General features: G+C 47.6%; 1 protein-coding gene and 1 non-coding gene across 5 annotated transcripts; one reads left to right on the forward strand and one right to left on the reverse strand.

Moving 5' to 3' along the window:
• Positions 1 to 8210: 8210 nt before the first annotated feature.
• Positions 8211 to 43625, reverse strand: SLC2A5 (solute carrier family 2 member 5). 4 transcript variants are annotated; one of them, XM_030913329.1, is made up of 13 exons: positions 43417 to 43625; positions 41007 to 41097; positions 28965 to 29063; positions 28264 to 28424; positions 18431 to 18555; positions 13106 to 13258; positions 11287 to 11412; positions 11023 to 11210; positions 10788 to 10898; positions 10067 to 10168; positions 9669 to 9744; positions 9138 to 9265; positions 8211 to 9033 (listed from the first exon to the last, which is right to left on the reverse strand). In XM_030913329.1, exons 2-13 carry the CDS (start codon positions 41037 to 41039, stop codon positions 8830 to 8832), a joined length of 1506 nt encoding a protein of 501 aa, XP_030769189.1. In that variant the 5' UTR covers positions 41040 to 41097; positions 43417 to 43625; the 3' UTR covers positions 8211 to 8829. The 4 variants fall into 4 exon arrangements, with proteins under 4 accessions (XP_030769189.1, XP_010362490.1, XP_030769190.1 ...); XM_010364188.2 differs by lacking the exon at positions 43417 to 43625 and adding an exon at positions 41201 to 41354; XM_030913330.1 differs by lacking the exon at positions 43417 to 43625 and having other exon boundaries at positions 28264 to 28386; positions 41007 to 41293.
• Positions 43626 to 54797: 11172 nt separating this feature from the next.
• LOC115892564 lies at positions 54798 to 54982 on the forward strand. Its single transcript, XR_004052433.1, has one exon.
• The last annotated feature ends 16023 nt before the right edge of the window (positions 54983 to 71005 follow it).

Here is a 71005-nt window from a genome sequence, read left to right on the forward strand (position 1 = left end):
AGTGTTTGCTGTTTCCTTCTGTGTGTTCCTAGGTTCTTCATATATGCCTCCTCTTGTGCATTTGGACTAATTGTCCATTTGGGGGAAAGAACAAATTAGACACTTTCAGAGAAATGTAGCTAGTATTTCGAATTATACTTAATAGTGTTAAATAAGTCAATAAAATATTGGACAAAGGTGCTCATTTCAGAATCATCTCTACTAGCATTATTTAAAAAAAAAGTAGAGAATGACCGAATAAATAAGAGTAGCTAACTGATTGGAATGCCAGACTTCTGTTTCAAAGGATAATTATGAAATGTAAGAACATGGAAACATTAACATGTTTTTTAATTAACATGACCTTTAAGAGAAGTGATCAAAGCAGAATACACATAGTATACCTGGGGAAGGCCAGGGTGTGGTGACTCATGCCTGTAATCCCAGCACATTGAGAGGCTGAGTTGGGTGGATTGCTTGAGCTCAGGAGCTCAAGACCAGCCAGGGCAACATGGTGAAACCTCATCTCTACCAAAAATACAAAAATCAGCTGGGCATGGTGGCATACTCCTGTGGTCCCAGCTACTTGGGAGGCTGAGGTAGGAGGATCACTGGAGCACAGGAGGTTGAGGCTACAGTAAGCCATGATCTCACCACTGTACTCCAGCCTGGGTGACAGAGCAAGAACCTGTTTCAAAAAAAAAAAAAAAGGGGGGGATACCTGGGGAAAAATGTGTTTGCTCATGGATGGTAACAGGTGGGGTACATGACAAGACTGAGAGAATGAGAGGTCTTTATTTATCTTTAATATAATATCTTTAATATAATATCTTTAATATTCTCTCTCTCTCTCTCTCTCTTTTTTTTTTTTTTTGAGACAAAGTCTCTAAGTGCTGGTGTTAGAGGTGAGACCCACTGTGCCTGGTCTGTTGTAGGTATTCTCTAAAGGGAGAGGCATTTTCTCCACTCTGCTCCTCCCTCCCTTCTGAGTCCTCACCAGCAGGGTCATTAACATTCATATTTTTACTAATAGCCTGTTCAAGGTAATGTAAGCTTTTTATAGCATGCTTCTAAAAATTCTCCCAGCCTCTTCTCATTGTGCAATGCTAAAGCCATTTACATACTTTTAAGTATTTAGGTGTTAACAGCAGCACTCCACTTCCCAATACCAAGATCTCTATATTAGTTTTCTATGGCTGCTATAACAAATTGCCAAAAAATGTAGTGGTTCAAAACAACACAAATTTATTATCTTAGGGGTCTGTGTATCATAAATCTGACATGGGTCTCACTGGGCTAAAATAAAGGAATCTGCCATGTTATGACACAGCAGAAAGGTCCTCACCAGATGCAACTCCTCAATCTTGGACTTCCCAGCCTCCAGAATCATGAGCCAAATACACTTCTGTTGCTTGTAAATTCCCTAGTATGTGGTATTCTGTTATAGCAACACAAAATGAACTAAGACATCTGGCAAGAGCAGGGACCCCAGCCAAATTTTCCAGATGGCTCTGGTGACCCACTTTGAGTTCAAGGGTGCAAAAAGGGAAAAGGCATGGTGTTTATCTTCCTGGTTACACTGTAAATTCCTGAAGACAGAAGATGCCATATATGTATCACTTGCATGTCCCAGTGCTGTGCAGAATGTAGGATGACAAGAGCAGCCCCTCAAAAAGCACTGTTAGGGTCGGGTGTGGTGGCTCATGCAGGTAATCCTAACACTTTGGGAGTCTGAGACTGGTGGATCACTTAAGTTCAGGAGCGCAAGACCAGCCTGTGCAACATGACAAAACCCTGCCTCTACAAAAAATACAAAAATTAGCTGGGTATGGTGGCACATGTCTGTAGTCCCAACTACTAGGCAAGCTGAAGTGGGAGGATTGCTAGAAACTGGGTGCCGTGGAGGTTGCAGTGAGCTGAGATGGTGCCATTGCACTCTAGCCTGGGTGACAGAGTGAGACCCTGTCTAAAAAAAAAAATGGAAACACATAAGAAAGGGGGAAAAAAGCACCCAATTCACTGCAGAGTAGTAGGAGGGGAAAAGGAAAGGTTCAGATGAGAGTGTCAGGATCCCAGCTACCTGCTTTCTCATTCTTCCTGCAGGAACTAAAAAACAGCCCTCGAGAAAGCAATTGAAGGGGACAAGACTCAGTCTAATTAACATTGGAACTTCAGTTCTCCTTTCTGGAGCCCTTCTGTAATGGAAATGGCTAGTGTACCACGCACTGAATGAACCCCTACTCTGTGCCAGTCACTATTCCAGGCACGGTGGACACAGTGGTGAGCAAACAGGTCTGAACCCTCTTCAGCTGAACTCTCTTCACCTCCATCTCTCATCTCCCAAGTGTCCTGACCTTGATCCCATCCTAGGGACTTAGCATTGTTATCTGATCTTTGAAGTGTCGATTTTCTGGCTAGAAACCTCTGTGGCCAGTGGTGCCTTTGCCTGAGTTCTTATCCTGCATCCAGGAAGAAGGAGGTGTGCAGACAAGTGGAGGGTGAACAAGATGAAGAAGAGCTTTATTGAGTGTTAGAACAGCTCAGAGGAGACCCACAGTGGGTAGCTCCTCTCTGTAGGCAGATTGTCCCATCAAGTGTTCAGCTCTCAGTAGAGAGGAGGCCCTGGAGGGGGTAGCTCCTCTCTGCAGCTGGTCATCCTGTCGTCTCTCCATCCTCTGCCCTGTTCTGGCTGAGCCCAGGGCTTTTATGGACCTCAGAGGGTAGGAAGTACATGCTGATTGGTCCATGGGGGGCCATAGATGGGCCCAGAAAAGGCATCACAAGTCCCCAGTCCAGTCCACAGGACTGGCAGCCCAGCCCCCAGCCTTTAGGCCCTCCCTGGCCTGAAGGTGGGGTCTTACGGGGACCTATCCACTTCCACTCAGGAACCTATCTGCCTCCCACAGCCTTCTGTGGTGCCCATGTTGCTTGCAGTAAGGGGCACCTGTAGGCCAGCACTGAGCCCCCCTCAGCCCCCCTTAAGCTTCCCCTCTTACACTCATCAGTGCCCAAATTCCAGAGGGGGCCAAGGCAGCAGGGGGTTGGCATGTTGGCACTTCCCAGGTTGTGTACACACCCAGCTGAGCTGTGACAGTGCCCAGGCTCAGCCCCAACCCCTCTCCGAGATTGGAGTGGGTGCCAGGAGTGGAGAGAAGCCAGGCAGTGGGAGCAGACACCTCCGAACCTCTGGGGACAGAGGGGAGGGGTGGGAAGGCCTTGCTGGGCCCCTGGAGGTGCAGAATGCAGAGACACCCAGGGCCTGCAACTGGCAGGGGGCCAGGTGGCGGCTGCAGCTGCTCCTGGGGAGCTCCCACCCCTGTGAACTCAGAAGGGGCGAGGCTTCTACTTGTGCCTAGCTCCTGCTGGCTCTGGAGCATACAGTCCTGGCAGTGCCTCCGAGATCAAAGCGGGCGCTGACAGCAGGGAGAAGCCAGGCAGCAGACGCAGGAACTTCCAAGCCTGTGAGGGCGGGGGGTCTTTCTGGGTCCCCAAGAGTGTGGGGATGCCTGAGTCTGTAGCCACGGTTTGGGCGGCTGCAGCGCTTTGGGAGGTGGGGTCAGGGGTGCCTCTTGCCTGCTCCATGGAGCAGAAGGTTAGGGTCTACAGCTGTAGTTTGGGTGGCTGCAGCAGCACCCGGGGAGCTCCTGCTTGCTCCATGGAATGTGCAGCCTGGGCTGCACCTCCCTGCTGCCGCTGGTGTGATGGCAGCAACAGGCCGTCTGGAGTGGCTGCTGCCATCACAATCCCCTGACATTGTCTCATTCTCCCAAAGCGTCATTTCTCAGCTTTCACTGATCTTTGCAGGCAGCTTGGCCCCCAGTGGTCTCCAAACTTTTAAAATCATGCCTCCCCATCAGTAAGAAAATGTTGCCTACAAACCTCCAATGTATGTCTACTTATTTATTTTTATTTATTTATTTTTTTTTTTGAGACAAAGTCTCGCTCTGTCGCCCAGGCTGGAGTGCAGCGGCGCCATCTCAGCTCACTGCAAGCTCCACCTCCTGGGTTCACGCCATTCTCCTGCCTCAGCCACCCTAGTAGCTGGGACTACAGGCGCCCGCCACCACGCCCGGCTAACAGGGCTTTGCCTTGTTAGCCAGGATGGTCTCAATCTCCTGACCTCCTGATCCACCTGTCTCGGCCTCCCAAAGTGCTGGGATTACAAGCGTGAGCCACCGAGCCCAGCCTATGTCTACTTCTTTTTTATGTTATATATGTGTATGTGTTCTGTGAGTGACATAACACCCACTCAAGCAGGAATAGCAAAGGGAAGAAGGGAGAGTGAACAATAACTAGAGCTCCCATTCTTTCTTTTCTGCCTCAGTTGCAGTCTTCACCCTAGCAGTCTACCTTCTGCCCCCACACTACCCCTGCCAGCACTCCCTGAGGTCACTGAGTCATTGAATCCAAGGAGGACTCTTTTTCTGGTCTCAGCAAATGGCAGAGCTGGGCAGCTCAGTCCTCTCTGCTGGCTTTCCTGTGCCCCTTGTTGGATGGTGCTCCATCTCCCACCTTAAAAAGCAGTTATTTATTTATTTATTAGAGACAAGGTCTTGCTCTGTTGCCCAGGCTGAAGTACACTGGTATGACCATGACTTCTAGGCACAAGCGATCCTCCTGCCTCAGACACCCGTGTTGCTGGGACTACAGGTATGCACCACCACATCCAGTTAATTATTTTTATTTTTACTTTTTGTGGAGATGGTGGGGGGCAAGAGTGTCTCACTATGTTGCCCAGGCTGGTCTCCAACTCGTGGCCTCAAGCAATCCTCCCACCTCAACCTCCTTAAGTACCGAGATTTGGGCATAAGCCAGCACACCCAGCCCACCTCCCACCTTTCATCCTCTCGGTTGGCGAACCTGGGCCAATCTTATACAAACATGAGGCTTTAACCTATTCTCAGATCTTTTGTAAGGATCTGATTTCCTTGCTGTCTCCTGGGCTCCTTCAGACTCTTTTCCAGAGCGGCCGGAATGATTTCTTAAATTGCAAATCAGATCAGGATACTCTCTGGCTCAAGTGAGACAGTGGCCTCCCAACACATTCAGAATAGAATCTCTGATGCTCCTGGGGGCCTACTGAGTGTCTGCACAGTGCCCCCTTCCTCCTCCCCAACCCCCTTTCTGCCCCAGCATCACTTGCTTCCCGTCATTCCCTGAACCATGGCCAACCCTCTCTCACGAGACGTTTGCATCTGCTGCCCCCCAGCCAGCCCCACTCCTCTTTCTGTTCAGCTGCTCCTCCACCTGTCACCCCTTGGGCTAATCTACTTTTCTTCACTGCACCTCTCACTCAGGACCCTGGTCCCAGAGCCTGGAGCTGTGCCTGGCACACAGTAGGTGCTAACAGATATATGGTTTCCCCAAACCCTGCTCCCCTGAGCTCCAGAGCCACATGCCACCTTCCTTCTAGATATCTTCTGTGTGTCCCATGATCTCCTCCATCTCAACATGTCGAAAAAGTATATACGACCTTCTCCTAAAACCTGCCACCCAGCTCTTCCAGCCATTCCCCATTGGCCCATATTAGAAACCTGGCAGGGACGCCCGACTGCTCACTGCTGAGGGCTGAGAGGACCCCAAATCCTACTGACTCTCTGAATGCTCCCTCACATTCGGCCCTGACTACTGCTGGCTTTGCTGGGCCCTCATTATTTACCAGCTGGTCTCCCTATCTGAGCCCCACCCCTTCACATTAATGCCAGGTGCCCCTGGAAGTTCGGTCATCATGTAACCCCAGGTTGTCTCGACAATGAAGTTCAACTTGGCTCCTGGGACCCACAGGATCCACTATAGCTGCTCCCACCCTGCACCCCTTGCCACCTCTCTGGCTTCACTTTCAGACCAAATAACTTGTAGCATCCCTCAACGCCTCCACACCTCTCTGTGCTGTCTGCTGCCTGGAATGCCCATCCCTCACCTTCCTATCATATCTTCTCCAACTGGAGAAATCGTACTTGTCTTTCCAAATTCCTCACCTCCCTTCCATATCCCCACATCTCTCCTCCTGCTGTATTTTACTAACCCATGTGTAGATGCTTATCTATAAATATTTGTATATGTAGCCTGAATCTATATTAAAGTGCATGTGAGTTCATACCAAGGTCTCCAAGTCTATTTGGAGTAGAGAATGATCTACTACCACATGGATCATTTGTGCTCTCTCCCTGCTTATCTGTAACCTCCCACTGCAACTGTGAAATGGCCCCACCATCTGCCATCCATTTACTGGATTGCTCAATCCTAGTATACATGCATAGTGGTCTCTCACTATATCTTATTTGTGAGTTTATTTGTCCTCAAGATTAATGCTTATTCCCAAGCACTTAAAAGTACCTAAGAAAACTAAATACATGCCACTGATCCAAACACCATAGACATATAAGGTCATTTAATTCTCACAATGGACATGTGGGACATTTATTATTAGTGCCATTTAACAGAAGAGAAAACTGAGATACAGAAAAGATAAGTAACTTTCCCAAGTTGCACAATTAATGTGGCAGAACCAAGGTTTGAACCCAGGGAGCAGACATCCAGAACCATGAACTTCATAGCCTCCCCTGTGTTAGAGGTGCTGCAGTTTCTTGACTTCTGATATTCTAACCTGGCCTCTCCTCAGCTCTGAGAGCCTTCATCTTTGATTGTTTCTGTGCCCCTTCCAGCCTGCAGATCCTTGCCGCAGAAGGCCAAGGATGGTTCAACCACAGTGTTCTATTTACTTCCTCTGGGCCTGCTTGTGAGTGGTTTAGCTTGTTGCTGGTGGAATCTCCATTCCATACCCACAAAAGGTGCTCCCAAGTCCCACTGATGTCTCTCCTGGCCACCACCCTGTGCCACCCAACTACAGGGAGAAGACATCACTTCTTGCCACAGGCCATTCAGCACTTTCCTTTCAAGGTTTTATCCATATTTTTGTGCATACACACACTCACACTCACACCCTTTATTCATATCTCTAAGAAAAGCCTCCAGCTCTCTATATTTTGGGGGGGAGACCTGTGTTAGTCCATTTTCATGCTGCTGATAAAGATATATCAGAGACTGGGTAAATTGTAAAGAAGAAGAGATTTAATGGACTCACCATTCCACATGGCTGGGGAGGCCTCACATGCCAGAAAGCAAAAGGCACGTCTTAGATGGTGGCAGGCAAGAGAGAATGAGAACCAAGCAAAAGGTGTTTCCCTTTATAGAACCATCAGATCTCATGAAGCTGATTCACTACCATGAGAACAGTATGGGGGAAACTGCCCCCATGATTCAATTATCTCCCACAGGGTCCCTCCCAGAACACATGGGAATTATGGGAGCTACAGTTCAAGATGATATTTGGGTGGGGACACAGCCAAACCATATCAAGACCCCGCTCCTTCTCCCTTCCTCCCCCACCACAGTCTCAAGATTTTAAGACTCTTCAAGATTTCACTACATACCTGAGGACATTTGGAAGCTTCCTCAATCTTACATTTATTTATTTATTTGAGACAAGTTCTCATTCTGTCATGCGGGCTGGAGTGCAGTGATGTGATCATGACTCAGGGCAGCCTTGACCTCCCAGGCTCAAGTGATCCTCCATTTCAGCCTCCCAAATAGCTGGGACCACAAAGGCGTGTCACCATGCCCAGTTAACTAAAAAAAAATTTTGAGATGGGATCTCACTGTGTTGCCCAGGCTGGAGTATAGGGTGCAATTTCAGCTCACTGCAACCTCTACCTCCCAGGCTTAAGCAATCCTCCCACCTCAGCTTCCAGAGGCCTTCTTCTAGATGCTGGGGATTCAGGCATAAACAAAATCAACCAAGCTACTGACCTCAAGGAACTGACACTCGTGGAGTCAAACTGCCTGAAGTGGCTGGGCGTGGTGGCTCACGTCTGTAATCCCAGCACTTTGGGAGGCTGAGGTGGGTGGATCATGATGTCAGGAGATAGAGACCATCCTGGCCAACATGGTGAAATCCAGTCTCTACTAAAAATACAAAAAATTAGCCAGGCGTAGTGGCAGGCGCCTGTAGTCCCAGCTACTCAGAAGGCTGAGGCAGGAGAATGGTGTGAACCCAGGAGGTGGAGCTTGCAGTGAGCCAAGATCGCACCACTGCACTCCAGCCTGGGTGACAGAGCGAGACTCTGTCTCAAAAAAAAAAAAAAAAAAGCAAAAACAAAAACAAAAAACCTGCCTGAAGGAGCAGGGAACTTCCTCCTGCCTTCCACTTGCTCACAGAACAACTGCACATCTTGTTGAAAAGTGATCAGATTCATTTTATTGACTACACAGAAGCAATTCCATTTTCCACTAACAATATAATTTAGGATGAAGAATTTTGACTCAGTGTCTCCACAGGAACCTCTTCCTCAGCTTTCCGGATGTCATTGTTTCTGACATTACACCTTCCTAGACAGGTATTTCTGGAAAAGGATCTGGTAAGAGGATGAATTTGGCTCTAAACAATGCCCATGGCCCCGGAAGACCTGTCGGGGCCACCAAGTTAGTTTCTCTGGCAAAATTTGATTCCTTCCATCTCACCACTATAGTAACTGCTTTTGTTATGTTACCAGGAGCCACATAAAGGCTGACCCAGCAAGGTGGAGCCATGCTACCAGGACCCACACAAAGGTTGACACAGCAAAGTGGAGAACCAGCTGTTTGCTTGACTCGGGGCTGGTGACAGGCCAACCTGGAGAGAGACAGCCCAGCTTTGCACAGTTCCCACTGGGGTGGGAGGCTGGAGATGAGGACGGTATTCCACATCAGTGTCATTTTATTTCTGGATATTCACAGACAGCTAGAAGTCAGAAAAATAAGCCAAAGGGGGAAGCCCCTGGCAGACCCGCTCCACTGGCTTCCTCTCCGGAGTCACTGTTCCGAAGTGACAGGTGGAAGTTCTTTCAGTTCCTCCTTTTCCGGGTGCACTTCAGACACCTTATTCATCTTGGTGAAAATCTGGTTGATCTCTATGAACGTCTTGGCCTTGGTCTCAGGGACAATCAAGAAGATGTAGATGGTGGTGAGGAGGCAGATCACAGCAAAGACAATGAAGCTGTACGGGCCAAGGCCCTCCTGCAGGAAGAGGGGCAGGTGACATGTGTGGGACGCGGTTTGCCCACAGGCTCGCACTTTATTGCATGGGGATCTGCTGAGCGTGGGCCCCGGGCCCCATTCACCTGAATGAATGGGAAGATCAAGCCCACGGCGAAGTTGGAGAGCCAGTGCACGGTGCCCCCAACCATGAAGGCGGATGGCCGAGAGGACTGCAGGAAGATCTCAGTGATGAGCAGCGCGGGTATGGGACCTGTAGGGGAAGGAGAGCAGCCTCCCTGAAGGCAGAGTGGGCCCGAGTATCCCAGGCCTGGCCATGCAGGCCCATCACGTAGCTGGCCCCGGGGCGGCAGCATCTCTAGGACTCTTGGCCATGTGGGGCAGCACGTAGGCAAATGGCAGTGTACACGGACAGCAGGCCAGCAACCACCCGTGAGGCCCACTCTGCTATCTGCACAGTCTGTGTGTTCCTACCCACACCACCAGTTTACCATTTCTCTTTCATTATGTGCCACCCACCCCCTTGCAGTGGACAGGGGAAGAGATGCCATTTCCGGGCTGCATTGGCCAGACCTGGTGTCACTAAGGAGCTCCAGTCAGGAGCTTCTGGGACTGGAGGGGGTTGTGACACCCTGAGGCCAGCTTTGGGTACGTACTGGGCCCAAGGGCGTGTCCTATGACGTAGGAGATAACACAGACGATGCTGATGTATGGCATCCATGACACCGTGTCCTGTGGAGAGAAAGCAGTTTGTTCACCTGGAGCAAACAAGCTAGGATGGGAACCCAGGGTGCGGCCAACCTGCCCTGGTGGGTGGAGGATGGCACCTGGCTCCTCCCCCAGCAGTGCCACCTCAATGAGCCACTGGGAAATCAGCTGAACGTGGGCTATGAGCTGGCAGGACACATGGTCCCCAGATGTCTGGCCGGTTGTATTTGCTAAAACAGCTCATTGTGACCCCTTTTCCTTTTAAGGCAGGTGGAGGCGCAGGGTGGGAGGGGCACTGGTCTTCCTGGTGCAACTCTGGGCTCCTGGGACCCTGGCCCGTCCTCACCTGCAGTGCCAGAGCCGCAGTGAGCACGCAGCAGGCTGTGAGGCAGATGGAGAAGCCCAGTAGCAGCAGCAGCCTCCGACCCAGGAGCTCCACCACAAACACCTACAGGAGGGTGGCAGGGCTTGGGGGGAGGCCCAGCTTCACTCCCGCCAGCCCCCTCCAATGGGGCAGCTATGAGGAGAGCTGGGCCGACCAGGTGCCCACCCCTGTGCTCGCACACTCACATTCACATGTGCAAGACATGCCCTTGGGCGGCCAGCGGGAAGTCGGCTGTGGCTGTAATGCGGGACCCTAGCTGCCCAACCTTGAGACTCAGCTCTAGGACCTCCTAATCCCACAACCCTGAGCCTCAGGATTCCTGCCCTCTGGAGGCCAGATGTCTGCATGCAAGGGAGACGCTGCCCCCACGCAGCCTGCTCCCATCCCCAGGTGGCCGAGCCTCACTCCGGGTACCCCGGGCTCGGAGCCACCTAGCAGTGGGCGCTGCCCGGTCCAGGCGCCCCCACATCCCTGTCAAGTTGTGGCCCTGGGCCCGGTACGGCTCGGCAGCCCCAAGTGTGAGGGGCCGGTGCGGGGCCACCTCCCACGCGGAGCTTCTGTAGTAGGGGCTGGGCCTCCACGTTTTGGGGCCACCGGCTGCCTTCTTGGCGGCACCGAGGCTGGGGCGTGGGGGCCCCAGGAGCCTTGGGTGAAGGCTGCAGGCTACTCCCAGGACACTCACGGCGCAGATGGTCATGACCACGTTCACGGCCCCGGTGCCGGCCGTCACGTACTGCACGTGGTCCTCCTGCACGCCGGCGCTCAGGTAGATCTGGTCCGCGTAGTAGTAGATCTGCAAGGCAAGCGCGGGGCTGGGCGGCTGCCCGGAGGAGGCGGCCTCGGCGCGGGGACCCACGCCCGGTGCCCCAGGACCTGCGCCTCGCGCCCCCCAAGTCCTCCCGCAGCCCGGCCCATACAGCGTTGACGCCCGACAGCTGCTGGCCGGCCATGAGGACGATGATGGACAGCAGCTGCCAGCGCAGCGAGCGCATCCGGAACAGCTTCAGCACCGAGATGAAGCCCGCGGCCTTCTCTGCCTCATCCTCCTGCCGGATCTCCGCCACCTCCCAGTCCACGGAGTCCCAGCCGCGCAGCGTCTGTAGGGCTGGGGAGAGGCGGCATCGTCGAACTAGGGCTGGGGGGCACAGCCTGGAGGCCGCCCCCGTCCGAGCCCTCGTTACCTTTCTTGGCGGCCGCTTCGTCTTTCTTCTGAATCAGCAGGTACCTGGGGCTCTCGGGGAAGAAGGGCAGCAGAAGGAGCTGCAACGCCGCGGGGACCCCGGTCAGCCCCAGCAGGATTGGCCAGCCTGGGAGGAAGGCAGCGAGCTGGCACCAGCGGCCTCCCCACCACCCCGAAGGTGCCCTCTGCAGAGCCGGCCCCAGCGCCGTCATCCTGAGTGGGGCGCAGCCTCCAGGAGGGCACAGCCTTCCCAGCCCTAAGAACAGCAATTCCCGACGGTGGACACTGGGGAAACACCTGCGGCAGGGCTCTCAGCAGGGACGCACCCCTGAGCGCATCAGATGGACCACACCGACGAGGCCGGCAATACCAAGTGCTAGCGAGAACGTCCCCGTGTCCTTCAGACGACAGTCTCGCAGGGGCTGGAGGAGCTGGGCACACCTGGCCTGACCCAGCGGCCTGCTCCCAGCTCTATGTCCAGGGAAGCCAGGCCACCAGGATGCCTGAACTGGAATTGGTCAAGGCAGCTTTGATTATAGAAAGGACACTGGAAACAGTGGGAATGTCCTTAACACATGGGCTGGCCGCACTCAGGAGTGGAATTTGGTACTGCAGTGAAGGCCCAGCGAGTCTCCGCGTGGACGCATCTCACAGACCATGTGTTGAGGGTTGTAAGGGCCACACACTGTGAGGCCCTTACAGAAATTTCGGAAATGGTAATATTAACCCTGCCACTGCCAAAGGCGAAACTAGAGGCAAAGCAAAACAACGAAGCCCAGAGCTTCACAAATGCCTAGAGGGCCGTGTGTGGTTCTGAGTCCGGCTCTGGAGCTCCCTGAGACAGGAACCCGGCTTATTCACTTCTGGTCCCAGCTCCTGATGAGAATGTGGCACCTTGGCATAAGTGTCCCCAACACATGCAGGAGTGAAGGAGAGGCCGGAGCATGTGGTACTTAAACAGGGACCTAGGTCTGTGCCGCTGGGTCTGCATCCTCATGAGACCTTGGACCAGTTTTCCAATCCCTCTGTGCCTGTGATGCACCTGTACAGTGGCTATGATACTGGTACAAGCTTCATAGGGCTGTTCTGAGGAATACATGAGTTACTAAAAGAGACTTGGCACTTGGCCCATGAGAAGCACTTTCTATAGAGAGTGTCTAAGCAGCACAGAGCTTGATGATCCACTTGACTGACTTGCAGGCAGTGTGTGGAACCCTGGCAGGAACTGGCTTATGTTTTGACTGATGGGATGACTGATGATAGTTTAAAGGGAAAGTCATGCAAAAACAACCCTGGTTACAGGTGTCTGTGCACCTGCCACAGGCCAGGCCCCAGGCTGTCTTGGGGAGGGTGGAGATAGGGTCTGGGATGTCCTCACCACCTCCCCCATGGGGCCAGGCCACCCTGACTCCTGCTACTTCTCTTTCTGGTCTGCAAAATGGGATAATCACCAAGCCTTAGGCAGCAGCGTTGCTGGGAGGGTCCTATGAACTGATGCTGGGCCCGCCCCAGGCACACTGGTGGCTGTCCTTGCTATGCCACGGGCCTCCATATGGACAGCCGCTGAGCTGGCAGAGAAGTCAATCACTCCAAGCCACCTCATCCATCTCCTAAGAGGGACTAGATAGTAAACACTGGCCAGTCCATCATCGCCCCTTTGTCCAGGGCCTGGACAGCATGGGCCCCCCAAGGACATCCAGCCTGTTAGAAGAGACCAGTCTGCAGAAAGTCCTGTCCTGTGGTGGTAGCTTTGGAACACAAGGAGGGGGCCAAGGGTGGTGGTGAAGGGGTGGGGGTGTCCCGAGATGTCCTGAACTCACCATCTGCGTTTGCAAGGAGATTCCGAAGACCAAAGATCTGGGCCACAAGGATGCCAACAGTGATGAAGAGCTGGGGCACCACCCCGAGAGCCCCCCGCAGGTTTTTAGGGGCCAGCTCCCCTAAGTACATAGGGACCACATTGGAAGATAAACCTGGGAAGAGGTGAAATAGAAACACCATCAGGAAAAGTTAGTCTGGCAGGGACAAGCTGTCTTCAAGTATATTATTCTTAGCAATAACATTATTTGGGAACTCTCTCAAAACTGCAAAGGAGAAAGCAAACACCTCTTTTAATTCTCAGCCCTCTGTACTTTAAGGAAAGAGAAACAGATCAAAGGAGCTATGCACAGGGGCCCTTGCTTTGGCCCGTATCATCTGGGGACACTGGCCAACTGGATTTATGGCCTTCCCTGCTCCCTGGCCTGAGTCTAGACCAGCTCACGTTTCTGCTTTTTGAGGAGGATCTGTTTAGTAAAAGGCAAGGCAGCTGGGTGTGATGGCTCATGCCTGTAATTTCAGCACTTGGGGAGGCTAACTGGGGAGGATAGATTACTTGGGGCCAGGAGTTTGAGACCAGCCTGGGCAGCACAGTAGAACCCTGTTTCCACTAAAAATATATATATATATGTGTGTGTGCGCGTAATATATATATAGCCTGTGTGTATTTACATACGGCATGTGTGTGTATGTGCGTATGGCCTCTGTGTGTGTGTATAGATATACATATATATGTGGCCTGTGTGTGTGTATGGCCTGTGTGTGTGTGTTTATAGATATGGCCTGGTGTGTATGTGTGTGTGTATATGGCCTCTGTGTGTGTGTGTGTGTGTGTGTATATATATATATATATAGCCTGGGTGTGTGTGTGTGTATGTGTGTATGGCCAAGGACTCCTGGCCCCGAGCTTTACCTAATAGGAACAGTAAATAAACCAATGCAGAGATACTTTCATACACCTTTAAGAACAAGTTATATGTCTTACTAAGCATTAAAAATGTCAATAACTATTATAGAATATCTGCATTTCTGGGATTTCTGTAATGCCTGGACTACTTCCGAATCCCCAGTATTTAAACTTATAAATTTTCCCATCATACTGGAATCTGATGGAGGGAAAACTTACTCTATTTTATAGAATGAGGTGTTGCCTGATGTTAATTTAAAAACATAGGCAGAATTTAATTTTACAGCTTCCAAAGTATTTTCACATATATTGTCCTATTTAATTATCCTGAAAGCACATCCAGAGGCTGGGGATGGAGCGGAAGTTTCACTAGTCCAAGTATCAGGTACCAAATCCTGAGTCAAACAGAGGCTCAGGGACGTGGGTCTCTGAAGGGAGACTCTCAGGAACAGAGTTTGGAGTGAGCAGAGGTTGGAGCTGCTGTTGATGGCAGGGTATTTGATAGCACTGAGATAGGAGGGTACCTGAGGCCATGTTTTCCTGCTTGGCAATTCTACCCACAGACGTCTCTGCTTAGTATTTCAAAAGAGACATTACAGTTCATTACTACCGATTCTTCCTCATTTTCAGAGCAAAGAGGGGCAGTTGTTAAAGCAGCTCTTAGCATGTCTAGGTGGGAAGAGGGAGCAACACCTCAAAGGCCCAAGTCAAAGGGCTGTAGAGGAAGGGAAGGCCTCCTGGGAGCTGAAGTGGGAGGCTGTGTCCTCACCACTTAACAAGAGCCACTTAGCGGCAAGAGCATCTTGGTGAAGGACATAAATAAAGGGTGAAACCTCAGGAGGTTTGTGAAGAGATGGGGTTACCTCTATGTTGGTGGAAAGCAATCTCTATTTTTGTCTTTAAAATGACTCCACTAGGACCTCCCAGCCAGCCAGTTCTGATAGTAGAGTCAGAGCAAAGTGGCTTTTTTTTTTTTTTTTTTTTTTGAGAAGGAGCTTCGTTCTTGTCTGTAGTCCTAGCTACTCAGGAGGCTGAGGCACAAGAATTGCTTGAACTTAGCAGGTGGAGCTTGCAGTGAGCCGAGATCGCGCCACTGCACTCTCCAGCCTGGGCAATTAAGCAAGAGTCCATCTCAAACAAACAAACAAACAAACAAAAAGTTTAAATTCCTCTGAGCCAATGAATACCTTCAGTCTTCCTGCCAAGAAGTTAATTAATAACAAATCAGTGAGCTGTGAGCATGTTCCAGTCAAAGTCATACTCATCTTGGCACCCCCCTTGTCAACGTAGTTGTTACTTCATTTTAGAGTGAGCGATGTGGTTCTTGTTCATATGAGTGGTTTTATTTTTGTGTTGGTTTGTTTGTTTTGTTCTTGAGACAGAGTCTTACTCTGTCACCCAGGCTAGAGTACAGTGGCACGATCTCAGCTCACTGCAACCTCCCCATCCTGGGTTCAAGCTATTCTCGTGCCTCAGCCTCTGTAGTAGCAGGAATTACAGACCTACTCCACCATGCCCTGCTAATTTTTGTATTTTTAGTAGAGACCAAGTTTCACCATGTTGGCCAGGCTGGTCTCACACTCCTGACCTCAAGTGACCCACCTGCCTCAGCCTCCTGAAGTGCTGGTATTACAGGCATGAGCCACTGCACCTGGCCCTATGGGTGGTTTTAAAACGAGTGTCTAAGCAGCACATAGCTTGATGATCCACTTTGCTGACTTGCGGGAGGTATGTGAACAACTGATGAGAAATGGATTATGCACCCAATGGCCACTGTTCTAAAACTGTGATCTGAGGACCCGGGGATCCCAAGACCTTTTAAGAGTATCTGTGAGATCAAAATTATTTTCAAATAATTCTGAGATGATATTTGCTCTTCATTCTCTTTCTCTCATGAGCATATGGGAGTTTTCCAGAGACTTCCTGCCAGGCCACATCACAACTAACCTGACCCACAGTATGTCTGAGAATTCAGCTGTCTTCTATTAAAGCAGACATTAAAGAGATTTGCAAAAATGTCAAACAAGGCCACTCTTCATGTAATAGGCTTATTTTAAGAAAATGAATTAATATGTTTCTCGGTTGCCATTTCTAATAGAGTAAACATTGATCAATGTGACCCACATGAGCAAAAGCTCTTTGGAGCCCTCAATAATTTTAAGCGTGCAAAGGGGTCTGAGACCAAAAACTTGGATAACTACTGACTTCTGAGTAAAGTCTGGGATTTTTCACTGATTTGTCATCTATTGGAGCCTAATATTTCTCTGCTGGAAACAATTCTGTATTGTTAATGGTCAATAGAAAAGTGATGGGACCTGCTCACTGCTGGCAACTTTTAGGAATCATCTATTTTTCAAAATGTTGAGCCCACTGCAGAAAAACCCCACAGGTCAGGGCAAGATGGCAGAGACCAGTTGGGCATGGTGGCTCACGCCTGTCATCCCAGCACTTTGGGAGGCCAAGATGAGTGGATCACCTGAGGACAGGAGTTTGATACCAACTTGGCCAACATAGTGAAACCCCATCTCTACCAAAAATACAAAAATTAGCTGGGTGTGGTGGCAGGCGCCTGTAATCCCAGCTACTCGGGAGGCTGAGGTAGGAGAATCGCTTGAACTCGAAAGGCGGAGGTTGCAGTGAGCCGAGATCACACCACTGCACTCCAGCCTGGGCGACAAGAGGGAAACTCCATCTCAAAAAAAAAAAAAAAAAAAAAAAGATGGCAGAGACCCAGCCAGGTGCTCTCAGGGAAAGCCGAGCACTAAGGGAAGTTTGCCGTGGGGCTCACCATCCTCCCTTTGGCATGACTTAGTCTCTGTTTGGGAAATGTCTTCTCATCTTTTTTCCATGTCTCTGTTACTGCCAATTAATCCCAGCTGAGGGGTTTGTGGACAGCCAGCCAAATTATCCATTTGTCTCTATCCCTGCATTTGGAAGGAACAAATGAGAGTTCCTTGGCAATGTCGGGACAGTGACTGGAGGGAGGCAGTGAGGCACCTAGGAGGGGCTCCCTCAAGGGACCCACCCTCCACCTGTAGGACCCTGAGAGTTTCCACCCTAGATGCCTCTCCCCGCCTGACTCTGAGAAATACTGCCTACTAACAATGCCAACTCAGGGAACGCCACTGGCATGGCTGTACCCTCATCTCTCTTCAGTGTGAAGCAGTTATGGGAGAGTTTTCTAAAATCACCACTGTGTAGCCTGGCAGCCTAGGCTTGAAAGCAACAGAGTGGGATTAGGAAAAACCACCTCCCAGGTTGTTAGACGAGAGGACTCAGCGAGTCAGCACCCGCTCAGCAGGTAAGCATTTCAGGAAGAGAACTCAGGATGCCCTTGGCAAACTTTAAATTGCCTTATAAAACTTAAAATGTGGCATTGTTAGCACCTTTCTGGTAGTGGAATTCATACATTAGATTGCTTCTCAAGCTTTTTTGGCTCTCACCCACAGTAAAAAATATAGAAATACATTTTCCACTGCAACCTGGTTCTCATATGTGTGTGTGTGTGTGTGTATCCGAAACAGAAGTGGGCAATACTTATCTTTACTACACATAACACAGTCTCTTCCATTTCATTTATTGGTTTATATATATATTTATTTATCTTTGAGACAGGAGATATGGTTTGGCTCTGTGTCCTCACCCAAATCTCATCTCGAATTGTAATCCCCATGTGTCAAGGGAAGGACCTGATGGGAGGTGATTGGATCATGAGGGCAAGTTCTCCCATGTTGTTCTTGTGATACTGAGTTCTCACAAGATCGGATGGTTTTATAAGGCAGTTTCCCTTCTCTCCCTCTCTCTCTCAGCTGCTGTCATGTAAGACAGGTCTGCTTCCCCTTCCATCATGATTGTAAGTTTTCTGAGGCCTCCCCAGCCATGGGGAACTGTAAGTCAATTCGACTTCTTTTCTTCATAAATTACCCAGTCTTGGGGAGTATTCTTTACAGCAGTGTGAAAACAGACTAACACACAGGGTCTCACTGTGTTGCCCAGGCTGGTCTCAAGTGATCCTTCCGCCTTGGCTTCCAGAGTAGCTGGATTGCAGGTGTGAGCCATTGCATCCATCTATTCTATTTTTAAAAAGAAAATACTGCTTACTAAACAGGTATCACCACCCACTAACTGGTCGTGACCTGCAGTTTAGAAAATATTGAGATAAAGGATTGGATTGGAAGGACCCTTCCCAGGTTAAGATTCTGCATTTCAGTCTTTCAAAGATGTTTCTTTGTAGGAAACATCACAGTAAAGCTCTGCACCTGAGAACCAGGTAGGGCTCAAGCATCTATTTCACAGTAGAGGCATAGGAACAGCTTTCTATACATTTCAGAGATCACAGATTGGTTCTAGTCCCTGGGAACCTGTTGTCCTCCTCCTTGATGACCCTCACAGAATGGCAATATAGCATAGTATTGTTTACCTGCACATATTCCCACCAAAAGTCTGGAAATAATGATAAGCTCAAATGACTTGGCGACTTTGCTGCATCCCATTAAGATCGCAGGCACGATAGAAAATATGTTGTTGAACAGCAAGGCCCCTTTTCTGCAGAGGACAAAATATCAGTTAGTTTGGCTTAAGTATTCACTCATTCATTCAGGAATGTTTCTGGAGTGTCTCCTCTGCATAGGCTCCAGCAGTTATGGCAGTGGCTTTACTGCTGTGCGTTTAGCTCTCTGGGACCTGAGACTGATACAGGTCAAGTGCATGGCCTGGTGTGGGAATACTCTCTGTGTGGGGAGCAAATGGAAATGACCATGGTCCAGAGGGCATCAGTGGTGAAAATGGAGGGAAAGGGCTCTGTATTAAGATATAGTAAAAGGTTTTTGAAATCATTAGCTAATTTATAATTTTGGTGTAATCTTGAAAGCCAACCCCAAAATTGTCCTGGGTAAGGACATTAGAGGAAAAGAAGAGTATAGGTCCATCTCACTTAGGTCAACATAGATGCCACAATCCTAAATGAAATCTTAGTAGATTAAATTCAACAGCATATACAAAAACATTTCAATGTATTTCACCATAGTAAAGATTATATTGGGGCCAGGCACAGTGGCTCATGCCTGTAATCCCAGCACTTTGGGAGGCCGAGGTGGGCAGATCACTTGAGGTCAAGAATTCGAGATCAGCCTGGCCAACATGGTAAAACCCCATCTTTACTAAAAATACAAAAACTAGCTGGGCGTGGTGGCAGGTGCCTGTAATCCCAGCTACTCAGGAGGCTGAGGCACAAGAATTGCTTGAACCCAGGAAGTGGAGGTTGCAGTGAGCTGAGATCGTGCCACTGCACTCCAGCCTGGGTGACAGAGCGAGACTCCATCTCAAAAAATAAATAAATGAATAAATAAATAAACACTATATTGGGAGAAAACATTGGATTATCTCAATAGAAGCAGCAAAAGAAGTCAATAAAATTTAACACCATTATGATTTTTAAATTTTTATTTGTTTATTTAAAAGTTGGCCTAAGTTTCTTTCTTCCTTTCTTTTTTTTTGAGACAGAGTCTTGCTCTGTCACCCAGGTTGGAGTGCAGTGATCACAGCTCACTGTAACCTCGGTCTGCCATGTCTAAGTGATTCTTGTGCCTCAGCTTTCCAAGTAGCTAGGATTACCGGCACGTGCCCCCACACCCAGCTAAGTGTTTGTATTTGTAATAGAGATGGAGTTTCCCCATGTTGGCCAGGCTGGTCTCGAACTCCTGGCCTCAAATGATCTGCCTGCCTCAGTCTCCCAAAGTGCTGAGATTATAGGCATGAGCCACTGCACCCAGCCATTTTTTTTTAAACCAGCCTTAACAAACTATACATGGAGGAACTTCTTTAAGCTGATAAAATAAATCTACCTTAAACCTATATCAAACACCACACTTAATGAAACTTGGAAAGCATTCCCATTTAAGTCAGGAACAAGCCTACCCTGGAGATCCTGACAGAAGCAAAGCAAACTTCTCTGGAGGGGCCTCTCACAATGGAGCCCTCATGATGAGGACCCTCATGATGGACGAAGCTGTGAGCGAGTGGTGCTCCAGCATTCCTAAACACTGAGAAACTTGCCACATGTGAGAGCCGCTTATACTAACACCACACCTTTAGACAACAGAATCAGACTGTGACTATAAAATGTTTAAAATGATTAGTGTCATAAAATAAGGAATCCAAATGGTACTATATTGGAGAACCAACATTACCTGACTTCAAGGCTTACCATAAAGCTACAGTAATTAAGACAGTGTGGTGCTAGTAAATGAATAGGCAAATAGGCCGGGCGTGGTGGCTCCCGCCTGAAATCCCAGCACTTTGAGAGGCCAAGGCGGGCGGGATCACATGAAGTCAGGAGCTCAAGGCCAGCCTGGTCAGCATGGTGAAACCTCGTCGTCTCTACTAGAGCCGCATGCCTCTAATTCCACCTACTCGGGAGGTCGAGACATGAGAATCGCTTGAACCTGGGAGGCGGAGGTTGCAGTGAGCCGAAATGGCACCACTACACTCCAGCCTGGGTGACACAGCGAGACTCTGTCTAAAGAAAAAGAAAAAAAAAAAAGAATAGACAAATAGATCAATGGAACGGAACAGAGAGTCCAGAAATAGACCCACGTTAAGTCTAGTCAACTGATACTTGACAAAGGAGAAAAGGGAACACAATGGAGAAAAGACAGTCTTTAAAAAAAAAATGGTGCTGGGCTGGGTGCACTGCTCATGCCCGTAATCTCAGCACTTTTGGACACTGAGGTAGGAGGATTACTTGTGTACAGGAGTTCCAGACCAGCCTGGGCAACATAGTGAGACGCCATCTCTAGAAAAAATAATAAATTGGCCAGGCACAGTGGCTCACGCCTGTAATCCTAGGACTTTGGGAGGCCAAGGTGGGTGGATCACCTGAGGCCAGGAGTTCGAGACCAGCCTGGCCAACACAATGAAACCCCGCCTCTACTAAAAATACAAAAAAAATTAGTCGGGTATAGTGGCACACACCTCTAATTCCAGTTACTCAGAAGACTGAGGCTAGAGAATTGCTTGAACACAGGAGGCAGAGTTTGCAGTGAGCTGAGATTATGCCACTTGCACTCCAGCCTGGGTGACACAGCAAGATTCTGTTTCAAAAAAAAAAAAGAAAAGAAAAGAAAAGAAAAGAAAAGAAAAAAATCAAAAATTAGCTGGGCACTACTGGTGGTGCGCTCCTGTAGTCCCAGCTACTGGAGAGGCTGAGGTGGGAGTACTGCTTGAGCTAGGAAGTTTGATGCTGCAGCAAGCTGTGATTGTGTCACTGCACTCAGCCTGAGTGACAGAGTGACACCCTGTCTCAAAAAACAAAAAACAAAAAAAAAAAAAAAGAAAAGAAAATGGTGCTGGAACAACTGGACATCTATATGCAAGAAAATGAATCTAGATATGAACCTTAGAATTTTCCTAAATTTTAATTCACAGTGGTCACAGACCTAAATATAAAACGGAAAGCTATAAAACTCCTGGAAGATAGCACAGGAAAAAAAATCTAGACAGTCTTGGGTTTGGCGATGACTTTTCAGATATAACACCAAAGGCACAATCCATGAAAGAAAGAATTGATCCTTGAAATGAAAGACAGAAAGTTAGAAAATATAAAATCTTTAGCCAATAAAGACAAAAGGGGAAGTTGGGTAATAGTCTTAATACCTGACAAAATATAATTTGAGATAAAAATATCGTAAAACACAGAGGTGATATATGCATTATAAAGAGGTAAAAGAAATAACAGCAAAGAAGATGTAACTGTCATAAACAGAGACGATTCCAACACCGCCTCAAAATACATACAGCATCAACTGGACTGATTAAATGCCAGGGAGGAATAGGTAAACCAACCATTTTAGTCTGAAGTTGCTAATGCGATCCTTTCAAAATAGTAGGTCAATTCACAAAGAACAAGCTAAAGATAGGAACCAGTGGCATATTAAGGAGGGAGGTGGACATTTTAAGGTAGTACACCCCTCCTGAGCAATTGTCTGTAATTTTATAACAATAAAAAATCACAATAAAGTTTTATTGCAAAAAGAAAGAAAAAGAGAAGAAGGAAGAAGGGAAAAAAGAAAGGAAAGAAAGGAAGGAGGGAAAGAAGGAAGGAAGGAATGAAGGGAAAGGAAAGAAAAAGAAAGAAAGAGGAAGGAAGGGAGGGAGGGAAGGAAGGAGGGAGGGAAAGGAAGGAAGGAAAGAAAAAGATAAGCTGGTCTTCATTAAGATTAAAACTTTCTGCTCTGTGAAAAACACTGTGCAGAGGAGGAAAAGACAAGCCACAGACTAGGAGAAAATATTTGCAAAAGACATACCTGAAAAGCACTGTTCTCCAAAATACACAAAGAACTCCTAAAACTCAAAAAGAAAACAAACAACCCAATTTAAAAATGGGCCAAAGATCGTAACAGACACCTCACTAAGATACGCAGATGAGAAGTAAGCATATGAAAAGGTGCACCACCTGATGTATTATCAGGGAAATGCAAATTAAACAATAAGGTTCCACCTGTCAGAAGAGCAAAAACCCAGAACTCTGACAACACCAAATGCTGGAGCAACAGGAACCCTCATTTGTTGCTGGTGGGAATGCAAAATGATATATCTACTTTAAAAGACAGTTTGGCAGTTTCCTATAAGACTAAACATATGCTTATCTGTACTCCTATGATCCAGCAATCACATACTCCTTGGTATTTACCCAAAGGAGTTGAAAACGTATATCTACACAGAAACTTACATGTGCATGGATGTTTACGGCTGCTTTATTCACAAATGCCAAGAGTTGGAAGCAACCAAGATGTCTTCTGGTAGTGAACAGATAAAGTGTGCTACAACCAGACAATGAAATATTCAAGCCATGAAAAGACATGAAGAAGCCTTAATTAAGTACATATTAGTAAAAGAGGCCAATCTGGGCCAGGCATGGTGCCTCACGCCTGTAATCCCAGCACCTTGGGAGGCCGAGGTGGGTGGATCACGAGGTCAAGAGATCGAGACCATCCTGGTCAACATGGTGAAACCCCATCTCTACTAAAAATGCAAAAATTAGCTGGATGTGGTGGCATGCACCTGTACTCCCAGCCTCAGGAGGCTGAGGCAAGAGAATTGCTTGAACATGGGAGGCAGAGGTTGCAGTGAGCTGAGATCGTGCCACTGCACTCCAGCCTAGCGACAGAGTGAGGCTTCATCTCAAAAAAAAAAAAAAAAAAAAAAAAGGCCAATCTGAAAAGCCTATCAGAGTGCAAGAAGGAGAGAGGAAGGAAGGAAGGAAGGAAGGAAGGAAGGAAGGAAGGAAGGAAGGAAGGAAGGAAGGAAGGAAGGAGAGAGAGAGAGAGAGAGAGAGAAAGAAAGGAAAGAAAGAAAGAAAGAAAGAAAGAAAGAAAGAAAGAAAGAAAGAAAGAAAGAAGGAAGGAAGGAAGGAAGGAAGGAAGGAAGGAAGGAAGGAAGGAAGGAAGGAAGGAAGGAAGGAAGGAAGGAAGGAAGGAAGGAAGGAAAGAAAGAAAGAAAGAAAGAAAGAAAGAAAGAAAGAAAGAAGGAAGGGGGGAGGGAGGGAGGGAAGGAAGGAAGGAGAAGAGAAGAGAAAAGAAAGAAAGAAAATCCTACATACTATGTGATTCCAACTATATGGCATTCTGGGAAAGGCAAACTATGGAGATAGTAAAAGCATCAGTGGTTGCCAGGAGTTAGAGAGGAGGGAAGGATGACTAGGCAGAGCATAGAGGAGTCTTAGGGCAGTGAAACTACTCTATATGATACTATAATGGTGGACACAAGTCATTACCCATCCGTCAGAGCCCATAGAATGCACAACATCAATAGTGAACCCTAATGCACACTATGAACCTCGGGCGATGATATATGTCAATGCAGGTTTCGTCATTTATAACAAACACCCCGCTCTGGTGAGAGATGTTGATAAAGGGGGAGACTATGCATGTATTGGAGGAGAGGGTATGTGGGAAGTCTCTGTAGCCTCTTCTCAATTCTGTGAGCCTAAAACTGCTCTTTAAAGATAAAGTCTACTTTTAATGGCAGGATATGGTGGCTCATGCCAGTAATCTCAGCACTTTCAGAGGCCAAGGTGGGAGGATGGCTTGAGGCCAGGAGTTCAAGACCAGACTGAGCAACATAGCAAGACCCCATCCTTGTAGTCTCAGCTACTAGAGAGGAGGATCACTTGAGCACAGCAGGTGGAGTCTGCAGTGAGCCATAATCGCGCCACTGCACTCCAGCCTGGGCGACAGAGTAAGACCCTATTTCTATATATATATATTTTGAGATAGGGTCTTACTCTGTCTATATTTTATATATATTTATATATTAAAATATATATTAAAAAATACGTATGTATTTTTTTTTTTAGGCAGGGCGCAATGGCTTATGCTTATAATCCCAGCACTTTGGGAGGCCAAGGCAGGCAGATCACTTGAGGTCAGGAGTTCAAGACCAGCCTGGCCAACATGGTGAAACCTCATCTCTACTAAAAATACAAAAATTGGCTGGACATGGTGGCGGGTGCCTGTAATCCCAGCTATTTGGGAGGCTGAAGCAGAAGAATCACCTGAACCCAGGAGGCAGAGGTTGCAGTGAGCCAAGATAGCACCATTGTACTCCAGCCTGGGTGACAGAGCGAGACTCTGTGTCAAAAAAATAAATAAATAAAAAATAAAATAAAATAAAATAAAAAATAGTACTATGGGAAAGAACAAAAAACTATAAAACAAAGTTATGTAAAACAATGACGAAAATAGATTTTAAAAACAAATAAACAGAACTTATTGAAATGAAAAATATAATCATTAAAATTAAAAACGTAGCAGGTTTATTATATCTGAAGAGAAAATTAGTGAATGGGAAGGTAGACCTGCAGAAATTACCTAGAAAGCACCCGAGAGAGATAAGAAGATGGGAAATATGAGAGATTCAAAGACACAGAGGAACTTCATGGAGTTCTAGAAGCAAAGCATATAGAAAATCGGGGAGGGGCAATATTTGACTGAAAAATTCTCAGAACTGATGACAAAGACATGAAACTTCAGACAAGGAACCACAGTGACTCCCAGGATAAAGAAAACTAAATCCTTGGTCCTTTATGATGAAACTTTATTGAAGGACATGTAAAAAGACCTGAAGATGATGGAAAGCTCTAGTTTGCTTGTGAGTGGGAAAGGTCAACATTGTAGAGATGTCAGTTTTCCTCAAGTTAATTTATAAATTCAGAGCAATGCCAATCAGAATCTTTCTTCAGGGATTTTGAGAAGCTGACTTAAAATTTTAAATGGAAGAGTAAAGGAACATGAATAACTAAGATAAATTTGAGAGCAACTGACTTTCCACTTGGAAAAATAAAATAAAATTAGTTCTTTCTCATCACTCAATATATACAAAATAAAACACCAGATGTATCTGGAAAAACAAAATTGTGAAATAAATTTTAAAAATATAGAAGAGGCTAGGCGTAGTGGTTCATGCCTATAATCCCAGAACTTTGGGAGGCCAAGGTGGGGGGATTGCTTGAGCCCAGAAGTTTGAGACCAGCCAGAGCAACATAGTGAGACCCTGTCTCTACAAAAACCAAAAAATGAGCTGAGCATCATGGCACACTCTGTAGTTCCACCTATTTAGGAGGCTGAGGCAGAAGGATCCCTTGAGCCCAGGAGTTCAAGGCTGTAGTGAGTTGTGATCATGCCACTGCACTCCCACCCGGGTGACAGAGTGAGATCCTGTCTCACATACATATATTTATAGTTTTTGCTTTGTAAGTGTCCCCAGTTAAGAAGCAAAATCTATAAATTTGACCACTTGAAGACTTCAAAATTTTGCATTAAAAAGGAACTATATGTATGATTAAAAAAATAAAGCAACAGATTGAGAAGATATTTTCCCTAAATAACAGAAGTACAGTGTAGACATTACTTGCTCATGCTCAGAAGTGAAATGTCCTGGGTTGGAGTCCTGGCCACCTCCCAGCTGTGTGATCTTGGGTAAGTTACAGTGTCTCTCTGTGCACCATTTCCCCATCTTTAAAGTGGAGTGGGGATTAGCCAGGTGCAGTGGCTCACGCCTGTAATCTCAGCACTTTGGGAGGCCGAGGCAGGCGGATCATGAGGTCAGGAGTTTGAGACCAGCCTGGCCAACATGGTGAAACTCCGTCTCCAATAAAGATACAAAAAATTAGCTTCGTGTGGTGGCGTGCACCTGTAATCCCAGCTACTCGGGAGGCTGAGGCAGGAGAATCCCTTGAACCTGGGAGGTGGAGGGTGCAACGTGCTGAGATCACGCCATTACACTCCAGCCCGGGTGACGGGGCGAGACTCCGTCTCAAAAATAAATAAAAATAAAGTGAGGATTGTAATAGTACTTCTAAACCCAGTCAGGATAGTGCCTGGCACATAGGAACTCATTAATAAAAGTTAGTTGCTACTGTTATTTAAATAACACCGGCCACATGTGGTGGTTCACCCCTGTAATCCCAGCACTTTGGGAAGCAGAGGTGGGTGGATCACTTGAGGCCAGGAATTTGAGACCAGCCTGGCCAATACGGTGAAACCCTGTTTCTACTAAAAATACAAAAATTAGCTGCGTGTGGTGGTGGTCACCTGTAATCCCAGCTACTTGGGAGGCTGAGGCAGGAGAATGGCTTGAACCCAGGAGGTGGAGGTTGCAGTGAGCCAAGATCGCACCACTGCACTCCAGCCTGGGCATCAGAGCAAGACTCTACCTCAAAAAATAAAGAAATAAATAACACTCACAAATACTTAAGAAAACGGCAAATAGCCAAATAGTGTTTATCAGACTCCTAACTAGACAGCTCAATTAGCAACCTTCAGCACCGTCTGTGGACCAAACAGCGTGCTCTTCACTCAAGAAGTGTCCCGCAGGTCTGATTCTGAGTGGAGGGATGTTCTGCTCCATGAAAGTCCACAGGGAAAATTGTGGGTTCAACACTAACCTCTCAAGAGGATGTTAGATCCCAAAGCTGCAGCAGTGTTGTTTGTTTGTTTGTTTGTTTGTTTTTTGAGACGGAGTTTCGCTCTTGTTGCCCAGGCTGGAGTGCAATGATGCGATCTTGGCTCACTGCAACCTCCGCCTCCTGGGTTCAAGCGATTCTCCTGCCTCAGCCTCCCGAGTAGCTGGGAATACAGGCGCCCACCACCATGCCCGGCTAATTTTTGTATTTTTAGTAGAGACGGGGTTTCACCATGCTGGCCAGGCTGGTCTCCAACTCCTGACCTCAGGTGATCCACCCACCTCGGCCTCCCAAAGTGCTGGGATTACAGGCGTGAGCCACCGCACCCGGCCGTGTGTTTTTATTCTCAGATTCTTTTCTTGAAACACTGGAGGAGGAGTCAGAGTCTGGGTTACTCTGGGCTCAATAGATCTGTGACCTCGCTCAGCCCCATGTCTCCTCATCCCTGGAGGGGTTGGACGAGGGGACCTCTAAAATTCTGTTTCTAACTAGGTCTTCCATAACATCCACGGAATTTACATGGGGGAGGGTGATATCTTAAGGACACTTTTTTGGAATAAAATATGGCATTTCTAATGTTTCTAGAAATAGGGACAAAGATACAGCCCTGACCCCTTTGTTCAGGAGGCTGGTGTCACAAGAGAGATGCCCTAGACAACACTGTGGGGACAAAAGGGCAGTATGAGCCGAAGCAAGTCCTGGGTCTCCACAAGCACACACGGCTCCTTCCGGGTCTGCCTGAGAACCTGTAGATCCCCGGCCACCCCTGCTTCTAATCCCTGAGACCCTGCCTAGGTCCCCAAACACTGTCAATATCTGGTCTTCTTTTCTGACCCCATTAGAAAATAAAAATGACCAGCCAGGCGCAGTGACTCTCGCCTGTAATCCCAGCACTCTGGGGGGCTGAGGCGGATGGATCACCTGAGGTCAGGAGTTTGAGACCAGCTTGACCAACATGGTGAAACTCTATCTCTACTAAAAATACATTAGCCGGGTGTGGTGGTATACACTTGTGATCCCAGGATCAGGAGGCTGTGGTAGGAGAATTGCTTGAACCCGGGAGGCAGAGGTTGTGGTGAGCCAAGATGGTGCCATTGCATTCCAGCCTGGCTGACAGAGCAAGACTCCATCTCAAAAATTAAAAAAAAAAAAAAGAAAAAAGAAAAAGAAACAAAAATGACCACAGTGGTCATTATCCTAGTCTCATGATAAGGATTTCAGTTTTACGCCTATGTTTTAGCTCTGATGGGGGTCTATGAGTTTCAGGGAATTAAAAAGTCACCTTCCCTTACCTGCCAAATTTATTCACCAAGGGGCCGACCAGGAGGGATCCGATAAACCCTCCGAAGGGAAACATGGACACGGTTACAGACCACAGCAACGTCAAGGGGAAGTCTTCCATGAATTCACCGGTCCTACCGTAGTAAGTCTCATTGTAAAATTGTTGCATGAGCTAGGAGACAAAGCAAAACAGAACACCAACATAATTTGCTCCGGTTTTGCAGGAAGAACACCAGCTGTTAGGACACCCATTGAAATAACCTGGGCACACAGAGACCAGCCTTATCAACTGGGGGGTGATGGGAGGCAGGACAGAGCTTCATGAGCAGCAAGCAGGGTGGGCACCCACGGGGAGGACTGGGAAACCTCTGAGCAGCAAACCACCCTTGGTATTTCTCAGCCAGAAAGAGATGACTCCAATTTTCCAATCAGTTGGGAGACCCCTGCCCCCTCTGGATTCCCTCTAAACCACAAGGCCACAGAAGATCTGAGCCCTGTCCTGGAGCCCAGCCCACTGTGTGTCCATCCAGACCTGGACCATCCCAAGAGCCATGAGCCTGCGAATTCCCTCGGGTCTGTGCTGTCTGGAGGGTGTTTCCCTCTCCCTTTGCTTGAGGACCCGCTGTGTGAACAGCCCCACGCTGGCCAGTCCCACCCAGGCAATGGACTGCTTCAAACGCCCTCCCACATCTTGCTCACCACAGTGACCTACCAGGGCTGGAGAGTTGACAGCAGCCACGTTGTACCCATACTGGAAGGATGATCCGAAGGCAGCTATCAGGGTTGCCAGGGCAAGCACAAGCGTCAGCCTCTGCAGAGATTGCAGCTTAGGTCAGGAAGCAGCCCCAGGGTTCCAGGGTCCTCCCGCTTTACTTCGGTTTCATAGAAAGATGTAAGAGAATCTGAAGATCTGTAGTCTTGAAACTACTCCATTCCTTGAAACCTACCCTCAACCCACCTTGGGTTACAGCAGGGCTTTGTCAACCACGGCACTTTCGACACTTGGGGTCCGATCATTCTTTATTGTGGGGGCTGTCCTGAGCACAGCAGGATGTTTACAGCATCCCGTAAACATGGTGCCAGTAGCACCCCTCTCCCCAGCTGCAACAACCCGAATGTCTTCTGACATTGCTAAGTGCCCCCCGGTGGGGAAGTGCCCCATTTGAGAACCACTGGATCAGAAAGAAGCTGAAACCCACTCCCTAACACTGCAGCTACCGCAGCCGATGTTTGAATTGCTACTGTGACATTCCTGCCACGTGGTGGCATTTGTCAACCGCAGCAAATGTGCTCTTGCGCCATCTCAAACATAAACTCCCGGAAAAATCAAACAGAAAAAAAGAAATGGTTAGCTATTTAGGGCCACTGAAAATTTCCTAATGACAAGAGGAGATTCATCAGTAATGAAGAGCGGGAGACAGACATGGAAAGAGCTGTGGGCTTAAAATCTACAGGCCTCAGTTTTGAATCTAACCATTGCCACTTTTCAGCTTAATTTCCAGGATCTTCAGTTTCCTCATCTCTAAAATGAGGACAATCACACTCCCTCGCAGGGTGTTTGCCAGGATTAATTACGACCATGTCTAGCTGCAGAGGTGACTCTGCTGTCGGAGAGAGCTTAGGACGCTGCTCTCTGACTTGCCATCAAAAGACCTTCCACCTACTCTGATGGAGAGCCCCCTTTCTTTCTTTTTTTTTTTTTTTTTTTGAGACGGAGTCTCACTCTGTCGCCCAGGCTGGAATGCAGTGGCACGATCTCGGCTCACTGCAAGCTCTGCCTCCCGGGTTCACGCCATTCTCCTGCCTCAGCCTCCCGAGTAGCTGGCACTACAGGCACCCGCCACCACGCCCGGCTAATTTTTTGTATATTTAGTAGAGACGGGGTTTCACCGTGTTAGCCAGGATGGTCTCGATCTCCCGACTTCAGGTGATCTGCCCACCTCAGCCTCCCAAAGTGCTGGGATTACAGGCATGACCCACCGTGCCTGGCCAGAGAGCCCCCTTTCACAGGTGACACAGGTTCATGCTCGGCCCTCCAGTGACAAGACGAGCACTATCCCACTGAATCTAAATCTACAGAGATTCTTTTTCTTTTTTTTTTTTTGAGACAGGGTCTTGCTTTCTTGCCCTGGCTGGAGTGCTGTGATGCTATTATAGCTCACTGCGACCTCAGCCTCCTGGGCTCAAGTGATCCTCCCACCTCAGCCTCCCGAGTAGCTGGGACTACAGGTGCATGCCATCACGCCTGGCTAATTAAAAAAATTTTTTTATAGAGACAGAGGTCTCATTATATTGTCCAAGCTGGTCTCAAACTCCTGAGCTCAAGCGATCCTGCTGCCTCGGCCTCCCAAAGTGCTGGGATTGTAGGCATGAGCCACTGTGCCCAGCCTAAAGAGGACGTCTTGACAGAGGTAAGTGAACAGTCAGATAGGGAGAGAAACAATGATCATTCCTGCCTTGTCACGGGGCCCCAGACGGGGTAGAGTGAACCTCTGAGGAGCACACCTGCAAGCAGCCCTGGTGAAGAGCAAAAACACACTACACACACACACACACACGCTACACGCACTACACACACACACTACACACACACACAGTACACACACTACACACTACACACACTACACACACACACTACACACTACACACACACAAACACACCCACACTACACACTACACACACTACACACACACTACACACTACACACACACACTACACACACACAAACACACCCACACTACACACTACACACACTACACACACACTACACACACAAACACACACTACACACACTACACACACCACACCACACACACTACACACACTACACACGTACTACACACACTACACACACACTACACACTATGCACGCACTATGCACACTATGCACACACACTATGCACACACATTACACACTACACACACTACACACACTACACACACAGACTACACACACACTACACACAAACTACACACACTACACACACTACACACACACTACACACACACACACTACACACACTACACACACCACACCACACACACTACACACACCACACCACACACACTACACACACTACTCACGTACTACACACACTACACACACACTACACACTATGCACGCACTATGCACACTATGCACACACACTATGCACACACATTACACACTACACACACTACACACACTACACACACAGACTACACACACACTACACACAAACTACACACACTACACACACTACACACACACACTACACACACTACACACACACTACACACACTACACACATACTACACACACTGCACACTACAACACTACACATGCACACTACACACACCACACACACTAAACACACACTACACACACTACACACAAACACTACACACGCACTACACATACTACACACACTACACACACTACACACTACACATACGACACACATACTACACACGTACTACACACACACTACACACTACACACACAAACACACACATTACACACACACTACACACAGTACACACACTACACACTACACACACACTACACACACTGCACACGTACTACACACTACACACACACTACACACTACACACTGCACACACACTGCACACTACACACACCACAAACGCACACTACACACACTACACACACCACACACACCATACTAAACACACACTACACACACTACACACACACTACACACACTACACACATACACTACAAACACACTACATACATACCACACACACACTACACATACACATACACACACCCACATGTACACACCCACACTACACAGCCACACCCACACACACTCCACACCCCACACCCCCACATGCCCCTACTACACACACACGCCCCCCATGTACACACACAATACACACGCATGCCCCCCACATATACACACTACACACACACACTCCCCACATGTACACAAACACTACACACACACCCCACATGTACACACACACTACATACACACATACACGGCCCCCACATGTACACACACTACACACCCCACACCCCCACATGCCTCCACTACACACACACCCCCCACACACCACCCCACACACAACCACATCCCACCCCCACACATACGCACACACACACACATCATACACACATACCACACACATACCCCCCCTACACACCACACACACACACCCACCCCTCACCCCACACACACATAGGCACTAATACACACATCACACACACCACACATACAGACATATAGCCCACACATCCCCCCCACACACACACCCCTCACACCCCCCCCACACATACCTCCCCCCCACACACCACATACAGCCCACCCCACACACACACAGCCCACCCCCACACACATATGCACACACAATAGACTTGGCTCACCTCCCATCTGACTCGCTCTGTATATTCATTCATTCACTCATCTATTCACCATTCAATCACTCAACATACTGAGCGCCCAGTGTGAACCAGGCACTGCTCTAAGTGTCAGGGATATAGTGGTGAACAAACAAGACAGATAAAAATCCCTCCCCTATAGCTGTTCTACTGCTTGATTGTGTTACAGACAAAGAGAGAGGGGTAGGGGTGGGGGGAAGAAAGGGAAGAAAATGTTGATTAAAAATTTTTCTTCTGGGCACGATGGCTCATGCCTATAATCCCAGCACTTTGGGAGGTTGAGGTGGGTAGACTGCTTGAGCCCAGGAGTTCTCGGCCAGCCCGGGCAACATGGTGAAACCTTGTCTCTACTAAAAATTCAAAAATTCACTGGGCGTGATGCGCACCTGTAATCCCAACTACTCAGGAGGCTGAGGTGGAAGGATCATCACTTGAGCACGGGAGGCAGAGATTGCAGTGAGCTGAGATCTCACCACTCCACTCCAGCCTGGGTGACAGAGCGAGACCCTATCTCATCAAAACAACAAAACAAAACAAAACATCTGGGTGTGATGGCAAATGCTTGTAATCCCAGCACTTTGAGAAGCTAAGGTAGGAGGATCGCTTGAGCCTGGGAGTTTGAGACCAGATTGGGCAACATAAGGAGACCTGTCTCTACCAGAAACAAAATTAAAAATTAGCTGGGTGTGGTGGTGAATATGCCTGTGGTCCCAGCTACTCAGGAGGCGGAGGTGAGAGGATCGCTCGAGCCCAGGAATTCAAGGCTGCAGTGAGCTATGGTCGTACCACTGCACTCCAGCCTGGGCAACAAAGCGAGACCCTATCTCAAAAAAAAAAAAAAAAAAAAAGTTCTTTCCTAATTCTCTTCTCAGTAAGATGAAACTGCAACCAGCTTCATTCACACAGCCAAGTGCAGCTCTTGACCACTCCTTCAGCCTGATGAGGGCCCTAAGGTTTGAAGTCCTTTGGGGTCAGGAGTGGGGTTCTGGCCAGCAACACAGTCAACAAGCACAGCCCAGCTGGTGGAGCTGGTTGGTTCCCAGGGCTCATGCCCCAGAGTTGGGGGTTCTGCCAGGCACCATGGATAGCCAGCTCCCTGACTGCTTTGATGGGATCCCGGCAAAAATGATCAGAGAAACTATGGAGGACAGATCAGAGCCACTAAATGATCAGGCTATAGAGTCTCTGAGGATACAGCATTCAATTCACCCTCCATTCTTTCACTTCCTCCCTGAATTCAAGCTACAGGCACATTCTGTGGGCGCCGCAGGAATCATGGCTCACTCTCCTACGAGTAGCAAAGTTATTCTGGGTGGGTTCTCACTAACCCTGCTGGTCCAACTGTCTTCATTAAACAAATACGTATGGCCAGCTAACTGGACTCCAGGAAGCACAGTACCCTCCAGTGAGCAAGACAGCTGCCCCCAGCAGACTATTGTCCAATGGTAAAGACACATATTAAGAAACTACATGAGAATGTAATAAACTGTAACTGTAGTAAGTACTAAGAAGAAAAACACAGGAGTGGTTAAAAAGAGAGGTCTGAGGAGCAACACCTCAGCTGAGGAGAGGAGGGGGAAGAAGAGAGTGGTTCACAGAAAGGGAACAGCCTGTGGGAAGGCCTGAGGCAGGCGGAGCTCAGAACCTTTGAGCATCTGGAATTTGGCCAGTGTGGCTGGAGCATGGGGAAAGGAGGGCAAGCCGGGGTGAGGGCCACAGAACAGACTGGGTGTTCCCTCCATGTGCTCTGTAGCCGGGGAGTGGGATGGAAGGATTTGGACTTTTAAAAAATTATTCCAGGCCGGGCGCAGTGGCTCATGCCTGTAATCCCAGCACTTTGGGAAGCCAAGGTGGGAGGATCACTTGAGGTTAGGAGTTTGAGACCAGCCTGGGCAACATGGTGAAACCCCATCTCTACTAAAAATACAAAAATAAGCGAGGTGTGGTGGCACATGCCTGTAGTCCCAGCTACTAGGGAGGCTAAGGCAGGAGAATCGCTTGAACCCGGGAGGTGGAGGTTGCAGTGAGCCGAGATCATGCCACTGCACTCCAGTCTGGGAAACAGAGCAAGACTCTGTCTCAAAAAATAAAAAATTACTCCAGCTGCTACGTGCAGAGCAGAAGGGAGACCAAGGATCGGGTTACTACAGAAGCCAGCAGACAGCAGATGGGCACTTGGGTAATGGAACGGGCCGCGGTAGGGGTTAAAAGTGCCAGCTTTGACGACTATTGAGGATGCGAATTAAAAAGACTTGGTATCCCATGAGGAAAACGCAAATAAAAATCAGCATGCGATACCACTTCTCAGCCTGCAAGTTCGACTTAGAGAGTTCAACGTTTTCAGATTCCACATGTAAGATGATGCGGCGTGTCTTCCCGTGCCTGGCTTATTTCACTCTGGTGATAAATTGTATACTTTTATATATTAATATGTACTTTGTGTGTGTGTGTGTGTAGAGACAGAGTCTCGCTTAGTTGCCCAGGCTGGTCTCAATCCTCCTGCCTCAGCTTCCCGAAGTGCTGGTATTACAGGTGTGAGCTGCCACTGCCCAGCCTGTATACTTTATTTATTTAAATGTTTTTGTTTTTGTTTTGGAGATGGAGTCTCGCTCTGTCGTCCAGGCTGGAGTGCAGTGGCACAATCTCAGCTCGCTGTAGCCTCCACCTCCTCAGTTCAAGCCATTCTCCTGCCTCAGCCTCCCGGGTAGCTGGGATTACAGGTGCATGCCACCACACCTGGCTAATTTTTGTATTTTTAGTAGAGACAGGGTTTCACCATGTTGGCCAGGCTAGTCTCAAAGTCCTGCTCTCAAGTGATCCACCTGCCTTGACCTCCTAGGGTGCTGGGATTACAGGTGTGAGCCACCACACCAGGCTATTATTTACATTTTTTATAGAGACAGGGTCTCGCTATGTTGCCCAAGCTAATCTTGAACTCCTGGTCTCAAGCAATCCTCTCACCTCAGCCTCCTAAAGTGCTGGTTTTGTAAGTGTGAGCCACAGCGCCAGCCGGGGCCTGTGTACTTTAGAAGGGTGAAATTGTATAGTATTGAGTTATAGTCTCAATAAAGATGCACATCGTAGAAAGAAGGCTTAAGCCCTCTTTCTTTCTTTTTTTGCTTTCCTGGAGGGGGAACAAAAAGAATTTGGTACTGGGCTGGATTAGGGCATAAGGAAAAGGGAGGGGCTGAAGAGGATGTGTGGGTCTCTGGCCAGCCTGTTAAAATGAGAGACCCCAGTGATCCCTAGCCGTGACCAGGAGGGGCTCTCCTTAGAGGCTAAGGAGGTTGCCATGACTCTGAGCTGTGCTTCAGGGAGAAACCAGAAACCACATTCCTCATACTGTCAGTAAACCAGTTTCCTGCCTTTCATAATACAGAGAATATTTTGAGACTTTAGTAATAACCACCACCCCAAGAAAGAAAAGAAACTTTTGGGGGGATGTGTACCCCTTTAAATGACCGGTCCAGCAAAGCACTGAAATACAGCAGCAGTCACACCTTATTCCCACGTGAGCTAAGCCATCTGCCTGTTATGTGGACTCTACACTGAGGGTTGCCACCAAGTAGCTGTAAATTAGCCTAACAATGCCATACACCAGACACCATAGCACATACTCTACAGTCAACAGTGTAGGCCGGGCACGGTGGCTCACGCCTGTAATCACGGCACTTCGGTGGGAGGCCCAGATGGGCAGATCATGAGGTCAGGAGTTTGAGACCAGCCTGGACAACATGGTGAAACCCCGTCTCTACTAAAAATACAAAAAGTTAGCTGGGCATGGTGGCAGACGTCTGTAATCCCAGCCACTCGGGAGGCTGAAGCAGGAGAATTGCTTGAACCTGGGAGGTGGAGGTTGCAGTGAGCCAAGATTGCGCCATTGCACTCCAGCCTGGGTGACAAGAGCAAGATTCTGTTTCAAAACAAAAACCAACGCATAGCCTATCACTAAATCAATGTCATTTCTCTAAACCAGTGAGAATTCCTAACAAACAACCAGTAATCACTCCTCTCCTGATTTGTCCTTTTTTCTTTAAAAACTTGAACCTCTCCTATGCTCTCCAAAGTACTTCGCAGTGTTTTCCAGGGCTCCAGTCCTCAACCTTGGCCCCAATACACTCTCTACATCAATTTTGCTTCAGTTTCTTTTTTCAGGTCGACGATCCTCAAGGCTGACCTTCTGACAGGGTGCGATTCAAAGTCACTGAGAAGGAAGCCCAAACCATCTCCCTTAGAAATCCATCTTGAAGTTTCTGTTGTCAGAGAGACATTCTTTCAGTTCCAAACTTTTCCTTGTTAGGAATCTCCAGTCAGAATGCAAACACCCCTGGAATAGTTAGCGCTCATGGAGGATCAGTACTTCAAGCTCTGTCACTTTATCACACTGTTGAACTCAGTTTCACAAACAAGTAGTGGGAGAGGCAGGGAGAGATGTTAGCCGCTGTAGTGGTTTGGAGCACAGCTTCTGGAGCCCAGGAGTGTGGGATCGAAGCCTGGCTCTGCTGGGCTGTGTGGCCTTGGGCAACTCCCTGAACTTCTCAGTTCCTTCACCTTTAGAATGGGGATAATGGGCCTGGCCTGGTGGTCCATGCCTGTAATCCCAGCACTTTGGGAGGATGAGGCAGGAGGATGGCTTGAGCCCAGGAGTTTGAGACCAGCCTGGGCAACATAGTGAGAGCTCATCTCTACAAAAAAAAAAAAAAAAAAAAAAAATTAAAAACAAGGCAGGAATATTGCTTGAGCCCAGGAGGCTGCAATGAGCCGTGATTGTGCCACTGCACTCCTGCCTGGGTGATAGAGCCAGATCCTGCCTCAAAAAAAAGTTTTTTTGAGGATAATGATACCGCCACAGGAATAAATGAGTTCACAGATACAGAACACTTAGGACCACGCCTGGTCTGTAGCAGGTGTTACAAATGGGTTTATTAATTAATCTATTAATTACAAATGAATATCAATGAGGACCCAGAGAGCACGGAGGGGTGTTAGTTGCTCTAGGATACTCAACTAGTTGCTGGTAGAGCCACTCCACAAAAATGTGTCTTTATTTTCCAAAGCATTTTGGCATCTTTTTATTGAGGTGGGGAACTTTATTCAACAATCCTTTGTTTTTTTTAGACAGAGTCTCACTCTGGCTGGAGTCACTAGAGTGCAGTGGCTCCATCTCTGCTCACTGCAACCTCTGCCTCCCAGGCTCAGGCATCCTCCCACCTCAGCCTCCAGAGCAGCTGGGACTATAGGCGCAGTCACCATGCCCAGCTAATTTTTGTATATTTTGTAGAGATCGAGTTTCGCCATGTTGCCCAGGCTGGTCCCAAACTTGTGGGCTCAAGCAATCCTCTTGCCCCAACCTCCCAAACTGATGGGATTATAGGCAAGAGCCATTGCACCTGGCCCTCAATTTTTATGTAGTTGTAAAGTACCTTGTTGTATCTTTTTTTTTCCCCTAACCCATTTTTTTTTTCTTTCAGACCAAGAGTCTTTTTTTCCTGGCAGAAAGTCCTTGGTGCACATCTGACAGATGTCAGTGTTTGCCCTCTACATAGGAGAAAAGCAGGGCTGAGTGCAGTGGCTCAGACCTACAATCCAAGCACTTTGGGAGGCCGAGGCAGAAGGCACACTTGAGCCCAGGAGCCCAAAACCAGCCTGGGTATAATGAGACACTATCTCTTCAAAGTATTTAAAAATTAGCCATGCGTGGTGCTACATGCCTGCAGTCCCAGCTACTCTGGAGGCTGAGGTGGGAGGATTGCTGGAGTCCAGGACTTCAAGGCTGCAGTGAGCTATGATCCCACCATTGCACTCTGGCCTGACCAACAGAGTACCACCCTGTCTCAAAATTTAAAAAAATAAAAAAATAAAAATAAAAAGAGAAAAGAAAGGAAAAGAATAGAAAAGGCCAGTGAGGCCACTGCCACACACTACTGAGGGGTAGGGAGTGGCTCCGCACACTGCCAGACACCCTTCTCCCGAGACGGCGCAGCCTCTGTAGCCTTCACCTGCCCCCGCATTTCTCCTTGGCTCCTACATCCCCTCTCGGCTGCACTTAATGATTTCCCAGATTCTTACAGACTGTTGGAATTGCTTCCTTTGCAGTGTTTTGGGAAGCCCAACGCGCCCTGGCTTTCTCCCCAAGGGGCAGGCTGCTCACAGGAGGGGGAGCCCATCTCCACCTTCATCCCTCTGGCTCAGAGGAGGCTTCCTTTCCTGGAGGGCTGAGGCAGCGGGCAGCTGGGGTCAGCCCACGCCTCTCGCATGTGGCCATCTGAATCATTTCCTTTCGCAATGTGTTACTCAGTTTCAGGGCCTGCCACGTGGGGGTGTTTCCATTCCTTTCTACAGCTGCACATGGGGGACGTGGGGAACGTGGCAGTCGTGCCTTTCTCTGGACAGCAGAGGACCTCCCTGACCCCCAAACACCTAAGTCCTCATCACCTCTATTTCTTTTCTATAAAATGGAGGTGATAACACTTGATGTGTCTAACACTTTCTTAGTTGTGAGACAGACAAGATGACCCAAGTGAAGGGGCTGAGTAGACTCCAAAGCAGTGACTCTCAGTTGAGGGCTGGGAGTTGATTCTGCCCTCTCGGGGACATTGGTTGTCACTCCTGGGGGAGGGTGCTACTGCGTTTAGAAGGTAGAGCCAGGGAAGCTGCTAAACATCTTGTAACACGCAAGACAGCCCCTACAACAAAGCATTAGCCTGCGCCAAATGGCAATCATGCGGAGGTGGAGAAACCAGCTCTAAAAGTAGTTTGAAAAGTAGTAACATTTACAAAGGCCAGGCATGGTGGCTTACACCAGTAACCCCAGCACTTTGGGAGGCCAAGGTGGGTGGATCACTTGAGACCAGGAGTTCTAGACCAGCCTGGCCAACATGGTGAAACCCCGTCTCTACTAAAAATACCAAAATTAGCTGGGTGTGGTGGTGCATGCCTGGAATCCCAGCTACTCAGGAGGCTGAGGTGGGAGGATTGCTTGAGCCCAGGAGGTGGAGGTTGCAGTGTGTGGAGATCGTACCCCTGTACTCCAGCCTGGGTGATGCAGCGAGACTCTGTGTCAAAAAAAAAAAAAGAGAGAGAGAGAGAAAGAAAAGTAGTAACATTTTACGGGGAACTCAGTCTGTGCCAGGTACTTTACATGCATTGTCTCATTTAATTGCTGCAGCACCGTATGAGGTGGTATGGTTATTACTCCCATTTTACAGATGAGAAAACTGAGACACAGAAGACTTAAAGAGCTTGCCCAAGTCTCACAGCTAGAATAGGATGGAGCAGGAATGAAGCCTGGGGTTTCTACTGCCCAGGCCCACTTTTTTTTTTTTTTTTGAGATGAAGTTTCGCTCTTGTTGCCCAGACTGGAGTGCAATGGTGCGATCTCAGCTCGTTGCAGCCCCTGCCTCCCGGGTTCAAGTGATTCTCCTGCCTCAGCCTCCTGAGTAGCTGGGATTCCAGGCATCCGCCACCGCGCCTGGCTAATTTTTGTATTTTTAGTAGAGACGGGGTTTCACCACATTGGCCAAGCTGGTCTCGAATTCCTGACCTTAGGTGATCCACCCGCCTCGGCCTCCCAAGACCCAGTCTTAATCTATGTGCTACAGAGCATGTTTCCAGTCTGCCTGTGGTGAGGGTCTCACATCCATGCCTGACTAAATGCTGTTTTGCAAAAATGTGCACTGCTTTCCTCCACTCCAAATATAAGCAGATGCTATTGTGATGAACAAATGCAAATTCTTTTAAAGTGTTAATAAGTCAACGTTACTTTTCTGACATTATGCATTTTCCTCAATCAAGGGAATCTAGAAAGTAAACTGCAATTATGTTGTGGGAGTCCATGAAAATCTTTCGTCTCTAAAACAAGGGACCCTCAGTATCTAAAAGGCAGGAAACCTACCTGACAGATCTGAACTAAATTCAAATCTAGCAACGCCTTCTCTGAGTTTGGCTTGCTTTCGTGCAGCTCAGCTATGTTACTTTCTGAAAAGGTTAATTAACTGCCCTGAAGCCAAAAGCAAAACAAAAGCAGAGCAAAACATCTCACCAAACATAGAAGGATTTTGCAGCTAACATGTTTGGTTCAGGTTGGGACAAATGAATCCTTTGGGTCTCTTCCATTCAGTTACAGATCCTGCTTTTAAAGGCTGTTCCAGTAGAATGATTTCCACAGAGCATTTGTCTCTAAACCTCTCTCCTCCTATAAAAGACCACCTGCTGGACAAGACTTTCCCCCTCGCCCCACCATGATCCCTCCCAACACAGAGTTCCTTCTGCAACACCAGGAGCCCCCCAGCAACTCTCCAGGAAGGCTGAACAGGACCTGGCAGCCAAGCCTGCTCTTGGCCCCTTTCCCTGAGCAACACACTCACCCCTTCCTTCATGCTCTGATCCTGTTGCTCCATGCTTGCTCGGGAAGGGCAGAGTGCCGCTCACCTTCTTTTAGCCAAAGTAACGCGTGCACTGAATGGAGAGAGAAGACATTCTGGGTGCACTTTGGCCACACCAAATAACAGCCAATAGCATTTTTATAGCCAGACTAAGTCAGAATAACCCTTTCAGGAACCTGGTCTTCCTTTCATTTCTGCTTTTAAATGAAACGTCTGGGGTTTGGCTAAGCAAGTGGGTGCCCCCTGGGGACTGCAGGCCCAGCATTGTCCTGATGGAACAGTCTGCGGTATTTCCCCATTGCTAAAGTCTCTACCAGTCAGGCTCATGGTGAGTGACTGGAAGGGTTATTTCTGTCAGGAACGCGTGGCAAACAACAGCTGTCATCCACCCTACACGGTACCAGGTAATACAAGGGCAACAGATTGGGCCACTAGAGACCTCATAGACGCTGTCCCTGCCAGGAGAGAGTCAAGTCTCTCTGGTGGAGCGTCAGTTTTGCCCAAGTAACCGTGCAACACTGTTAGGGGAAAGTTTCTCATTTTCCGTTTTTTTTTTTTTTTTTTTTTTTTTTTGAGACGGAGTTTCGCTCTTGTCCCAGGCTAGAGTGCAGTGGCGGCGTGATCTCGGCTCACTGCAACCTCCGCCTCCCGGGTTCAAGCGATTCCCCTGCTTCCACCTCCTGAGTAGCTGGGATTACAGGCGTGCACTACCACATTCGGCTAATTTTTGTATTTTCAGTAGACACAGGGTTTTGCCATGTTGGCCAGGCTGGTCTCGAACTTCTGACCTCAAGTGATTTGCCCTCCTCGGCCTCCCAAAGTGCTGGGATCACAGGCATGACCCATCGCGCCCGTCCTGTTATTTTCCATTTTAAGGAGCTCAGAATGACCTAGAGATGTTACTTTCTGTGTATTCATCACTACTGGGAAGGTGGTAAATACCTCAAACCCCTTTCCAGGCAGGGCAGGGAAAGTGAGTCACAGTTGCTGGTCCAGGTCCGGCCATCTCAAGGCCAGGCCACTGTCAGCCCCCTGTACTTGGCACTCATTCAGCTGTCACAGGGCTTGCCAGAGTAAGTGGCCAAAATCCAAAGTCTCACAAGCCCCGCAGGTTTTCATCTTTACAGGACATACTCCATTTTATTTGCTGTGGCGTAAATCCAGTTACTTTAGTGATTCACTCCAAATCTCATGCATCTTTAAACAAGCGGAGACTGGGAGCCTGTGTTGGGCACTGTTCCTTGCATTAGCAGCAAACCCCCAGAGTTGCTCAGGATGGGAGACTGTGAGAAGCCTAGCAGTGTGGCCGTCTGTGTGTGTGTGTGTTGGTGGGGGGTGGGGGGGTCCCTATTCACAAGGGAGAACTCAGCATTCTGTTTCAGCAGCTTCACTGCCTTTTTCTTCTGTGTACCACTGTCCTAGCGCACTGACTTGTGACTAAGGCATAGCAAGACCAGAGGTTTCCAATTATTTCAAAGATTTAGAAAAAGTTTCCAAAGAAAATGCACTTTAATTGCAGGGATAGGGTGGGAAGAGGAAATCACCGATGGGGGAGTGAGGAGACAGGTACAGGTGTACAATCCAACAAAACGAAGCATCCAGCCGGGCGTGGTGACTCACGCCTGTAATCCCAGCACTTGGGGAGGCCGAGACGGGTGGATCACCTTAGGTCAGGAGTTTGAGACCAGCCTGACCAACATGGTGAAACCCCGTCTTTACTAAAAATACAAAAATTAGCTGGGAGTGGTGGCAGACGCCTGTAATCCCAGCTACTTGGGAGGCTGAGGCAGGAGAATCGCTGGAACCCAGGAGGTGGAGGTTGCAGTGCACCGAGATCTTGCCACTGTACTCCAGCCTGGGCGACAGAGCGAGACTCCATCTCTGTCCTCCACCCTCCTCTCAAAAAGAATCGACCAAAGTTTGCAGTCATCAGTCATGTCAAGTGCATGACACCTGCTTCTATCTAGGCCCAGATCTTCCACTTCTCCCTGCCTCTGGGCGAGGGGGTAACTAAAAACGGGGGTCGCTGGCCGGGATGCGGGGACATCATCCCGGGAGCTGCAGGCCGCAGTACCTGGTTCCTGCCAGTGACAGGGCGTCGCAAGCACATCCATGGATGACGTCACCAACGCTCCACCGGTGCTTCCGCCCTGCAGGGAGCCGAGCGCGGGGAAGAGGGCGCGGCGCGAGGCCGTCACCACGCCAGGCTGCGGGCCGCTCAGTCAGTCCCTCCGCCCGGTGGGCCTGCGGGTTCTGGGTAGGTCCTGTCCCTGCCCAAGACCCCTCTGCCTCAGCCCGGATTCCCCTCGGCCTCGATCCCCCTCTGCCTCGGTCGCCCTCTGCCTCAGCCCAGATCCCCTCCGCCTTTGCCCGAGTCCCCCTCAGCCTCAGCCGGGGTCCCCTTCAGCTTCTGCCGGAGTCCCTCTCAGCCTCGCCTGGGTCCTCCTTCTGGCCACGGACCCCCAACCTTTGTGGCGGGGGGATCGGCCTCCAGGCCCCTGCCTCAGGCCGCCATTAGGCCAAGGCCTGCAGGTTCCGAGAGCAGGGCGGGGTGGGCGACTGTGAGAAGCCTCGTGGCTCACAGATGGAGGAGGGGGATGGGGCGGTGGGGTGGGACTCGGGGGAGGAGGGTGGTCCTGGCAGACCTGAGGCAAGAAGACGATCGCTTGAGCCCAGGAATTCGATCATGCCACTGCACTCCAGCCCAGGTGACAGAGCAAGACCCTGTCTCTAGAAATAAATAAAAATTAAATTAAAAATTAAAGTTCCTTCTGTCCAGAGGTGAACTGAGGAGGGGCCAAGAGACTGGGGAGTGGGGAGAAGGAGCAGTGGAAGGTCTTTGCCCTAGCCCGGGTGAAAGAACGATGTGACTTGGACCAGCATGGGGATGGAGAAGACAGAAGTAGATACACTTGAAGGATATTGGTGATACCATGGGGGAGAGGAAATAGGAGCGTTTCTGCTACTGTTAATAATAAAACAGAACTAGGCCAGGTGCGGTAGCTCATGCCTGTAAACCCAGCACTTTGGGAAGCTGGGGCAGGTGGATCACTTGAGGTCAGGAGTTGGAGACCAGCCTGGCCAACATGGTGAAACCCCGTTTCTACTAAAAATACAAAAAAAGAAAAAATTATCTGGGCATGGTGGTGCGCACCTATAATTCCAGCTATTTGGGAGGCTGAAGCAGGAGAATCTCTTGAACCTGAGAGGCAGAAGTTGCAATGAGCTGAGATCACACCACTACACTCCAGCCTGGGTGACAGAGTGAGACCATCTCCAAAAAAAAAAAAAAAAACATGCAAAACAGAAAAGTTACCTTTCTGAATCAGAATGAAAAGCAAATGTTTTATATAAGAAAAATTTAACCAGGGCAAAATACTGTGTTAGCACCACACCACAAAGCAGGCAGGCACATCTCCGGGTCATTCTGTGACCAGATAATGATACCAGAACTTCAGTCACTACTGGCCTCACCTCTGCTAGGAATGTTCTAGAATTTTAAAGTTTTGCCATGGGCCTCTTTTGTACAGGCTGCTAATGACTTCTCCTCATCCATAAATCCATTTGGTCAGTGCCTCTTCTGTAGTAATAGAATTGGGAGCAAATCTGTGGCTGCCCAAAATAAAGACATTTCTCCATTGCTCTTGCAGTCAGTACAGACATAAAGTTCCGCGTAATGCAATGTATGCAAGATGCCATATGGCAGGCAGCTTCCAGAAACTTTGCTCTCTTAGCTTTGCCTCTTTCTCCATCCTGCTTCCTGGAATGGAGATGCCACCAGCTTGGGCCTTGAGATTGAAACCACATAGGACAGAGCACCAAGCTCAGAGGAGCTGGGACCCCTTCCCCTGTGGAGCACCATCCCAGCTCCCCACCACCAACCTGACTTAGTAGGCAAGAAAAATACTTCTCCATTTTGTTTTCCGTTACTTGCAGCTGAAACTGTTTCTCACTGGTCAAACTATTAACTGCATGCCTGAAAATCTGTTAGGACAGGAAACAGGAAGATATTCTACCAAAGCCCCCGGTGGTACAAATGGCGGAGTCTGTTCTGCCTCACTCGGTAAGTGCTTCTGCGCTGTGAGTTAGTTAGTTCATTTGCAGATGGTAAACAAGAGAATGCTAGCCGGGTGCGGTGGCTCACACCTGTAATCCCAGCACTTTGGGAGGCCAAGGCAGGCAGATTACAGGAGTTCAACACCAGACTGGCTAACATGGTGAAAACCGGTCTCTATTAAAAATACAAAACTTAGCCAGGCTTGGTGGCAGGAGCCTGTAACCCCAGCTACTCAGGAGGCTGAGGCAGGAGAATCGCTTGACCCCAGGTGGTGGAGATGGCAGGGGGCTGAGATCAAGCCACTGCACTTCAGCCTGGGTGACAGTGCACAAAACTCCATCTCCAAAAATAAAAAAAAATAAAAAAAATAAAATAATACTGTCAGTAGAATGCAGAAACTGTGTTTGTGTTCTTAGCAGCATGTTCATATAATAGTTGGAGGTGGTGGTGGGGCAGAGCAGGGCAAGCATTCTCTCAACAAAAGAGCAAGGCTTAGCAACTGTAAACCAAAAAGTATCTGAGACAGGTCTCAATCAATTTAGTAGTTTATTTTGCCAAGGTTAAGGATATGCCCAGAAGAAAAAAGCAGAATCTCAGAAACAGTCTGTGGTCTGTGCCTTTCTCCAAAGATGAGTTTGAGGGCTTCAGTATTTAAAGAAAAGCTGGCTGGAGGGGAAAGAGAGGATGGTCATCCACATGTTACAAAAGAAAAGGTACAAGTAGAGGAATCATCATTTACATGTCTGTCTCTTGCTCAGGAAATCAGCACTTTACAGAAAGTAAGGTGAACACAGAGTAGCTCCTTGTGGGGATATTTAACCTTTTATCTGTCGCTGTCTGCTTAGGAACAAAAGGAAAGACAGCTCTTTGCATGACTCAGCTTTCAGCTTAATTTTGTTTCCTTTTTGGCAGAGTGAATTGGGGTCCTGAGTTTTTTATTTTCCTTTCACACAACACATGAAGACCTTAGAGAGAAAACGCTGCAGATTCTGCAGCGCTCTGGGCTGGTTTTGTGATTTCAAGAAGCGCTTTCTCCTGTAATCCTAGCATTTTGGGAGGCTGAGGCAGGAGGATCGCTTGAGCCCAGGAGTTCGAGACCAGCCTGGGCAACATAGTGAGACCTTATCTCTACAAATAATAAAAAATTATCCGGGCATGGTGATGTGCACCTGTAGTCCCAGCTACTCGAGAGGCTGAGGCAGAAGAACTGCTTGAGCCAGGAACTTCAGGCTACAGTGAGCTGTGACTGAGCCACAGAACTCAGCTTGAGCAACAGAGTGAGATCCTGTCTCAAAAAACAAAACAAAAAAAGAAGTGCTTTCCAGGCTTTCTGTGGAGTCCTAATTAGGGAAATGGAGTCAGGTTGGCAGCACCAGGGGAAAGCAAAAGAGAAAGCAAATAAGCTATAAATCTGCCTTTCTTCATGGTCCAGGACAGATAAACAAAGAGGAAGCACATGAGTTATAGGTCTGTCTGTGTTTATGTCCCAGGAAGTGTAGCCCTCCTGAGCAAATTACACACACAACTCACAAACTTCCCGCTTAACATCAAACGCCTCAATTTATCAAACATCCCGGCTGACAGAAGAAGGCAGGTTATCTCCTGCAGCCGTGGTGTTATCCATCATCCCAAGAACCATCCTATAAAATCTCCAGCAAGCCTTTGTTTCCTTGCAGTCTGCTCCTCTTCTGCTGATACCGCCCGTTGCCTCCTTGCAACATATTTTCCTACTTTCTCTAATAAATCTATCTTTCTCTACCTACAACTGTCTTGGTAAATGCTTTTACTCCCATGCCACTGGTCCAGACAGTTGTCACTGCCCTGTGACCCTTTCAATAATCTTAAACTAAATGGTGGAGTTAGGAGGACAGTTGAAGACATTTTAATATGTAATTTGTTTGTTTTAACTGTTTGTAGCCTGAATTGGATTTTCAATTTTTTTTTTTTTTTGAGGCGAAGTCTTGCTCTTGTTCCCCAGGCTGGAGTGCAATGGTGTGATCTCAACTCACTGCAACCTCGGCCTCCCGAGTTCAAGCGATTCTCCTTCCTCAACCTCCTGAGTAGTTGGGATTACCAGGGCTTGCCACCATGCCCAGTTAATTTTTTGTACTTTTAGTAGAGACAGGGTTTCACCATGTTGGTCAGGCTGGTCTCAAACTCCTGACCTCAGGTGATCCACCCGCCTTGGCCTCCCAAAGTGCTGGGATTACAGGCGTGAGCCCTGTGCCCGGCTTTTTTTTTTTTTGGAGATGGAGTCTTGCTGTGTTGCCCAGGCTTGGGTGCAGTGGCACGATCTTGGCTCACTGCAACCTCCACCTCCCAGATTCAAGCGATTCTCCTGCCTCAGCCTCCCGAGTAACTGAAATTACAGACACGTGCCACCACGCCTGGCTAATTTTTGTATTTTTAGTAGAGGCGGAGTTTCGCCATGTTGACTAGGCTGGTCTTGAGCTCCTAACCCCAAATGATCTGCCCTCCTCGGCCTCCCAAAGTGCTAGGATTACAGGTGTGAGCCACCGCACCTGGCCAGATTTTCAATTTTGATGAAACAGCTCTACTAGGAGTGAAAGACCCAAAGATCCTAACCTGAGAAGAGAAAGCTCTCCACCCCATGGCAGTGGAGATCTGCCCTAGCTGCTGTGCTTATCAAGACTGCATTTATACTTGTTTGTGTTCAGATTGTAAAACTGCATAGGATTCAAATGGTCCTTGCCAGTCCTTTCTCCCCTTAAGCCCTGTTATTTTTGTGTGTCACTTGGTAGAATGTCTTGTTCTTTAGGAACATGTATCTCACGTGATAGCAGAAATGCCTACATGTGCCTTTGAGGCATAAAACGGGGTTGTTATCAAGGTGGTGTCTATATTTGCCTTGCTTGATTGATGGGGAGAGGAAATGGCTGTTGGCCACACCCACTTATTAATCTAAAGGGAAAAACTGAGGTGAAATCCATACAAGTAGAGAGTTTATTTGGGCCAAGTTTGAGGACTGCACCCCGGGAGCACAGATTCAAGTTGCCCTGAATGTATGTTCCTATCAGCAATAGTTACAAGTGTGGTGGTTTTTTTTTTTTTTTTTGAGATGGAGTCTCACTCTTGTTGCCCAGACTAGAATGCAGTGGCATGATCTCGGCTCACCACAACCTCCGTCTCCTGGGTTTAAGCAGTTCTCCTGCCTCAGCCTTCCTAGTAGCTGGGATTATAGGCGCCTGTCACCACGCCTGGCTAATTTTGTATTTTTACTAAAGATAGGGTTTCACCATGTTGGCCAGGCTGGTCTTGAACTCCTGACCTCGTGATCTGCTCGCCTCGGTCTCCCAAAGTGCTGGGATTATAGGCGTGAGCCACTATGCGCAGCCTTACAAATGGGTTTTTAAAAGAAAAAAGAAAGGCTGGACACAGTGGCTCATGCCTCTAATCCCAGCACTTTGGGAGGCTGAGGCAGGCAGATCCCTTGAGCTTAGGAGTTCAAGACTAGTCTGGCCAAAATGGCAAGACCCCATCTCTACAAAAATACAAAAATTAGCCAGGCATGGTGCTGCACGCCTGTAGTCCCAGCCACTTGGGAGGCTGGAGTGGAAGGATCGCTTGAGCCTGGGAGGCGGAGGTTGCAGTGAACTGAGATAACCACTGCACTCCTGCCTGCACAACAGAGTCAAAACCTGTCTCAAAAAGAAAGAAAGAAAGAAAGAAAGAGAGAGGGAGGGAGGGAGGGAGGGAGGGAGGAAGGAAGGAAGGAAGGAAGGAAGGAAGGAAGGAAGGAAGGAAGGAAGGGCGGGCCAGGCGCAGTGGCTCACGCCTGTAATACCAGCACTTTGGGAGGCTAAGGTGGGTGGATCACCTGAGGTCAGGAGTTCGAGACCAGCCTGGCCAACATAGCGAAACCCCATCTCCACTAAAAATACAAAAACAAAGGAAAAAAATTAGCTCGGCGTGGTGGTGGGCACCTGTAATTCCAGCTACTTGGGAGGCTGAGGCAGGATAATCATTTGAACCTGGTTGCAGTGAGCTGAGATTGTCCCATTGCGTTCCAGCCTGGACAACAAGGGTGAAACAGGGAGAGAGGGAGGAAGGGAGAAAGGGAAGGAGGGAGGGAGGGAGGGAGGGAAAGGAGGAGGGAGGGAGGAAGGCAGGAAGGCAGGAAGGCAGGGAGGCAGGGAGGCAGGAAGGCAGGAAGGAAGGCAGGAAGGAAGGCAGGAAGGAAGGAAGGAAGGAAGGGAGGGAGGGAGGGAGGGAGGGAGGGAGGGGTGGGCAATGGGAATGTTGGTCCTGATCCAGACCCCAAGAGAAGGTTCTTGGACTTCGTGTGAGAAAGAATTCGGGGTGAGTCCATAGAGTAAGGTGAAAGCAAGTTTATCAAGAAAGTAAAGAAATAAAACAAGGCTACTCCATAGGCAGAGCAGTGGTCTGGGCTGCTCAACTGATTATAATTAGTTCTAGTTCTTTGCTAAACAAGGGGAGGATTACCCCAGAACTGAGGGCTCCTCCCGCTTTTAGACCATATAGGGTAACTTCCTGAGGTTGCCATGGCATTTGTAAACTGTCATGGCACTGGTGGGAATGTCTTTTAGCAGGCTAATGTATTATAATTAGCATATAATGAGCAGTGAGGAAAACCAGAGGTCACTTTCATCACCATCTTGGTTTCAGTGGGGTTTTGTGGCTTCTTTACCACATCCTTTCATCAGCAAGGTTTTTGTGACCTTGTGCTGACTTCCTATTTCATGCTGTGACTAAGAATGCCTTAACCTCCTGGGAATGCAGCCCAGTAGGTCACGGCCTCACTTTACTCAGTCCCTATTCAAGATGGAGTCACTCTGGTTCCAATGCCTCGGACAGGAGGAGGGTAAGGAATACAAGACTACATATTGGGCCGGGCGCGGTGGCTCAAGCCTGTAATCCCAGCACTTTGGGAGGCCGAGACAGGCGGATCACGAGGTCAGGAGATCGTGACCATCCTGGCTAACACGGTGAAACCCCATCTCTACTAAAAAATACAAAAAAACTAGCCGGGCGAGGTGGCGGGCACCTGTAGTCCCAGCTACTCAGGAGGCTGAGGCAGGAGAATGGCGTAAACCTGGGAGGCGGAGCTTGCAGTGAGCTGAGATCCAGCCACTGCACTCCAGCCTGGGCGACAGAGCGAGACTCTGTCTCAAAAAAAAAAAAAAAAAAAAAAAAAAAAAAAGGACTACGTATTGGATGCAGTGTACAGCGCTTGGATGATGGGTGCACCAAAATCCCAGAAATTACCACTAACGAATTTATCCATGTAACCAAAAACCACTTGTATCTCCCAAAACTATTGAAAAACATTTTATTTAAAGAGGAGACAGTTCTTTACCAAGAATTTACATCAAAACCATGTAAACTGTAGATCGACTCTACATTGTTCTTTGTACCATGAATTCCAAAACCCTGAAGAAAATGGGCGAGGCAGCTATCAGGAACAAAGTATCTTCAAATAACTTCCCTGGACGTGGGTGGGGAAGTGACTCAAGGTCCCACTCACGTCTCTCTGGGCCTAATAAATTTTGCGAACCTCACAGGGCACACACTGCTTGGCTGTTTTTCTTTTCCCACATTCCGGGTTTAGGTAAGGGAGGAATCATTAACAGGTCAGAGTGGACCTGACCACCCCACAGTGCTCTTGCTTTGCTTTTGGCACAGGCAGTGTTTCTTGTCTGGGGAAGGGAGAGGGGTGCATCCAGTTGGTTGACACAGGACCTCCCAACCCCGGTGCCCACGTGCGGTGTCTCCCTCTTCCTCTTTTGCGAATAGCCACACCCCACCTTGGGCATGCCACCTGGCCCCGGGAACCCAAGTCTGCAGGGAGGGGCCAGAAAACGTGCCCCTTCGAGTGTATCTTCCTTCAGGAGCCAGTTCCTTATTCTGTCCTCACTTGAGCTCCCTTCCAAGCTCCTACTAGATGTCCCCGAGGCAGAGAGGTTGCTGATCACACTTTGACATGCCTGGGTTGTAAACTTCAGAGACATGACAAAGTGCCTATGTGTTTTCTTACCAAGAACAGAATTTGACCTCGCCTATCAGAGAGTGCACGTGCCCAGGAAGGGCGTGCTCCTGGAGAAACACAGGCAGAAGGCGTGAAAGCCGGGGCAGCAGAGGCTCTTCAGGACTCAAGGGGCTTCTGTTGGTTACACATTACCCTGAATAGACACTCCTCTTTTTATTTTTGATTTATTTGTTTATTTTGTTGAGACAGAGTCTCATTCTGTTGCCCAGGCTGGAGTACAGTGGCGTGATCTCGGCTCCCTGCAACCTTTGCCTCCTGGGTTCAAGCGATTCTCTTGCCTCAGCCTCCTCAATAGCTGGGATTATAGGCGTGAGCCACTATGCTCAGCTAATTTTTTGAATTTTCAGTAGAGATGGGGTTTCACCATGTTGGCCAGGCTGGTCTTGAACTCCCAACCTCAGGTGATCTGCCCGCCTCGGCCTCCCAAAGTGCTGGGATTACAGGTGTGAGCCACCATGCCCAGCCGATACCCCTCTTGTTAAAAACACCATAACATCATTTACTTAACTGTGCTTTTTAAAATAAATGTGCAGTTGGTTTGTGGTAAGTATATTCACATTGTTATGAAACAGATCTCCAGAACCTTTTCATCTTGCAAAACTGAAACTCCATCCCCATTAAACAACTACTCCCCATTTTCCCTCCCCAAAGCCCCTGGTAACCACCATTCTGCTTTTCTGCTTCTACGAGATTGGGCGCTCACGATACCTCATGTAAGTAGGATCATGCAGTATTTGTCTTTTTGTAACTGATTTCTGAAGACTTAGAGGATGTCTTCATGAGTCCTTCCTGTTGTAACATGGAACAAGATTGCCTTCCTTTCTAAGGCTGGATCATATTCCATTGTGCACACACCACATCTGGTTTACTCATTTATCTGTCAGCAGTCACTTGGGTTGCCTCTATTAATACCTTTGGCAATTGTAAGAAATGCAGCTATGTGCATGGGTGTACAAGTATCTTGATGAGCCCCCACTTTCAGTTATTTTGGATATGTACCCAGAAGTGGGATTGCTGGATCACATGGTAATTCAAATTTTTAATTTTTTTTAGGAATCACCATTCTGTTTTCCACGGTAGCTACACCATTTTACATTCTCACCAGCAGTATATAACAGTTTCAATTTCTCCACATCCTCACCAACACTTGTTATTTTCTGGGTGGTTGTTGTTGTTATTGTTGTTGTTGTTTTTGGTAGTAGCCATCCTAACAGGTGTGAGGCGATCTCTCATTGTGGTTTTGATTTGCTTTTCCCTAGTGATGAGTGATGTTGAGCATCTTTTCACGTTCGTGTTGACCATCCATACATCTTTAGAGAAATGTCTATTCAAGTTCTTTCCTAATGAGACCACTCTCTTGGATCACAGAAAATGAGACCAGGCAGGCCATAAATAATATCCAGTGTTGTGCAGGAGCCAGCTTATGTATAATGTGAATAAATAAATCAAAGCTGTTGGAAATTGGAATTATTTTGAGTCTTTTTTTGTTTGTTTGTTTTTTGAGGCAGAGTCTCGCTCTGTCGCCCGGGCTGGAGTGCAGTGGCACGATCTCGGCTCACTGCAAGCTCCACCTCCCGGGTTTACGCCATTCTCCTGCCTCAGCCTCCTGAGTAGCTGGGACTACAGGCGCCCGCCACCTCGCCCGGCTAGTTTTTGTATTTTTAGTAGAGATGAGGTTTCACCGTGTTAGCCAGGATGGTCTCGATCTCCTGACATCGTGATCCACCCGTCTCGGCCTCCCAAAGTGCTGGGATTACAGGCTTGAGCCACCACGCCCGGCCTATTTTGAGTCTTAAAGGAAGGTGCTTATAGGACCTTTAACCCCTCTCGCCTGGGCCGACAGGTGTGAGTCACTCCGCCTGGCCATGAATACACTCCTTTCAACTGGATTCTGATTCTTTAGATCATTTCAGTTTGCCAATAACCTCATCAAAATGAAAAACCGGCGGGTGAGGTTGCTCACGCCTGCAAACTCAGCACCTCAGAGGCCGAGGCGGGCAAATCACTTGAGCTCAGGAGTTAAGACTGGCCTGGGCGATGTGGTGAAACTTCATCTGTACAAAAAATACTAAAAAAAAAAAAAAAAAAAAAGCTAGCTGAGGGTGATGGCACATGTCCTTGTTCCCAGCTCCTCAGGAGGCTAAGATGGGAGGATCACTTGAGCCTGAGTGGTCAGGGCTGGAGTGGGCTGTGATCATACCACTGCACTCCAGGCCAGGCTACAGCGTGAGACCTTGTTTCAGGGGAAAAAAAAAAAAAAAAAAAAAAAAACACGACCAAAACAAAACCCACACTTTTGTGCTTCAAAAGACATTGTCAAGAAAGTAAAAAGATGAGCTGGGTACAGTGGCATGTGCCTATATTCCCAGAGACTTGGGAGGCTGAGGCAGGAGAGATCAGGAGTTCAAGTCCAGCCTGGGCAATGGAGATAGACCCCTTCTCTTAAAAAAAAAAAAAAAAAAAGAAAAAGTAAAAAGACAAGAGACCAGAAGAAAAATTTTTGCAAATCATATATCTTATAAGGGTCTAGTATCCAGAATATATAAAGAACTCTTACAACTCAACAACAAAAGACAAACAACCCAATTCAAAATGGGCAAAACACTTGAATAGATTATTTTCTCCAAAGAAGATATGCAGATGACCAAGACGCACATTGAAAAGATACTTGGCATCATTACTCACTAGAGAAATGCAAATCAAAAACAAAATGAGGCATCATTTCACACATTAGGATGACTATCATACTTAAAAAAAAAAGGAAATTAATTAGTGTTGGTGGTCAGGTGAGGTGGCTCACACCTATAATCCCAGCACTTTGGGAAGCTGAGGTGGGTGGATCACTTTAGCCCAGGAGTTCAAGACCAGCCTGGGCAACATAGAAAACCCTGTCTCTACTAAAAATAGAAAAATTAGCCAGGTGTGGTGGTGCACACCTGTAATCCCAGCTACTTGGGAGGCCGAGGCATGAGAATTGCTTGAACTCAGGAGGTGGAGGTTGCAGTGATCTGAGATTGCACCACTGCTCCCCAGCCTGGGAGACAGAGCAAGACTCTGTGTCCAAAAAATAAAATAAAACAAATGTTGGTTAGAATGTGGAAAAATTAGAACTCTTGTACCTTGCTGATGGGAATGTAAAATGGTTCAGGTACTGAGTAAAACAGTTTGGCAGTTCCTCAAAAAGTTAAACATAGAATTACCATATGACCCAGCAATTCTACTAGATGTATACCCAAAAAGAATGAAAAACATGTACTCAAGCAAATACACGTGCATATATGTTCATAGCAGCAGTATTTACGATCGCCAAAAGGGGGAAACAGCCCAAATGTCCATCAGTTGATGAACAGATAGGCAAATTGTGGCACATACACAATGGAATACTATACAGCTGTAAGAAGAAGTGAGCCAGGCACAGGGGTGCATGCCTGTAGTCCCAGCTCCCCAGGAGGCTGAGGTGGGAGGATCAGTTGAGTCCCAGAGTTCAAGTCTAGCCTTGGCAACACAGGGAGATCCTGTCTCTAAAAAGAAAAGAAAAAAAAAAAAAAAAACAGAAGTACTGATACGTGCTATATGAGCTTCAAAAACATGCTGAGTGAAAGAAGCCAGACAGAAAAAGGTTGCATATTGTACGATTCCATTTATGTGAAAAATACAGAATAGGTAAATCCATAGAGAATGCAGATTGATGGTCTGGGGAAAGGCTCCTACGTTGTTGAACGTGCCCAGTTGTGGGTGTGCAGCCTTGTACCAGGCAGCCCAATCCTGACCTAAGTAAATTCCCAGAAGTCCTTCCTGGATTTTGAATTTGTAGTAAGAGCTGTGGGCATTCTAGCAGCAGTTCGATGATCATGTATGATACCGCAAACAGGACAAAAAAAAAAAAAAATGCAGATTGGTGGTTGCCAGGGGCTGGGGTGGGGGTAATGAGAAGTGACAGCTAATAGACACCTTTTCCTTTTGGGGTGAAGAAATAGATGAAGTTATTCATTAATTGTGCAACCCTGTGAATATACTAAATGCTGTCAAATTGTTCACTTTCAAATGGTTAATTTCATGTTATGTAAATTTCACCTCAATAAAAAAAAGAAATCAATACTAGCCTGGGTAACACAGCAAGACTCTGTCTCAAAAAAAATTTTTTTAAAGACAACTACTTTGCTGGGACATCATTTATCTACAACTTACAGAACTGTAAGCTCAAATGCAATGCAAGGGCAGGGCCCTGCTGAATCGGGAAGAATATGCTTTAAGCAATGCAATTTTCCACTAAAGTGCACATTTTCCTCCATGGTTTGAACTCTGCCATGGTGAAAATGAGACAGGAATAATACAGGGTGATTGCAGGAGAATAGAAAATTCCAGGCAGCAGTTTTGCATGACTAGCAAAAGGAAACCATTGAAATAGCTGCAGAAGTAGGGGCCCTGAAAAACAGGATGTGGGCCAAGCTGGCTAAGGCCAACTGAAACCAATATAGTGCTGGATTTGACCTAGGTTTCATGTAGGACCTCATTATACGCTCATTAACATACTAAACCCTGCCAGGTTCGGTGGCTCATGCCTGTAATCCCAGCACTTTGGGAGGCTGAGGTGGGCGGATCACCTGAGGTCAGGAGTTCAAGACCAGCCTGGCCATCGTGGTGAAACCCCATCTTTACTAATAACACAAAAAAATTAGCAGGACATGGTGGTGCATGCCTGTAATCCCAGCTACTCGGGAGGCTGAGGCAGGAGAATCGCTTGAACCCAGGAGGTGGAGGTTGCAGTGAGTCGAGATCGCACCATTGCACTCCAGCCTGGGCAACAAGAGTGAAACTCCACCTCAGAACAAACAAACAAACAAAAACATACTAAACCCACATCCACCAGTGCCATGACAGTTCCTGGGACATCCATATTTGGCATAAAAACAGGTAACACCACAATTTTGAGAAACCCTCACCTTTTTCCAGGAATCTTCATAAATATCCCACCCCTTGGTTAAAGAAACCCATAAAGGTGGCAGCTCCAAACCCCCGCTGGATGCAACTCTCTCTTGCATAGGCCTGAACTCTCCTTTCTTGAGTGTGTACCTTTTGCTTTGCAATAAATCTCTGTACTTTCACTATTTTCTCACTTGTCCTTGAATTCCTTCTAGCAAAGGGGTCAAGAGCCTGGACACCGCCTGGGGTTAAGGTCCTACTGGCGTTTGGGGACCTCCCCTAGTCCACTGGCATCAGAAACATTGCACAAATCAGCTCACACTATAAATCAGCACCCAGCCCACCATCCCAGCCTGCTGAACATTTTCCAGCACATCACGGACTCTGGTACTACATCGGGCACCAGGTCCAGATAACACATCTTGCATCTCACCTGGGATCTTGAGGAACATGCTATGGAAGCCAGCAGCCCTATGGGGGCAGCCACACCACGTGAGCATCAGCCACACCCTTGGCGACCCTGGAACCAGACCATCCTCCAGCCCCTGTTGGTCTGGAAACTTGCAACGGCCCCATCACTTGGGAACTGGTTAGAAAAATGCAAAATCCACTTGGTTCCAGATCTGCTGAATCGGAACCTGCATTTTGGCCACATCCCTGGTGGTTCAAGCTCACGTTTAAGTTCAGGAAGCTCTGCTCTGGGCTTTTCCTGAATGCGGCACACCAGTGATTCCTCCTGGCCCTAAGGCCTCTGTGCCCAACCAGGGCTGACTTACCCCTGGCCTTGCACAGCACCCCCAGGACTCTCCTTGGTGTTGATGTGGGTGCTGGCTGACTGCCGACAGCACTCCGTGCCTACTCTCCGACTCTGTCCCGCGTCTGCTTTTCCTCCTGGGATAACGTGGTGCTGGTGTTGATGAAAAGAGTCAAACTGTAAAATATTTTTAGATATTTATTCTGAGCCAAATACGAGTGACCATGACCTGTGACACAGCCCTCAGGGGTCCTGAGAACATGTGCCCAAGGGGGTCAGGGTACAGCTTGCTTTTCTACATTTTAGGGAGGCATGAGACATCAATCAAATACATTTAAGAAATACATTGGTTTGGTCCAGAAAGGTGGGACAGTTCGAAGGTAGGGGAGGGTTCTTCCAGGCTATAGTAAATTAAACACTTTCTGGTTGACGGTTGAATTTGTCTAAAGACCTGGGATTAAACAGAAAGGAATGTCTGTAAGATAAGAGGTTGTGGAGACCAAAGTTTTATCATGCAGATGAAGCTTTTAGCTAGCAGGTTTCAGAGAGAATAAGTTGCAACATGTTTCTTATCGTCTTTAAAGTCTGTGTGGTTCATGCTGGAGAGATTTGATGAGGTATGTTCGAACCCCACTTCCACTATGGCCTGAAACTGTCTCTCAGGTTAAGTTTTAAGAGCCCTGGCTGAGAGAAGTTCATTCAGATGGTTGTGCGGGCGGGTGGGGGTGGGAGGAGCTTAGAATTTTATTTTTGGTTTACACTGGAGTGACAGTGGTGCAGGACGGGGCAGGTTTGCTCCCCTCCAGGCGAAGACAAGTGCTGGCTGCAGAGAGGTTTTATCTGCTGGTATTTGAGAAGCTTTCCCTGATGCAACAGGCCCAGGCAAGTTCAGGGTTCTGCTTTCTGCCGGGGAGAAAAGCTAAAGGGAGAGGGGGTCTGATCCCATCTCTGGCATCATGGTCCTAAGAAATTGCTGGAAATGCTTTCCTCATTAACAGGTACTGCCCAACAAGAATAAATCTTCCCTCCCGGGTCTCCTATTGACTGCTGAGGGTGGGCCTGGGGCCCTGGGAACAAAGGAGGGGTGAGGTGGGACAGGGAGTTCAATCTTCATGGTCACTTGGGTAATGCAAGAAAGGCTAACTAGCAGGGATAATGACAGCTGGGCTTTCTCTAGGGCTCTTTCTCCAGCTTAGTCATTGCCTGAAGTGTAATTGCCTGATTGCCTGGATGGGTTCTTCCTGCCGGCTACACTGACAAAGTCAATTGACTGAAACCATGGCATTGCAGTAAAGAAAGAGTTTAATTGCTGCGAGGCCAGCCACGCCCTAAGGGAGAGGGAGTTACCACTCAAATTAATCTCCCTGAAAGCTCAGGGGCCAGGGATTTTCTTTCTCTCTCTCTTTTTTTTTTTTTTTTTTTTTTTTTTTGAGTTGAAGTCTCACTTTGTTGCTGAGGCTGGAGTGCAGTGGCACAATCTCAGCTCACTACAACCTCTGCCTCCCAGGTTCAAGTGATTCTCCTGCCTCAGCATCCTGAGTAGCTAGGATTACAGGCATGTACCACCATGCCTGGCTAATTTTTGTATTTTTTTAGTACAGATCAGGTTTCACCAAGTTGATCAGGTTGGTCTTGAACTCCTGACCTCAAGCAATCCACACACCTTGACCTCCCAAAGTGCTGGGATTATAGGCGTGAGCCACTGCCCCTGGCCAAGGTTAGGGATTTTCAAAGATAGTTTGGTGGGCAGCAGACTAGGGAATGGGTGCTATTGATTGGTTGGGGAATGCCATTATAAGGGTATGGAAAATGGTACTGGTGCTTGACAGAGCAGGAGCATCACCATCTTGAAAAAACACCACCATCCTAAGTTCCACTTAATTAAAAAACCCCTAAATCCAGCCCCAAAACATCAGCCTAATGGCTAATGTCAGTATAACCAGAAACATTCCAACCCTAAGATAAATCCCTCTCTCTCTAGCCAGAAACATGCCAACCCCAAGATAGCCTCCCCTGTGACCAGAGACATTCCAACCCTGCAATAAACTTTCCCTCACATAGAAACATTCTGAACCTATGAGAAGTCCCCTTTTTCAAAACCCTTAAATATTCTTAGTCTGTGAGAGAGAAGAACTCTCTGACCTAACTTGTCCAGAAGCCCCTCTCAGGTTTGTTTTCTCTAAAATAAACCTGTCCTTAACTGTCAAGCCACATTTTGTGTTTCTTTCTTCTTTCTTTAAGTCTTACATTTGGTGCCACAATCCAGGACGGGTGCTGGCAGCAGAGGCTCTCTTGCAACCCAGGAGGCAGTGGGCAGCAGCAGCCCTCGTCCTAAGCTAACTCCTGGATCCTGAGAGCCTCTGGACACCCACCCTGTCTTTTATCTTACTTCACTTTTCAAGTGATTTGTGTAAGGAGGACAACTAATCTGAAGGAGATTGCAAGGCTCGGGCCAGAGCTACTCTCCAATGGGCTCTCAAAACCCTCAGGTATCAGGAATCCACCTCCAACTGCCCACAACAGGTATTTCACTCTCTAGCCCTTGTTCCCTCTTCCTTCCTCTTCTCTCTCTCTTCCTCATGTGGCTCCAGTCCAGGAAGCCCTCTGCCAGTTCCAACTGGAACATCCAACATTGGACACTCATCCAGCCAACTGGGAAAATCTGCCTTCCCCTGGCTTTCTTGCAGTACCTGGGAAAGTCAGGTCTGCCATCCTGGTCCTCAGAGGGCCAGTGGGACTAAGCTAGAGGAAATCCTGGGGTTGCCCAGTTTCTTCTCAGCTTAACTGTCCTCTTTAGAAAGAGGATTCTGGGTCTCTGTCTTTTGTCTGGGGATACCTAGAACAAAAACAGACACACTCGGCTTCCTCTTACCAGCCCACATGGCTGCCAAAAAATCCCACATTCCTAGATCCTCCCCACTGGGCTGTCTCCTTTGGAACCTCACCAAACTTGGCTTACGGGGGAACCTAAAGCCAAAGCATTTAGTTTTTCATTGCAACACAGCCCGGCCCCAATACAAATGAAATAATGACAGTTGATGGCCTGAAAATGGCACCTTTGACTTTCAAATTCTCAGGGACCTTAACAACTTTATAACCAAGAATAGCAAATGGCAAGAGATTCCCTATATTTGGGCTTTCTTCTATCTTAGATCCCAACCCTCCCTATGCCAAGCTTGCACCCCTCATGAAATCCCTCTTCTTAATGAAAATCCTCCCTGAGTCTTTCCTTCCTCTGGAATCCCTTCCTCCAAAACCCCTTTTGACCCTGCAGATAAACCCCGCTCCATATTCACAATCCTCTGCATCCGCTCCTCACCCACCTGAACCCTCCACCCAGCTGGCCCCTCCTGCTCCCAAGCCTTTACCGCCAAACCCCACCCCCCCCTCCTTCTCAACCTATTAACTGTTAGAAAACTACTCCAGCCCCTTGGGTGGCTGCAGTTTGCCAGCCACCCCAGGTGGTGGCTCAGCGTCTGGCCAACTGCCGCTCTCCCCTGCATTCTTCACCTGTTACCCACTCAAAAACTACTTCAGCCAGGTGCGGTGGCTCACACCTGTAATCCCAGCACTTTGGGAGGTCAAGGTGGGGGGATCACAAGGTCAGGAGATTGAGACCATCCTGGCTAACACAGTAAAACCCCGTCTCTACTAAAAATACAAAAAAATTAGCCAGGCGTGGTGGCATATACCTGTAGTCCCAGCTACTCAGGAGACTGAGGCAGGAGAATTGCTTGAACCGAGGAGGCAGAGGTTGCAGTGAGCCAAGATTGCGTCAACTATACTCCAACCTGGGCGATAGAGCGAGACTCTGTCTCAAAAACAACAACAACAACAACAAAAACTACTTCAGCCAGTCAAGTCACCCCTGCCATTCTTCCTCTCTGGAAAGTGGTTGGGATTAAAGGCATCGCTTGTATTCATGTCTTTTTCTTTATCTCTGATTTGTCACAAATCAAACAGCATCTGGGATCTTTCTCTGAACATTCCTCTCATTATCGCAAGAAATTCCTGCCCATAATTCAATCCTTTAATTTAACTTGGCATGACATTTATATAATTCTAACCTGCACCCTCACTTCTGATGAAAAAGAGTGCATCTGGAGTTCAGCTGAAACACACACAGATAAACTCTATAATTAAGCCCCCATACAAAATCCAGTGGCTAATGATGCAGTTCCCCACCATGGACAAAAATGCCCATAAGGCAGCTAATTATGAAAAACTTAGAGGAATTACACAGGAGCTCCAGGAAAATCCTGCCCTTTTCTTATCACACCTCACTGAAGCTATGCTAAACATACCAATTTGGACCCAGAATCTAGAGAAGGTCAAACTTTTCTCCACCTCCAATTTATTTCCCTATCCGCCCCAGATATCCAGAAAAAATTACAAAAATTAGAGGAGGGTCTCCAGACATCTTGGTGGGACCTCCTAAATGCGGCCTTCCATGTCTTTAACAACAGAGATGAGGAACAAAAAATTTAAAAAGACAAGCATCTCTGTTTAAAATACCAGATGCTTGCCCCTGCTGTCCAAAAGTCAATTACACAAAAGCCTCCCAACAACCCAAAAGAAAACTCCCCCACCTCTCTGGGAGTCTGTTTCCGATGTGGCAATCCTGGACGCTGGCCAAAGGCTTGTCCTAACTCCCGGCTGTCCACCAAACTGTGCCCAACTTGCAGTCTTTGGGGACACTGGAAAATGGACTACCCACAACGGGAACACCCTCCCTGTTTGGGTGCTGCTCATAATGAAGCCCCCTGACCATCACAGGAGGAAATCTCTTCACTGCTGGTGCTGCCCACGGAGGACTGAGGGTGCCCAGGATTCTTCACCCCCACATCTAGTGAGTCCGTGGAACCTAGGGTAATTTGGACGGTATCCATTAAGATTATTTCCTTTCATTTATTTATTTATTTATTTATTTATTTATTTATTTATTGAGGCGGAGTCTCGCTCTGTCGCCCGGACTGGAGTGCAGTGGCCGGATCTCAGCTCACTGCAAGCTCCGCCTCCCGGGTTTACGCCATTCTCCTGCCTCAGCCTCCCGAGTAGCTGGGACTACAGGCGCCCGCCACCTTGCCCGGCTAGTTTGTTTTTGTATTTTTAGTAGAGACGGGGTTTCACCGTGTTAGCCAGGATGGTCTCGATCTCCTGACCTCGTGATCCGCCCGTCTCGGCCTCCCAAAGTGCTGGGATTACAGGCTTGAGCCACCGCGCCCGGCCTCCTTTCTTTTAGATACTAGGGTGTGCCTATCAGTATTAACTGAATATGAAGACCCATTAGAACATTCATTCGTTTCTGTTGGCATGAAGGGCATACAAGAAACCAAACACTGCCACTATACTGCTCATTTCAGTGAGTCACCCTCACTTACTCTTTTTTGGTCATTCCTCACTGTCCCACTCCTTTATTAAGAAGGGACATTCTACACAAACTAGGGGGAATCATTCATTTATCAGCCCTACACCAAAGCCACTCTTATTTATTATTATGTCAAGAACAGAACTCCTCCTCAGACATTCAACATCAAACAGACTTAAATCCCAAATTCCTCAGCCAAGTAAACCCCATAGTATGGACACTGACTTCTCCATAATAACTACCCACCATTCTCTAATCCAAATTTCACTGAAGAATCCTAAGCACTATATAGTGGTCCCACAATATCCCCCCAATCCTGAATGGATTACGGGGACTCAAGCCCATCATCTCCCAACTTTTGGCTGCCAGTATTTTAATCGCCACACATTCTCCCCACAATAATCCTATTCTCCCAATAAAAAATGGGATGGCTCCTATAGACTGGTTCAGGATTTATGACAAATCAACTCCGCTGTTGTTTCTGTTCATCCTGTTGTCCCAAACCCCTACACCATCCTATCATGAATTCCTCCCAACACTAGCCACTTCTCTGTATTAAGCCTTAAAGATGCCTTTTTTTTTTACTATCCCTCTACATCCCTGCTCTCAAAATCTTTTTGCTTTCACTTGGACTGATCCTGACACAGGCTGCTCCCAACAACTCACCTGGACTGTCCTCCCCCAGGTGCTTAGGGACAGCTCTCACTATTTCGGTCAGGCCCTTAAGTTAGACCTCTCCCAACTACCTCAACAACATAGCATTTTGCTTCAATACGCGGATGATTTACTCCTTTGCAGCCCTTCCCTAAAATATTGTATTCAACATACCACCAAGCTTTTAAATTTTTTGGCTGAATGTAGGTACTGGGTATCCAAAAGAAAGGCCCAATTAACATCTCCAAAAATTTCATACCTAGGACTAATCATAACGCCAAATCCCCAGGAAATTCCATCAGCACGAAAGCAACGTGTTCAACAAATCCCATTTCCTAAAACAAAAAGGGACTTACTTTCCTTCCTCGGATTAGTGGGCTATTTCTGAATATGGATAGCAAATTTTGCCATTATCACTAAACCCCTTTATTAACACAATAAAGGAAATCTTGACCAACTACTCACTCCCACCCCAGACCTTTTATCATGATTTCTTGCACCTAAAATGTGCCTTATTACAGGCCCGCTTTAGGCCTTCCAAGCCCCCTAAGACCTTTTCATCTATATTTACAGAGTTCTCACAATCAGGCCCTCAGACTACTAGCCCAACCCATGGGAAACTCCCTCCAACCAGTGGCATATTTTTCAAACAACTAGACCCCATTTATAAAAGCTGGCCCCTTTGCTTAAAATTTTTGGCCACAGCTTCAATAATTAGGCACAAAAGCTCATGTTCTATGAACCTCTTCAGGTATTTCCTCCTTCTCACAGTCTACAAGATATGGTCAGCCATAAGGCGCTCACCTCCATCTCATCCTCTCATGTGCAAGCCCTGTATTCAACTCTCCTTCAACCCTCTATCTCTCTTCATGATACCCCCTGCCAATCCCACCACTCTTACCTTCAACGCCAATTTAAAACCCCGGCCAACACTCATGCTCTAATCTAATTGAAAGTTTTCTCACCATGTTTACCACCTTACTTCCACTCACATAAAAGGAGCCCCAGATTGGTTTATAGATGGGAGTGCATCAAAAAACCCTCCCTTCAAAGCAGGATATGCCATCATTGAAGGGTATCATGGTAATATCCACTTTCTCCCACCTAGAAAAGTCACAGAGGCTGCTCCCTTGCCTTTGGGCACATCCTCCCAACAAGCAGAACTAGTTGCCCTAATAAGAGAACTAGCTCTAGCAAAAAACACACAAGTTAATATATACACTGATTCTAAATATGCCTATAACATTCATTCCAGTGCTCAAATTTGGAGTGAGTGGGGCTATCTCACGGCTCAGGGAACCCCTATCATTAATGGAAAATCCATCCATCATCTATTAACGGCAGCTCTACTTCCAGGAAAGGTTGCAGTTATCCATTGCAACAGACATCAATCAGACAAAAGCCATATTTCTTTAGGGAACTATGAGACTGACTTGGGTAAAACATGCCTCAATCAATCACCTAATTCCCCAGTATCTATTTCCCCTCATACAGCATATCCCCTCTTGTTATCCAGAACACCAAACACAACAACTAATCATGGCAGGGGCAAAATTCAAACCCCCCATACTGGTTCCTACAAAACAAATTAGTCCTACCTGACCCTGAATAAACAACTCTTCTATGGGACATTCACAACCTCTTCCACACTAGCCATTCCTCTCTACACCATTTCTTAAGTTTCCGTATACTCTTAACCCCAGATATAAAGGAAGAGTTAAAAGCCATTTCCCATCAATGCTCTATTGAACAAAAACTTCACCCTTCTCCAATACTAAAGCCCCTTCTTTCCCAACCCACTAAGCCAGGGGACACCTTCCAAGACAAGATTGGCAAATTGATTTTACCCATACGCCCCCAGTAAAAAGGGTTCAATTTCTTTTAGCTCTGGTTGACACCTTTTCGGGATGGGTTGAGGCCTTTCCCACAACAAACAAGCTTCTACTGTCGCCTCCAAATTAATAACAGAAATCATCCCCGGGTTCAGGGCGCCTCTTTCTTTTCAATCTGATAATGGTCCTGAATCCATATCTCAAATTACTCAAACACTTGCAGCATCCCTACAAATCTCCTGGAAGCTACGCATCCCCTATCGACCTCAGTCTTCAGGAAAGGTTGAGAAAATGAATGGCATTCTAAAAAACACCCTTACCAGGTACTCATTCCAGACACATAAAGACTGGGTTACACTTTTGCGTTTAGCCCTTCTAAAAATTTGAGCGCTCCCGTGTAAGCCTCTAATGCTCAGACCCTTTGAACTCATGTATAGGAGACCACTGCCCCTTTTGCTGCACGTCAGGGTCAAGCCCCACCTCTACCAACCCCTCTCGTTTCCCCTCTTCTGCATACCATCCACCATTTCATTGGGAATATGCTGACAAATACCTGCCACAACCCATCACCAACTCCTCTAATCCCTTCCTACAGCTAGGAGATTGGGTTCTAGTAAAAGATCTCAGCCCTACCCCCAATCTCCACTTCACACCTAAATGGAAGGGACCTTATTAAATCATCCTTACTACACCCACATCATCAAACCTCCAGGGACTCCCCAACTGGTTTCATTTCACTTTTCTCAAGAAAACAGACTTCCCTTCACCACCTACCCAAACAACCCAATCTAAAACCTCTTCAGCCTTCTCTTGTAGCTCCATGAGACCGACTTCCGTTCGCCTCACCCAAATCCCGGAGGAAAAGGAGGAGGAGTCCACATAAGCCGCTTTTGTCTCTTTCTCTCCCAAATTTCCATCACTTCCTAACCAGCCTTACTACAGACCTTCAGTGGTACCCTTACGAAACTCCCATTGTACATCCTGATCAGCTCCTCACTGTTCTGTGGGACCTATGGCTTCAAGGAGCTTTCCGGCACTTTACTCCCACCCAAGTAACTTTTTTCTCTTTTTGCTTGTTTCTTTCCTTTTCTTTTCTTTCTTTTTTTTTTTTTTTTTTTTTTTTTTTTTTTTTTTTTTTTTTTTTTTTTGAGACGGAGTCTCGCTCTGTCCCCCAGGCTGAAGTGCAGTGGTGTGATCTCAGCTTACTGCAAGCTCCGCCTCCCAGGTTCACGTCATTCTCCTGCCTCAGCCTCCTGAGAAGCTGGGACTACAGGCACCTGTCACCAGGCCCGGCTAATTTTTTGTATTTTGTATTTTTTGTATTTTAAGTAGAGACAGGGTTTCACTGTGTTAGCCAGTATGGTCTCAATCTCCTGACCTCGTGATCCACTCACCTCGGCCTCCAAAAGTGCTGGGATTACAGGCATGAGCCACCGCACCTGGCCTACTTGTTTCTTTCAATATAAATTTCCTGATCACATCAACCTCACCAATACAACCACTCCCCACTGCTCAAACTAGAATGTGCTATAAACCTGACACAATCTCTCTTGCAGCAAACTAACTGTTCCTTTGCTTCAGAGTCCGGATGTGCTTACTACTGTCTTCCTCAGCTTACACAGCCCTTCCTGCATCCCTTCATGACCTTTTAACAAGAAACATAACCCTAATCTATCAACTCCAAATGGAGCTTCCTTTTTGGAAAAAGCTGACATGCTGGTCGGCAATTATCCCATTTCCAGGGCAGATCACACCAACAAATTATTTCAAACCTATTACAACTCCCTACCACCCCTGAAGCCCCAAGGCCCTCACATTGAAGGCCCATAACTGAACACACCCCCTTTTACAACAAGACTCACTTTGCTTTTCAGCCTCTGGGGGAAGTTTCCCTGTAGGGTCCTTAACGTCTAACCAATGCAGCCACATTATCATTGTTAAGCACCCCTCTGACCATCAAATTAACCGGGTTGACTACTAAGTACTGCCTGAAGCAAACGGAGCATTCCTGCAATGGCTTGTTTTACAGCCTCTCCCCTGGCCTAACCTCTGCTTCCCCTAGTGCCCACCTTTTTCTGTGGCTCAATATCAATGGTGCAACATCTGACCGGATTAAATGTGTAAAAAAAAACTCCTCTGGACAGGCGCGGTGGGTCACGCCTGTAATCCCAGCACTTTGGGAGGCCGAGGCGGGTGGATCACCTGAGGTCGGGAGTTCAAGACCAGCCTAACCAACATGGAGAAACCCCATCTCTACAAAAAATACAAAATTAGCTGGACATGATGGTGTGTGTCTGTAATCCCAGCTACTCGGGAGGCTGAGGCAGGAGAATCACTTGAACCTGGCAAGCAGAGGTTGCGGTGAGCCAAGATCACGCCATTGCCCTCCAGCCTGGGCAACAAGAGTGAAACTCTGTCTCAAAAAACAAAAACAAAAACAAAAACAAAAAAAACCCTCCTCCTGTACTCCTCCTATATCTCTACTATAGTAGGTGTGTCTCCTTGGCCTCCTCCTTGTCCACCTGCAGTAAAGAACCACAGGAAAGAAAAAATATCCCACCTTTAATTCACTTATTTTCTTTCCATATCTTTGCCTATATTTATGACAAAGGCTTATTCTTTTTGTGTAGCACCAACACATATCTTTGTCTCCCCACCGACTGAACGGGAACCTTTACCCTAGTTTTTATTTCTCCCCCCATTGGCCTAGTTCCTCCTAATCAGCCTTTACCCATCCCATCCATCTAGTATGTTAGAAAAAGGAGGGCCATCCAAGTCATTCCTTTAATGGCTGCCTTAGGTATAACCTCTGGGACTGGGTTGGGAGCAGGAGGATTAGCCACCTCCTTAACATACTTTAAAGCTCTGTCAACAAAACTGCAGGATTCATTAGAAGATATGGCCCAAAGCCTTACATGAGTCCAAGACCAATTAGACTCCTTGGTTGAAATAGTCCTCCAAAATAGACGAGGATTAAATCTTATAATGGCTGAAAACTGGGCCTCTGCCTCTCACTGGGTGAAGAATGTTACTTCTGTCTCAACCAGTCGGGCCTAGTAAGAGGCGCTGCTAAAGAAAAAGAAAGGGCTAAAAAGCTAAGAGAATACCAAGACAGCCAAGTAAATTCTTGGTTTAAACACAAAATCCTAACATGGGTCATCCCATTCCTGGGCCGTCTCCTAATAATATGCCTAGGACTAACGTTCTTACCCTGTTTAATTAACCTTTTTCAAAGATTTTTTAACCAACAGGATCATGGCAATCTCACAGCCAATTACCCAAAAACATCTACGAACAGAGTTATTCCTGTAATCAATCCGAAATCAAAGAACTCTCTGTCCCCCATCCCCCAGCCCTCAGCAGGAAGTAGCCAGAAAGAACACACCACCCCTCATCCTTTTTATAACTATAGGGACTGGATTGACAGAGCAGGAGCATCGCCATCTTGAACAAACACCACCATCCTACGTTCCTGTTGATGAATGAAAAACTGCCTAAATCCAGCCCCAAAACATCAGCCTAATGGCTGATGTCAGCATAACCAGAAACATTCCATTGCTAAGATAAACCCCTCTCTGACCAGAAACATGCCAACCCCGAGATAGGCTCCCCTCTGACCAGAGACATTCCAACCCCGCAATAAACTTTCCCTCACATAGAAACATACCAAACCTATGAGAAGCTCACCCACCTTCCAAAACCCTTAAATATCCTTAGTCTGTCAGAGAGAAGGGCTCTCTGACCTAACTCATCCAGAAGCCCCTCTCAGGTTTGTTTTCTCTAAAATAAACCTGTCCTTAACTGTCAAGCCACATTTTGTGTTTCTTTCTTCTTTCTTTAAGTCTTACAGTGCTGAGTCCTCCTCTGGGTGGGGCCACAGGATGCGTTGAGTCATGAGTCCAGGTAGAGTTAGCCATCATCAGAAATATAAGTCTCAGACATCTCAAAAAGTGGATCTTAGGTTCTACAATAGTGATGTTACTTATGGGAGTAATTGGGGAAGTTATAAATCTTGTGACTTCTGGAAAAATGGCTGGTAATCATTTACCTGTGCCTACATCTTAGCAGAATTCAGGCCCCTCTCATAATCCTAACCTTGTGGCCTTTCATTAGTTTTACAAAGGTGGTTTAGTTTTGAGAAGGGCTATTACCATCCTTGCCTTAAGGTTAAGCTCTAAACTAAATTTTTCCCAAAGTTAGCTTGGCCCATACTCAGGAATGACCAAGGGCAGCCTGGAGTTTAGAAGCAAGACAGAATCAACGATGTCAGATTTCTCTCACTGTCATAATTTTTGCAAAGGCAGTTTTAGAAGCACTGGATCTCATTTAAGCCTCAATATCACCCAATTTTAGATGAACCTACAGCTGAGTGATGTCAACATTTTCTCAGAGTAATACAAGGATAAATAATGGGCCAGTGCAGTGGCTCACGCCTGTAATCCTAACACTTTGGGAGGCCAAGGCAGGCATATCACCTGAGGTCAAGAGTTCAAGAACAGCCTGGCCAACATGGCAAAACCCCATCTCTACTAAAAATACAAAAATTAGCTGGGCATGGTGGCACGTGCCTGCAGTCTCAGTTACATGGGAGGCTGGGGCAGGAGAATCGCTTGAACCCAGGAGGTGAAGGTTGCAGTAGGCCAAGATCACACCATTGCACTCCAGCCTGGGTGACAGAGCAAGACTCCATTCCCCACTCCCCCATAAAGGAGAAATGACGGAGTCCACTTATCAGCCTTCTGGCCAAGATCAAGTATAATAAACAATGGAGCCATAGTTGGAACCCAGTCTCTCTCTTTCCAGAGTCTTGTTGTTCACAAACCTGGTCATTGGGACCCACCTGCTTCTCCTTTCCTTGGAGATTCAAAGCCATCCCCTTGGCTTGTCTACCATAAGATGACTTAATAAACACACAGATGCCTTCATCAATATCACTTCACTATGCCCAGGAGATTCTTGTCCTGCAAGACAAATGCTGCAAATAACTTTATGGTTCACTCCAGGAACTTCCTGGAAAGATTCATCAGCTCTTCAATAAAAAGCATCCAGTGATAGCTTAGACTCAAAACTCATTCAACTTACCACCAGCAAATCCTCATCATGCTGTGTTCACATATGTGAAAGGATTACATCATGACTTGCTAATTCCAAGGAGGCTGAAAGACTCATCTGAAACTACATGTTTTGATCTTCAAAAATATGGACTGGGTGTGGTGGCTTACACCTGTAATCCCAGCACTTTGGGAGGCAGAGGCAGGTGGATCACAAGGTGAGCAGTTCAAAACCAGCCTGGCCAACATGTTTGAACCCTGTCTCTACTAAAAATACAAAAATTAGCCAGGTGTGGTGGCACATGCCTGTAATCCCAGCTACTGGGGAGGCTGAGGCAGGAGAATTGCTTGAACCTGGGAGTTGGAGGTGCCACTGTACTCCAGCCTGGACGACCGAGTGAGACTCTGTCTCAAAAAACAAACAAACAAAAAAGAATAAATATCCCAATGTTGTTCTCTCCTACTCTGAGACCCTGCTAGTGAAACCGCCACTGCAAAATTATGACTGAGATGGTGAAAGAGATCTGACCTAACCAACTCCATCTTCCCTTCTGACCTCCAAGCTGTTCTTGTTCATTCCTGGGCATGGGCTTTGAACTAACCTGGGGAGGAACTTACAGTTTATAGTTTATAAAAAAGAAGATAACAGCCCTTTTCTCAAGGTAGACCCCCTTCTTGTTAGCCAAAAGATTAGAAATTATGGTTGAGCAGTAATGCAGCTGAGGATTCAAGATTCTGACCCTCCCCAAATTGCTCCTAGGCATAACATCACTGTTGTAAAACCTAAGGTCAGTGCCTGAGATATTTGCAGACCCCACACCTGATGGATCAGCTGGCACCACCCAGATCGATAAACTGGCTCATCTCATCTTGTGGCCCCCACCCAGGAACTGACTCAGCACAAGAGGACAGCTTTGATTCCCTATGATTTCATCTCTGACCCAGCCAATCAGCACTCCTGACTCACTGGACCCTCCCCACCCACCAAATTATCTTTAAAAACTCGATCCCCAAATGCTTGGGGAGACCAATTGGAATAATAATAAAACTCCGGTCTCCCACACAGCTGGCTGTATGTGAACTACTCTTTCTCTACTGCAATTCCCCCGTCTTGAAAAATTGGCTCTGTCTAGGCAGCAGGCAAGGTGAACCCACTGGGTGGTTACACTAGGGCCCTGCAATAGCAGTGCCTTTCACTCCCCTGGTAAGCACCACCTTGGTCTTGTGTACAGGCAGTGCCAACTCTATGGGCCTGTGACCCGTGCAGGTTCCAGGATCTTGTCCACAGAAGGGCAACTTCATATCTGGCCTGGC

This window comes from Rhinopithecus roxellana, chromosome 12 (assembly GCF_007565055.1).
Source record: "Rhinopithecus roxellana isolate Shanxi Qingling chromosome 12, ASM756505v1, whole genome shotgun sequence".
NCBI lineage: Eukaryota > Metazoa > Chordata > Mammalia > Primates > Cercopithecidae > Rhinopithecus > Rhinopithecus roxellana.

Excerpts from the sequence above, each read along its gene's own strand:
- SLC2A5 (XM_030913329.1), bottom strand. The coding sequence starts at position 41,039 with ATGGAGCAACAGGATCAGAGCATGAAGGAAGGG. Across the intron at positions 11,211-11,286 it reads CGAAGCGGCCGCCAAGAAAG|CCCTACAGACGCTGCGCGGC; the intron begins GTAACGAGGGCT and ends GCCTCTCCCCAG. Across the intron at positions 9,034-9,137 it reads TGATCTTCCCATTCATTCAG|GAGGGCCTTGGCCCGTACAG; the intron begins GTGAATGGGGCC and ends CTCTTCCTGCAG.